This window comes from Erythranthe guttata, chromosome 5 (genome assembly GCF_056151865.1).
Source record: "Erythranthe guttata isolate IM_541 chromosome 5, IM_541, whole genome shotgun sequence".
NCBI lineage: Eukaryota > Viridiplantae > Streptophyta > Magnoliopsida > Lamiales > Phrymaceae > Erythranthe > Erythranthe guttata.
The window spans coordinates 16,305,764-16,376,658 of NC_142537.1; the positions used below are offsets into that span (position 1 = coordinate 16,305,764).

General features: G+C 33.8%; 3 protein-coding genes and 2 long non-coding RNA genes across 16 annotated transcripts; 4 read left to right on the top strand and 1 right to left on the bottom strand.

The window, feature by feature from the left end:
* Window positions 1-4,079: 4,079 nt before the first annotated feature.
* Window positions 4,080-10,689, top strand: LOC148770769 (uncharacterized). 12 transcript variants are annotated; one of them, XM_088817793.1, is made up of 13 exons: window positions 4,080-4,312; window positions 4,505-4,554; window positions 4,664-4,773; window positions 4,830-4,852; window positions 8,165-8,200; window positions 8,332-8,572; window positions 8,647-8,885; window positions 8,998-9,201; window positions 9,275-9,364; window positions 9,485-9,589; window positions 9,662-10,012; window positions 10,091-10,332; window positions 10,447-10,689. In XM_088817793.1, exons 6-13 carry the CDS (start codon window positions 8,335-8,337, stop codon window positions 10,472-10,474), a joined length of 1,497 nt encoding a protein of 498 aa, XP_088673919.1. In that variant the 5' UTR covers window positions 4,080-4,312; window positions 4,505-4,554; window positions 4,664-4,773; window positions 4,830-4,852; window positions 8,165-8,200; window positions 8,332-8,334; the 3' UTR covers window positions 10,475-10,689. The 12 variants fall into 12 exon arrangements, with proteins under 12 accessions (XP_088673919.1, XP_088673917.1, XP_088673918.1 ...); XM_088817791.1 differs by lacking the exon at window positions 4,830-4,852 and having other exon boundaries at window positions 8,144-8,200; XM_088817792.1 differs by lacking the exon at window positions 4,830-4,852 and having other exon boundaries at window positions 4,674-4,773; window positions 8,144-8,200.
* A 2,371-nt stretch (window positions 10,690-13,060) lies between these two features.
* LOC148770770 (uncharacterized) lies at window positions 13,061-13,885 on the top strand. Its single transcript, XR_016031290.1, has 3 exons — window positions 13,061-13,241; window positions 13,378-13,459; window positions 13,825-13,885. It is a non-coding gene; the product is annotated as an uncharacterized LOC148770770 (long non-coding RNA).
* Window positions 13,886-19,355: 5,470 nt separating this feature from the next.
* Window positions 19,356-21,747, top strand: LOC105955079 (ankyrin repeat-containing protein BDA1). Its single transcript, XM_088818048.1, has 2 exons — window positions 19,356-19,974; window positions 21,230-21,747. Exons 1-2 carry the CDS (start codon window positions 19,356-19,358, stop codon window positions 21,745-21,747), a joined length of 1,137 nt encoding a protein of 378 aa, XP_088674174.1.
* Window positions 21,748-39,189: 17,442 nt separating this feature from the next.
* Window positions 39,190-41,927, top strand: LOC105976306 (uncharacterized). The gene is made up of 2 exons (XR_001174437.2): window positions 39,190-39,496; window positions 41,735-41,927. It is a non-coding gene; the product is annotated as an uncharacterized LOC105976306 (long non-coding RNA).
* Window positions 41,928-62,836: 20,909 nt separating this feature from the next.
* Window positions 62,837-64,717, bottom strand: ATMYB103 (myb domain protein 103). Its single transcript, XM_012978800.2, has 3 exons — window positions 64,539-64,717; window positions 64,283-64,412; window positions 62,837-63,598 (listed from the first exon to the last, which is right to left on the bottom strand). The coding sequence occupies exons 1-3, from the start codon at window positions 64,669-64,671 to the stop codon at window positions 62,905-62,907; spliced, it is 957 nt and encodes a 318-aa protein (XP_012834254.2). The 5' UTR covers window positions 64,672-64,717; the 3' UTR covers window positions 62,837-62,904.
* Window positions 64,718-70,895: the final 6,178 nt, after the last annotated feature.

The window sequence follows — 70,895 nt, forward strand, 5'->3', positions numbered from 1 at the left end:
CAAGCAGAAGATGGAATTTTTGTATCTCAAAGAAAATATGCTAATGATCTTCTTAAGAAGTTTGGCATGAGCAACTGCAAATCGGCAGCTACTCCCATGAATATGAATGAAAAATTTCAGCGAGATGATGGGACGGCGATGGTTGATGCTAAAGGGTTCAGGAGCTTGGTTGGAGGGTTAATTTATTTAACCCACACTCGGCCCGATATTGCTTTTTCTGTTGGTGTAATTTCCAGGTTTATGCAGAATCCTTCTAGGATTCATCTTGGGGCAGCGAAACGGATCTTACGCTACATTGCGGGAACTATGGATTATGGAATTTGGTACTCGAAAGTTCCAAATTTTCGGTTATACGGCTTTACCGATAGTGATTGGGCAAGTTCATTGGATGATAGGCGAAGCATTTCGGCGAATGTTTTCACTTTTGGATCTGGAGCAGTAACTTGGAGCTCAAAGAAGCAAGCAACAGCGGCACTATCCTCGTCGGAAGCGGAATACATGGCTGTTACTTCGGCAGCATGTCAAGTGGTTTGGTTAAGGAGAATATTAGCCGAACTTCAACAAGAGCAAGAAGGAGCGACGGAGATATTTTGCGACAACAAATCGACAATTTCCATGACAAAGAATCCAAGCTTCCATAGTAGAATGAAGCATATTGACATACGCTTCCACTTTGTTCGTGATTTGGTTGCAAAAGATGAGATAAATTTGAAGTACTGTAACACAAATGAGCAGGTGGCTGATGTGCTCACCAAGTCTTTGTCCAAAGAGAAGTTTGTCTACTTCAGGAATCTGCTTGGTGTGTGCAACTTTGAATCAAGGGGCAGTGTTGAAGAATAATTCAAAGTTTGAATAAGTCATTTTTAGTTAGTTTGTTAATGCCGTAATTTTCTATTTTAATTAGTCAAATTCAGTCCTATTCTTTAGGTAGTTGAGTAGTGGTTTGTTAGCATTGTTGCTGACTTAGTAGTGGATAAGTTTTTTTCTTTGCTCTATAAATAATGAAGTACGATGTACTGTTTTTATTCATCAAATAATAGAGAACAACTCTTCTGCATATTCTTGTTTTTCACATTAGCTTTATGCTTCTTTTTCCCAACACATTTGTCAATAGTGCTGTTGATGGTGGGTTACCTGTTGGCCGTGAAGCTTATATGGCCGCTCGATACGATGGTCCGGACATTCTATTACTGGGGTACTTGCATTTGCTTTTCGTCATTGATAATATTGAAGTTATCGTTCGTTTCCGCGAGGTATAGTTTTATACGGTTCCACAACCAGCTGTATTTGGGTAGCGACAGGGGCTACGACATTTCGGAGCTCGTCAGGATACTGTATGAAACCAATTATTCTTCATCGTCCCACAACTCTATTGCCTAATTAATTACGTACATACGACGATAACATAATAACGAGGGTCTCCTCCTCTGATCCTCCTTTTTTTTAAGTTGGTGTGTGTGTGCGTAAGAAACTGTTGAAAATAATAATTCGTATTTTACGATAAAGAAGTTGGAACATCGCAAACGAAGAATGAATAGTACTTAGACTTTGAAGAAGTTGAAGCACCATGAGTTTCCTCTAGTTTCATTGTATTGGTCCCTCATGTTTGCACGCACCAATTTCATATCTTATCCTCCATGTTGATAAAAAAAACACATTTGATCCCTCGTGTTTCAAGAATTCGACATTTTTAGTCATTTTCGTCAATTTTTCGTTAGTACTAACGGAATCAAGCGTGTGCCGGTAACTGCATTATCTGATGGAGTAACAGTAAATTGACGATTTTTTTTTTCTTTTCATTTTTGTAAACATGGGGACCAAATATGAAATCAATATAAACTTGAAAGGTGAAAAGTGTATTTTTTCCAATTAATATCCTAATAAATTGTTGTATGGCTGTTAAACCTATAAATAAGATCTTTCTGATCTGATTTATAAGCGAGTAAGAAAGTAAAAACATCAATAAAAACTAAGATTTTCCGCCACTATACTTAACACCACACTTTCGCATACTAAAACCTCAGCAAAGCATACTATAAAAACCCCAACAGAAACATACGCTACCTAGCATTTACCAATAGGGTAACGGTCTAGGGTTCGAGTCCCCCCTCCCCTACTTTCCCTTGTAATGGACTTGAATTTACTCAAAAAAAAAAAAAAAAAAAACAACAACAACAACGCTAATTAATAAGATAAGACAGAAAATATAAATATCTGGGGTGTCTGAAAATTAAAGGGAATAAATAACTTTGAACATGCATGCAGAGAGCTTATAGGAATCGTATTCTTTGGCTACATTTCAAGGCATGTAAGAAAAACTAGGATACCTTTTTCAACCTCTGAAGGAACAAATGAAAGCGTGACCAATTTATTCTCTTACATTACTTCATGCACACTCTTCACACGCACACGCGCGTACACTTCATATTCATACTTGTCATGCACATGCACTTTATACTTCACATTTCACAAAACACACACTTTCCGTACATATGCACATGTGGTGAGCAATAATGTGGTGAGAGGTGAGCAACTAAGATTACTGTTTCAAAATTTCTTATTTTTGCAGTATATTCTTTCGTCGACGAGCACATCAACAGTACTGCGTGTATTTTATACCGACCGCCACTTTATTGTTGACAAATTATTTGATGGACTTTACAGATTACGCGATTGAGGTCAAAGATTCGCTAGCTTGACATCTATGCTTATATATGTAGAGGTAGTCGTAATTATACCGGATAATTCAATATATATGATGTTTTTTTCCCCAATTGTAAGTTTTTGTTTATGCAGAAAGGTGTTTAATTTAGATGTGTTTTACTGTCCACTGCCATTTAAGTACATTTGTTCGTTAGAGTAGTGAAACTGCTTAATTACATTTAAACCTTCTTATGGATGTAGAGTTTGGATTTGATCTTTATGTAATTTGATGCATGCCCTATATATTCTCTCTATCCTCGTATTCTAGTTGTAATATCCTTAAACTAATCATGGATAGAATGCCAATGCAAGCCATTAATCAAGTGTCATGAGATTTCATTGTCTTTTCACACGTATTGTCCCTCCCGCCATCGGTTGATCTCCACGACACGTAGTATGTTATGTCAAACCCGTAATTTCTTTTATATGTGCTTGAATTTGCCGAGTAATTGCCGGCATCATTCGAATATCATAACCCTCGATGATTTCATGATTACAACAGAAGTGACACGTTTCTTGCTAGCAGTGCCGAAAAACATTCCATATATGTGATTATTGTTGTACTTACGAATGTAGAAGTAATTGTTAGACTTGTCTACAGACGCATGTATCCTCTACGGGCATTGCTTTTCATCCTTGAATCGACATTCAGCCGTAACCCTGAATGTCTCATTCTTCAGATACACATATTCGAACCCAATCTCCACCGAAAACTCCACAAGCGACTTCCTGAACTCATCAGCCCCTCCTGCAAATTCTTGGCCTTCATTTTGCACTCAACAATCTCTTGCCGTTACCTGTTTATATGTTTACAATGTTTTGTTCACTACAACAATTTGGGGTTTATACGACCCTTTTCTTACCCGACGGTTTTAGAACCGTCGTATAAACACGTATTTATGACGCTTTTCAAAATATTGTAGGCGCTATAAAACCGTCGTATAAAGGTGTATTGTCGACGCTTTTTTAAGCATTCCCATCTAACGTTTCACCGTCATATAAAACTTAATAAAATATTGTATTTGCACTTCAATTTTGTAGACCAAAGGCTTCTTCTTTTTGTATTGCTGCTTTCCAAATTTTATAAACGTGAAAGTCAATCACGCTTTCAAAGACGTAATATATATATATATATATATATATATATATATATATATATATATATATATATATATATATATATATATATATATATATATATATAAAAATCTTAATTTAATTCACCACTGAACTATTTTTTATTACAAATTAAACTCAATTTAAATCTCCACGTTAGGGTTTTTCTAAATTAATAATAACACAGAACTATTTTTTATTTCAATTTAAACCCATCGAGCCACTATTCCTCCAGAACCACGGCAAGTGCCGACGCCACCACCACCGCCACCGCTACCACCACCACCACCGTCTCAGCGTGACAATACCGTGGTTTTGCCCCGATTGCTGTTGCCACATCCCGCTACCACGGCCGCAAATTTGCAGCAACTGGATATGTGGCCCTCAATTAGATATTGCCACCGCCACCGTCACCGATTCTTACATCGTCACCGCTGCTGAAATCATCATCTCCGTTGTCGAAATCGTCATCTCCCACTGCTATTTAACTTTGGTTAGTCTGTTTCTCCAGATTTTGGAAAAAAATTGAGGTGGTATTGAATTATTAATTGAATGTTGAAATTAGGTTTGACAAATTGATAAGATAAAATAGGGCATATGAAATGGTTATTTTGTTCATAATTTTTTTTAATTTATCAAAATATTATTGTGCTCATATTTGTCCTTAATAATTTTTGCTCTCCAGAACATTATTGTGCTCATAATAACATTTTTTACAGAAGGGGAGGGATTTGTGTGAGTTTACTTCTATTTATCCAACATTATTCTATTATTCGATTCTCGAATTTAATGAGGTAGAAATGAGAATATTTGATTAATAATGTCTTCCTATTTTCAATGTAAGCATCAACTAGCTACAAGAATCGTTGGCTCAGCTGGAACATGCATTGATGCTAAGGTTTTTGACTAGTAATTAGCGGTGCTGTTATCTAAGCTCTGAAATATCCAACAATGGTTAGTGTATGTATGTGTGTATTTCATAATCAATTTTAGAAGTGCATAATTTTCAGATTTGAGTTCCATATTTTCTTGGTTTTGGTAAAACAACAAATTACAATTTCAGATTATTGTTGTGACATTGAAAAGTTTGGGTGGCAGGTCTTTCTTTGGCCTTGCTAAACATAATATAAAATCCAAGGGATAAACAATTTTATCTATGGATAAAAGTTGGATTAAAATCCGAAATCGATTGCAGCCCGAATACTTAATGGTGCCAAATCATTTCTTAAGTTTGCATACGCAAATCTGGGATCGGGGGATAAAATTAAGTGTCCGTGTATCAAGTGTCAAAATTTAATGAATAGGAAAAAAGGAATAGTTTACGAACATTTGATAATGTATGGATTTCTTGATACCTACACTAATTGGGTATATCATGGGGAGACTCCCGTTTGCATTTATGAAGAAGATGATGACTTTCTCGAGGACGAGGGAGACGATATAGATGGTATGATTAATGATGCTTTTGGTCTTGAGGAAAATGACGGTCTTGCATATTCTGAGGAGATTAATAATATTGAGCTTGATAAGGAAACTAAGGCATTTTTTAAACTATTACAAAATGCCAAACAAAAGTTATATCCTGGATGCGAGTTCACGTTATTGTCCTTCATACTTCGGTTATTGCGGGTGAAGTCTACTTACCGTTGGAGTAATAAGTCATTTTCAGTGCTATTAGAGATCTTAAAAGTGGCTTTACCTCATAGTGTTGCATTTCCGGGTTCGTATAGGGAAGCATGGAAGATAATTAAAGGGTTTGGTGTGGATTATAAGAAAATTCATGTATGCCCTAATGATTGTATGTTGTATTGGAAAGAAACAGAAAATGAGACAAGGTGCAGTAAATGTCAAATGCCAAGGTATAAAGTTTGTGATGATGAAGATGAACGCCTAAAGATTCCAAGTAAGGTTGTTAGGTATTTTCCATTAATACCAAGACTTCAAAGGCTGTATATGTGCACCGAGACATCACCACTCATGAGATGGCATGCAGAAGGACGAATAGATGATGGGGTACAAAGACACCCTGCAGATTCTCTCGCTTGGAAGACATTTGACCAACAACATTCTCTCTTTGCAAGTGACTGTCGCAATGTCAGACTTGGACTAGCGACCGACGGATTTAATCCTTTCAAGTCCATGAGTGTTTCTCACAGCACGTGGCCCGTAATACTTGTTCCATACAATTTTCCACCGGGGATGTGCATGAGCAAGTCGAGTATCATGCTATGTTTATTAATTGATGGTCCTACTGCCCCCGGTAATGATATTGATATTTTTCTACGACCTCTTATGGAAGAGTTAAATGAGATGTGGAGTCCAGGAGTGCCGACATATGATGCAACCAGCAAACAAATGTTCAACATGCGAGCTGCACTTATGTGGACAATCTCCGATCTTCCTGGTTATAGTAATTTATCTGGCTGGAATGTGAAAACTGAATATGGTTGCCCGTGTTGTTGTCTCGACACCCACTCGAAATGGTTGAAATATGGCAGAAAATATTGTTTTAGGGGTCATCGTAGATTCTTGGATGAAAATCACAAGTTTAGAGATGATTCAATATCATTTGATGGCAATGTAGAATATGGCTATAAGCCCACTCGAGCCTATGGAAATGATTTGATTAATGAGTTGAATGATGTTGCCACTGTATATGGTAAGAGGATATCTTTACCATTGAAAAAAAGAAAGCTCGATGGCACCTCAAGACAACATATATTTTAAAAATATATTGTTTCTACATTTCATAACAATGTTTTCAACAGGTACTTATGTACACTTAAGAACTATGTCCGCACAAGAAGCCGCCCAGAAGGCTCGATTGCCGAAGGATACTTAGTTGAAGAATGTATGAACTTTTGCTCTCGGTACTTGGGTGATGTGGAGTCAATAGGTGATCGTTCTAGGAGAAATTATGAAGGTTTTGAGAATATTTGCAAAGGAGAAGGTCGTGTTATCGGAGGAACAGAAATAATATACATGGAAACAATTTCGTGGACTCAAGCGCACAGATATGTTCTTGGAAATTGTGACATGCTTGCTCCATTTCGTGAGTAAGTTTTTGGTAATCTATTTTTATGTAAATACATACACACAAATACTCCAATACATATAGAATAATTATTTGTTATTTTGCCCAGAGAGCACCTTAAAGTGTTACAAAGTGAGAAGCGTCGGTTGGATATATATGAAAGACAAAAGATCCATAATGCAACATTCTACCAATGGCTTAAAGAATATGTGAGTTATTTTCATTTTAGTTCCCATTTTTCGTAGTGTTTACCATGTGAAGGGTTTAACTTATGTTTTAATATTTTAGGTTTCAACATTAGAGAAAAGTGGCAGAAATGTAAGTCAACTTACAGATGAAGTGAGATGCTTAGCAAGAGGTCCTGATAGATGGGCAAAAAGATATTCTGGTTACGTGATAAATGGCTTTAGGTTTCACACTAAGGATCGGGAGATGAGAAAAAAAACCCAGAACAGTGGTGTTTTCTTAAGTGCGGTTGCTGAAAGCTATTCAAGTAGTAAAGATAAAAGACCAATTTCTGATGTTGTGAATTACTACGGTATCTTAACAGATATTGTTGAATTGCGTTACCCAAATGAAATGACGTACGTGCTATTTAAGTGCAATTGGGTTGACAATAATGCAGGGGTTAGAGAGGATGAGTTTAAGTTTACCTTAGTAAATTTCAACCATTTGTTATATAAGCATAATCGGATTTCGGATGAACCTTTTGTCTTAGCTTCTCAAGCCCAACAGGTATGGTATGCGCAAGACCCGATTGACATAAATTGGCATGTTGTTGTTAAGACAATACCGCGTCACTTAATTGATATGAGGTCAAATGACCTCATGGAAGATATTATGGAGAATGAGGAGTCTGGTCTTCTCAATGGGCAGTCGTTGAATAATTCTACTACCAATTGTGATGAACGTGAGACATGGGTGAGGACTGATGTGGAAGGAAGTATAGTTCTTACATCTGAAATTCAGGAATTTGAAATAAATAGGATGAACCATCAAGATGACGACTTGGGTGATGAAGATGAATATGAGAATGACAATGATGAAGACTTATACTACAGCGATGATGACGAAACTAACCTTGATGCAGCTCAAGCTAGTGGATTTAGGCTCTAAGAGTTGTTAGATTATTGTAGTAAATAGCTATTACATTTTGTGGTCAATATATTAAGTTGTTCAAGATGTCTCAAAATACGACTTGTATAACTATTTTCTTGATTCTACAGTATATTGTGAATTATTAGATTAGTGGTACAAATCATGACACTTTGATTTTCGTTTTCTGAACAGGTTTATTCGACTCTCATTTGCAAGTTTTGTGCAAGTTTTGCCGGCTAAGAAATTCAGGTATTAAGTTGTTCCTATGTCTTAAGTTCGAGTAATAAAAAATAGCATAATCGAAAGTATATCAATTAAAATATTTGAGATTGATTGTGAAATCACTGTATAATATATGTGTCAATGTTTTATTCTCGCAGATTATGAATCACGGGAAACGCATACGAAACGCTGTTTCTCAAGGGAATATAGAATTCCCACCCTCTCATTCTCAGCAACATTTTCATCAAGGGAACGCAAAATTTACACCCTCTCATTCTGATTCGCATTTCCATCATGTATATTCACATGGTCAACCATCATCATCTAATTCTTATGTTCCATCGAATGGTGGTGGATTTATGGAATCGGAGAACAATGCAGATGATGCTTCATATGATGGTAAATTTATCATGTTTTCAGTTACACTATTAACTTTCTACTAAACTCAATATATTTTTTTACTTTGAATCCAGGGACGAGTCAGAGAACAACAAAAAAAGGGCGAGGTCGTACAAAAATGCTCAAATCATGGGGCAATGAAAAATTTGAAGTTCAAGTTAATGAATTTAATCAAGCTATTGGTGAAAATGCAGCAAAACTTTCAAGTCAGATGGGTCGTGTGGCGAAAAATGGCAGTCGATTTCCTCTTACAGTTGGAGATTGGAGAAAAATTGACAAGTACAACAAGGAAATAACTTGGTTGGAGTATAAGGTAACACAGTACTGTATGTGATGAAATAGTGAACATATTTCATTATTAGATACATTAGATTATGTACTTTGGTTTAATCGGCAAACTCGGTTCTTCTAATTTTTTATAATAGGCAAACTTCTCACTCGAAGACAATTTTAAACCTCAGTTTCTTAAAAAGTTGGGCAATATGTGGAAGAATTGGAAATCTGAGGTTAAAAGAACTTATTATTCTATACATGAGACTGATGCTGAGCGATTAGCTAATTGTCCCGACATTGTTGAAAAAGATCAGTGGCCAACTTTAGTTCATCATTGGAGTTCTAAAAGTGCAGAGGTTTGATGATTTCATATTATCGTTTAAAAAATAATATCCAACATTTAACCTATTTTTATTATTTTCTATGCAGTGCCTTAGTGATAAAAACTCTCTGAACCGAGGAAAGCAAAAAGTGCCACATAGAACTGGAAAAAAAAGTTATGCAGTTGTTAGGAATGAGGTATCGAACTTTTTTTAATTTGTAATAGATAAATATGTTTTGTTGTAAGTATTACTTCTTTGACTTATGCTACTCAGATGCAATACATATAGCTCTCTTTTATTATGTTTCATTTTTCAGATGCAAATAGAAAATGGCAAAGATCCTACTGATTACGACTTTTGGATGGCAACACATGTTGGTTTGGCCAAGACACCACTTGATAGAAAGACATCTAAATTCATCGTATGTATTATGTTATTTCAATTCAATGTTTACGGCTTTCAGTTATACAGTTCTAATTTCATCATTTTGCAGGAAAAGCTTAGACAAATGATTTCCAAAAATCCAGAGGGCTTGAAATCAGAAGAAATGAGAGATCAACTTTTAGCTCAATTTTTGGGTCCAGAAAAGCCAAGGCAGATGAGAAAATATGGCTTTGGTCCAACACCTACTCAAGTGAGTTCATTAAAAAATCAAACGAAACTTGTTGAGGAAAAAGTTTCTATCCTTGTGGATTCCATTCGGAAGGGATTAAAGGAAGAGATAGAATCTAGCTTGCGTAGCATAATCGAAGAAACAGTGCAAGATGTTATACGATCTCTCACAAGAACAAACTCTTTGGCTCCTGAATCTGCTGCAGTTTCAGCTCCTTCCACGTCTAGACGGGTAATTATTTTACTTGGAAATTGTATTTTGCAAATGTATGTAGTAATTAATATTTTGGCATACATCAAATTCCTACAGGATCGTAGAATTCCTACATCGTCTAATTTGCACGATGAAGGAGGCACTCAACCACATAAATCAGTCCCGGAGTCTTCAAGTATACATCATATGCCATCAACTCATACACAATGCGCTCATGCACTCTCTGAGTCATCTAGCATGCCTCATATGCCAGCCCATGTTCAAGAAACTCAGGTTCAAGAAACTCAAACTCAGGAATTAAGTGCGAATGACGTGTGTAAAAGGAAATCGCTAAAAAGGTAAACTTTTGCTATCTGAATTTTCTTCAGAAATATTTATTTTTCATTACTTGATTTTAAGTAGTCCTTGTTGTTGAAATGTGGATTTGTAAATTTGGATTTTTTATTTTTCAGAAATGTTCGAAGTGTTTGGCAACGATAGAAGATTGTTATTGGACAAATGTGAGCTATTGAGGTGGCTGGAGTCTTTTGTTCAAATTCAGATAAACCTTCAATTGTAAATTTTATTAAAATTTGTCTATATTTTGTGGAAATTCAGATAAACCAGCATATGTTTGGAAATTGAAATATATATTTTGTTATCTTAAGATGTAAATATTTATTTAGTATTGGCAAGTTAATTTTTGTTGTCTTCGATTTTTTATATTCAACAATTGATGGCAACAAGACTCAGGGAAAAATTGGATTATAATTGGCAGAAAAAGAAGAGTTCTAAAAAATGTACAAGTATTCCCGACGGTTATTTAAGCGTCGGAAAAAACATTCCCGACGGTTTTTTTACACATGAAACTTTATACGACGCCTTTTTTCTCGACGGTCTCCTGACGGTCTAAAACCGTCGTGAAAACTATTCCCGACGGTTTTTAAGTCTTTCCCGACAGTTTTCTTGCGTCGCTTAAAGCCATATATGTTGTAGTGGTTGTTCACTAACGACTGCAGCCCTATCGTATTCGACCAATGTTACAATCGTCTGCATTGGTTGCGTTTGGATATGATCACACTACACCAAATAGAGGTTTTTCTAACGGTACTATTTTCTTATTACTAACGGATATCTCCGTTAGAAAATTCTAACAGATTATACCCGTTAGAAATTTCATTTATTCGTTACTATTAATAATACGTTATTTATATGTAACTCATATGTTTTTCCTGACAAATTCATATTTACCCTAACGGATATATCCGTTAGAATTATCAAAACATTCCATTAGAATTACCTATTATCGTAATAAGGGTTTTGTGTTGAATATTACCAAAATAAAGTGATATTAAGTTGCCATTGTATTTTATTTTTTCCTTTTTCCTATTTACCCTATTCTCCCTTGAATATTTCTATTTTATTTAATTCACTTCTCTCTCTCTCATATCGATATTATACAGCTACTAACAATGACCGGAGTGATGCTCGATTCCTTTCTCTCGCCTCAACCATTGCCATCGTCGGCCTTCGTTTGTGAACCTTCTATTATCTTAGGTAAGGCCTCTCTCGTGTTTTCCCTATATGTCCAATCGCATATTAGGGCTTTTGCTGTTAACAATAACCAGAGTAATGCTCGATTTCTTTCTCTCGCCTCAACCATCGCCGTTGTTGGCCTTCGTTTGTAAGGTCTCTATCTTGTTTATCATTTCCCCATCTTCAATCGCATTTTAGGGCTTTTGCTGAAAATACCCTAAACTGGATTTGGTTCATAAAATTAAATTGAGAAATTTTAAATTTATTAAGGATTCTGAATCAAATGTAATATTTATGTCCTAAGCACATTAGGATTTCTCTATTTCGACAACCTAACAAACGTAGATGGAGTACTGCAAGTTTGCAAAACCTTTTTGATTATTTGTTTTTCTTTAGTATTTGTTTTTCTTTGGTGTTTGTTTGATCTATCGATTACAATTTTTAAGAAATAATTATTTTTTGTTATGAACAAAATCTCATAAGTAGTATGATCCATTTTTGGTTGCTCTGTTGTTAACTATTATTATTTTTTAATTATTGTTTTTTCATACCATGCCATAGATTATATAAGCCTGATTTAAAGTTTAATGTTTTAATTGTTATAGTTATATTGGTATATTATTTTCTTATTTTCCTGTGATACATTTAGGTCACTTTAAGTTTTCCATGGTTTATCTCATATTATTTGGACAAATTTTGATATTCTAAATTGATATGCTTGAAAATGCATTAGAATGTTTAACTGATGCATGTGTCTTGTTACTGTTTGTAGAGAAATTCAATTATTATAGTTATTATATTTCCTTTACTAAGGAGGCGTCTTCGTGTTTCTTAAAAAGAAAGAGAGTTCTTGATGCCGAAACATAATTCATAACTGTTAATTGCAAAGGTATTATGCTCGTCTACTTTTCACTTTTCAGAAATTAATTTTTTTCTTGTGTTGTTAATCAAGAACTCTCTTATGTCAAATTGTCATCTATTTTTTAGTTCTTATGTTGCTTAAGCTCAATCGATGTTAAAGAAGTAGTACATATACTACAGTTGCCATTTATTTCTAAATGTTCTTTAAATAACGCATTTTTACAAAATATAAACAACCATTTTGCAGGTAGTCCCGAACTTGTCTTTGCTTTGAAGTACATTGGGGTACAACAAATCTTTGAAATTGAAACTTCACTACATGTTCATTGATTTTATCATGTCTATGCTCTTAGTTGACATTTTATTTATGCTCTAACCTTTTTTTTCTTTTTTCTTTTGTGCCTGGTTGACAGATGGGTTCATCCACGTTTTATTTGATAGCTCAACGTGTTAAATCAGTGTAAAACAACAGGTTCTTGAAAACAATACAACTTTTATGTACTAGTTCCAATTAATTGCTTTTGTCCTTTAAATTACTTTGTAAATCATAAATTTTATTTACCTGCTGAATGATTTGTATTCGGTTATTTCTTTTGCTAACTTGTGATGCTTGTTGTATATATTGCAGAAGCACATGAAGTTATTGGGGAGAAGAAACCCGAGGCTCTATAAACACAGGTATATGTATGTTAGTATGCCATTTTATTTTGCTGGAAATTGATATAAATTGGTATTATATATTGAGCAATTGAAAAATACTTGATTATTTTAATATTATCACCGATGTTGTGCTTTCCCGAATAGCAAGAGAGAAGAGACTGTCTCTAGTTAAAGCATGGGAACAAAGTGAGAAGTCAAAAGCTGGAAACAAGTTAGCAATATAGTTTTATGGAGTCATTTCATTAGAACATAAAGGATATATTGAGGCCTTATCGAAAAATAAGAAAAAAAGATAAGGCTGACTTTGGCTAATATTGATTTATCTCATACTTGTTAATAATTTGCAGGTCTTAGAAGAAAATATCTGCTATTAGAGATTAGGAGAACAGTCAGACAACAGCTCTAAGAGTCGAGCTTAAGAAAATAGAGGTAATAAGTCATATTTGTTTGTATATATATATATATATATATATATATATATATATATATATATATATATATATATATATATATATATATATATATATATATATATATATATATATATATATATATATATATATATATATATATATATATATATATATATATATTATTTTTGAATAAATCATTGGTAATAAGTCTATTTCACATTTATGTTAACCAATTCCAAATTTTTATTGAATAGTTTATACTTTGATTTCTTTGTATCATTATGGTATAAACTGGTGAGAACTTTGGTTTCTTTGTTTCATTATACTTTGATTTCATGTTGATTTGGTCTAGAATTATTTTTTTCGTTTTACTTATATCAGGAGATGTGAGTTCAAGCTTGGTGGGGCTGGAGTTCATCTGTTATATTTAAATTACAATTTTTTTTTGGTTCAATGTAAATGAATGTTATTGGGGAAAATTACATTTTTCATCCTCAAACTTTAACCACTTTTTCGAAATTGTCCTTAAACATTTTCGAGTTACAATAGTAGTCCTTAATGATGCCATTTTTCAACAATTTTCGTCCTACCGTTAGTTTCTGCTGTTAGTTTGGATGGAAGTATGATGTGGAAATTATAAATATCATTGTAATTCATACTACATGAATGGTTAACCAACATGGCCACCCGTGTGCTTCTTTTGAGTTCGAGCAAAGCTTCGTCGTCAGACGTTGCCATGCACACTATCACCAGCCACCCAATTATTTTGCGGCAGAACCACCAAAAATACATCCAATTTAACTTTGCAAGAGAATCACCATGCACGCACATGACTCCCAAAATACCCATTTCGAAACCAACCAAGAATTGTGTTGAAGTTATTGCGATAATTTACAAAAAGAGTTACAGATCTGAACTTAAAAAACACTTAGTCTTTGTTCAATAAGTCTATTCTTGGTTCTCTATCTTTGAAGTGAAATTTATCGTTTGACAATCGTTGAGTAGTTGTGTAAAAGAAATAAAAGACACTCACAACACACCACACACCACACACAGCAGACGACACATCACACACCACACACCCACCACACAACACACACCACACACAGACATAACCAACCTTCATAAACAAGATGACAGTGATGTTAGTGAAGAAATACGAAAAAAATTAATTCATTTGAACATAATCACTACCTCCATGCATGCTGTAAGTTTGGAATATTTTTAACAAAGTTCCTGGAGCTTTTAGATGTGTTCACACCCAAGAAATTCTTAACTCAAAAAAAGAAACTGTTCCATCTTTACTTTATAATTAATAATTGTTGCCTATGGGGGACAAATTGCTTCATCTCGTACTTAGTTGGTTCAGATGGTTTTTTTGTTTTCTTTTTTTAATTTTTTTGGTTCTCAAATGCTCTTATTAATTAATAATGTTTCCTAGATGGATATCCTGATCAAAATAGGCTTAATTACTTGATCCAAAAGTCTGGAACCAAGAATTAATTGCTCTTCTGTTGAATATTATCAGAAATGATTGTATGAGTTGAATGAATTTTAATTTGAAGATATTTATTTAGTGCTCTTCTATAATTCTATTGAATATTATCAAAAATGCAACATTGTGGTAAGAATCAAACCCAGCTATCATATAATCTGCATCATCAACTTCGGCCCTTTGATATGAATGACCACAAGAAGCCCAACAAAATTGGAACTAACATGCAACAAATCACCTCAAAACTAGTGAATCAACATATATATGTTATATCTTCGGCATGGTTAACAAATTCCACGTACGTATATTCTCCTGTAATTATCTGTACATATATTTAAATCAAATATTTTTAAGACTGATTTTAATGTACGTGTATTAACACACAAATACGAGAAGAAAGCAACAAGACAAAGCGGAGCGAGTTGAAGAACGAAGCAACTACAAGGATTGCAATGTACGAGCTCAACAAAGTGAACAAAAAAATTTCAGAATTGGAGAGGCGCTTGTGATATGATGTATCTTCCTTGGTGCTGCAGAGTGCAGAAATGGAGAAACAGAGAGGTATGGCAGTGTGGAGAAATGGGTATGTTGCGCCTACTACCTACAAATTTCCAGTTCACTACATTTTTCAAGAAAACAATTGTCCACGTGTATTAGTTGGTCATATAAGTTGGTCCACGTTTCAAGTCCACGTCATACTTCCATCCAAACTAACAGCAAATCTAACGGTAGGACGAAAATTGTAGAAAAATGACATTATTAGGGACCACTATTGTAACTCGAAAATGTTTAGGGACAGTATTGAAAAAGTAGATAAAGTTTAAGGATGAAAAATGTAATTTTCCCAATGTTATTGTAATGGTTTATGGTATATTGATCATATTCATACTCTAGGTTGAATTATTTATGGAATAGTGGAGAATTTATTGTAATGAATGAATATTTTTATGTAAATTTAAATTTTATTATTTGCGACCTTTTTTTTAAATAATATAAATTAATATTATTTATGATTTTTTTTTTAATTTTTTTTTTTCTATTTTTGCTAACGGATATATCTGTTAGGAACTTTGTAAGAAGTGTTACGAAATGAATCGTTACAATGAAATTTCTAACGGACAATAACTGTTAGAAATAATTATTTTTCTAACGGATATATCCGTTAGAATTTTTTGGCTTTCAATTTCTAACACCATTTTTGTAATGGTTTTTCGCCGTTAGGATAATTATTTGTAATGGATATATCCGTTAGAAAAAGGCTTTTTTGGTGTAGTGTCACCAAGATTGACGTCCGCAATTTCCTGCTCCTTTACGGTTATCTCCACACGACCAACACCAATCTCACGCATGATGAACAACATTGATGTCAAATCATCGTCGTTTGCAAGGATGCGGTTGTCATACACGTCAAACTTATAAGTCAAAGTGAAGTTACATCCGTTGATCGCGTCCCACTTCGACTAAACATATTTTATCAACGAATCAAAATTCATGTGATCAGACCATTGCTTTATAGCGACAATCCCTCGAAACCTCAACACAAATGTCACATTAGAATCTACGAAACTGCACAAATAATATGGTGAATTATTTATGATAAAAAATTCATGTTATTAACAAGGGATATAAAAGACATATTACCACGGTTATGAAAATACATTATAAATATGACATGTACGATAGTAATACTTAAAACAAACATGTAACTTTGAAATTCGGCATTGTTGTCAAAGTCACTCTGTAATTTGAAACGATCGATCGGCTAGATGCTAACAACCACATAACAATGGAGGGAAAAAAACATGTGCATTCATATTGACATTATTTCAAACAGTGATCAAACCATGACTAGTATACACTTACACGATTTGCGTAAAAAGCAATTAAACCACTTTGTATCTTCTTGAAAAAAAAATTCCTGCTCATGCAACCAAATCGATAATGTGGAAAAAATACCGATTACGTTGAAACGATTCTCTATAATTAAGGGACGGGAATCGTGAGATTATTTAAGGAGGTGTTGTTACGATATAATAGGAAAATATATTACATCTTTTTTTTTTTTTTTCCAATCCTAAAACATAAGTTACTTTTAAGTTAGGGTTATAATTGTTATAAATTATTATTCTTTATTAATAAATGCTGAAATGGATTTATCTCAAAAAGTTGTTAGAAAGTTGGACTCATTGTAATTAGACTTGTGTGATAGTGAGTTTTGTCAAATAATCCCAAAAAACCATTGTTGTAAGACCGGCCGGTCCGACCGGTTCAACCGCGACCCGTGGCTGATCTGGTCCGGTTCAACACCCAAAACCGTGAAAAATGAAAACCGGAGTCGATATGCTCGGAACCGGAAAAGGCCCGGTCGAACCACTCAAAACCGGTGAAAAACTCGCGCAAAACCGGCAAAAAACCCGGTCAAACCCGGTTTCAAAACAAAAGGCCAAAAACAAAAAAAATATATATACCTGAATTTGATTTATGGAATGAGGTTTGAGTGATGTGCAAGTTCTGTGACAATTATAATAATATTTTGCTGTGGTGGATGAGTTATGGGAAAAAAAAAGAAGAGTAGAAGAAAAAAAAAGTATTTTGCAGGAGCTGCCTCGCTAGATGGAGCCGCCGCTTGAAAGAAAAGAATGGAAGGGATAGATGGTTTATGAGTTGGCCACAATAAACAAATTAGGATTTTTTGCAGCTAGAAATATTATTTATTATACTACAGTTGTGACATATTTTAATTTATTATTTATGTTTAGAAAATCACTATTTTATGCGGAAGTTTTAATTTTGTGAAAAATACATATTTAAAAAACAATCAACTCAAAATTATATATAAAATTTAGTTAAATAAATAAATAAGTAAAAAATCCGGGTTGAACCCGGTTGAACCGGTCCAACCGTGACCCAAATCCCTAGCCGGTTTTGTGTCCGGGGTTATTTCTATGCTACACCCGGTGAAGGTTACACCGGGTGATTTTTTACCGTTGATCTACACACACCAATGTGGGTGTGTGTGTGTTTGTGCGTATATTAATGGTACAGATCTCCCCGGTGTATTTCACTCAGTGTAGCATAGTATAAACCTGTGTCATCCGGTCCGGTTCTGACAACATTGCTAAAAACTAATCTAGTCCTGTAGCTAATAATTAAAATATATAATATATAATTTTTATATTTAATATACAATAATTATTATTTAATAAAATGTGTCGCAAAAAAAAAAAAAAAAGGGCAAAATTATCGGAATTATTTGTTTGGATATCAAAACTGGAAGCGCGGGATATTTTCGATCGCGCCATGCATGCACGCAAACATGTGGCAAGTTGAAGATGATACGTGTTTTACTTCTGCACAAATTGGTCAACCAAGATTCCCGCCACACAAACATGTGACAATTTGAAGTTGATAAATAAGGATTTTACTTCTGCATGCACAAAATTGGAATCCTAGTCGTCCTACCTTTTTTCAACCAATTAACACAGCAAACTATACCAACAAATTAAACAATGTTGACTTTTAGCAACGGTGCTATATATGTTGACAACATATAAAAAAATATATATATATATATTCCACTGAAATTCTCTCATCCACGTTGTAAGATAACCATGCACGTCAAACTTTCTTTGGTCCTTTTTTAACTCTATTTATATATACATGTCAAAGTGTGCATGGAATATTCCTGTACTTGCTGCTGCACATCCACGGTGAACAAGCCATCTTGCCCATATGATGTTGGGTGTAGTATAGTATACTATACCATCATTTAATTTGTACGTAGACTATAATATTATTGGTGACAATCAGAAATTCAAGGCAGCTGGCCGGTTAAAAATTAAAAGTGATTTAAGAAAATTATTAAGAAGCAATATTTTTCATTTTAGGGTAAATTTTAACCACCCATCAATTATAAATCTTCTCACTTTCGTACCCGTTTTGGCTTGTATATATCAGGTTGTGGTGCATTAGAAACTGTACTTTTTTCAAAAAACGAGTACAAACTAGAGCACATTCCACGGAATCTAGAAGATTATGTTGAATTTGACACCATAAGGGTGGAGGTGTAAGAAAATTTATAGTTGAGGGGTATGTGTAATTATCCAAACAAGCTGATAGTTTTTTTTATAATTTGACCATACCTCAGGGGTGGTTGTAATTTTCCCTTTAAAATTTTGTTTCTCTTTTGGGCTAAAGCTTATAACCTATTAAAATGTATTTGGTAAATTTTCAATAAATATTAAAAAAATTTGTTTCTCTTTTTGTTCCTTTTTACCTCTCTGAGTTTGCCAGTAAGTAAACATGTTCAAATAATTCATAGAATCCAATAATTAATTACATACCGAGAGTCCAACGTATTTAAAATTGAACATTCGTTGATCACATACCATTTTATAAGAAACAAGAAAAAGAAAATATGGAAGAAATAATACTGAGTGCTAGTGCTGAAGATGAAGGAATTGCTTCACTGTACTCACTAATAAGGGACGATCCAGATTATCTACAGGTGTTCGATCGAAGCCAGTTCGCCGACACGCCACTGCACCGAGCCGCCGGGGAAGGACGCACGCAGCTGGCGCTGGAAATCCAAAGGCTAATGCCTTCATTTGGGAGAAAGCTGAACCCGGACGGGTTGACCGCCGTTGACTTGGCCATGCGGCGGGGCCACCGCCAGACTGCGAGGGCCTTGGTAAAGCTGAGCCCGGAGCTTGTCGGAGTTCAGGGCAGAGAGGGCATCACGCCCCTCCATTACGCGGCCGAAACGGACGATGCAGAACTATTGGAAGAATTTCTTTTCAGGTGCCCCAAATCGGTCGAGGAATTGACGGTTCGTGAGGAAAGTGCGGTCCATGTGGCGGTGAAGAACGGGAAGTTGGCGGCGGTTAGGGTTCTGGTTACGTGGCTGCAGAAGGCTGGTAGGTTAAACGTGTTGGAATGGAAGGACTGCAACGGCAATACTGTTTTGCATATTGCCGCGTCCACCAATCAACCCGAGGTATGCTCTCTCTCTCTCTCTCTCTCACTCGAATTCGAACTTTAACTCGATTATTATTATGTCGGTTTTTGATAGATAACGTAGTTGAGTTTAGATATTTCGTATGGATAAAAGCCGTCGTGAATAACAACAAAAAACCGTACGTCGATGGAGAATGTTGGAGATATAAATATTAAATGATTTCCCTCACTAATATGGGTAAATAACATAAAATCTCCTATGTTAAGGAAAATATGTGTCAATTCATTGTGTGTTTTTTTCTTGCGTGAAACCCCCTTGTGTTTTATCTTACTTTGCACGAAATCCCATTTTTCGTTAAAAGTTAACGTCGTTAACTATAGAGGGGTTATATATATATATATATATATATATATATATATATATATATATATATATATATATATATATATATATATATATATATATATATATATATATATATATATATATATATATATATATATATATATATATATATATATATATATATATATATATATATATATATATATATATATATATATATATATATATATATATATATATATATATATATATATATATATATTCATATTCTCATTTTTCTTTAATTTTTGTTTTGCAATCTAGACAATTTGAAATTTTAACCATTTTTTTATATATTAATTTTTTAATTATAAATCGCTACTTTTATAGGGTAAATAAATTTCTCAAGGTGGTGTGCGAAAAACTTATTTAAGAGAATAGAAGTTAAGAATTGTGAGTTAAGTTGGTTTTAAGTGCTTATTTTTAAATGTTGGGGATGTTTGCAAATTTTAAAAAATGCAGGTCCAAGGTTACTTTATAAATTATAGTTTAAAACTGCTTATTTTAAGTGAAGCAAAAACAAAAGTTTATTTTGCAAACACCTAAAAATAAACTATATATATGAGCCAAAAAAAAGCTCAGAATCTATTTGTAAAACCTTTTGCAAACAGAGAGAATTAACTGTGAGTGTTTGGAAGTCTATCGTCTAGCATTAGTATTTGTAAATCTCTAATACGTAATTAATCATCTCAAATACAATTTACTATAAACTATAACAGTGTAATTAATTAGTTCAATGAGTTGAGTTTATATTAGGTTCTGAAGCTACTGGTCGAACGAACAAACGTGAGGGAGAAAAACTCAGCAGGCTTGACAGCCCTCGACATAGTAAGGCAACTTCCAGCTCATTTGAACGGAATATCTGCTCGCTCAATCTTAGAGAAGTGGGAAAAAGAAACCACTTTATTTGGGTCCATTTTACCACATAATGATAAAAAAATCTTTTATAGAGAGAGTAATCTTAGTCGGTGAACTCATAGAGAGGGGCATGCCGGGCGACACGCGAAACGCACTCCTCGTGGTGGCAGTTCTGATCGCTACAGCCACTTACCAAGGGGTGCTCAACCCGCCTGGCGGCTTCAACCAAGGAAATAATGGAAATACCATTATTAATACCAACAACGTCACTAATTACAACACTACTACTAGTTCATTTGATGCAACTGGGAAATCGGTGATGTCAAAAGAAGACTTCGAATTTTTCATGGCATGTAATTCTGGTGCATTGGCCTTCTCGCTTGGGCTTATCGTCTTTTTTATTCCTTTAACCTTGGCCAACGATTTTTCACCTGGTATAGTTCTAGTTTTCCTGCCCCTGGTTTACTTGTTGCTCGGTTATCTGAAGGCGCTGAAGGTTATATCGCCGCTGGATGTGAATAAAACGAAAGAACTTCAGTTATTTAATATTTTAACTTTCATGGTGTTTGCACTCTTTAAAATCGTCTTGCTCTGCATTTCAAGGAGGTGACTGCGGTCACCAAGAACAACGTCTACAAGACCAGAAACACCTTAAAGCGGCGGCAAGTAAATCTTCCCTTTTTGTTCCTTTTTACCTCTCTGAGTTTGCCAGCAAGTAAACATGTTCAAATAATTGGGTTTTTTGCAAAAACCACCCCTGTGTAAGATTGAATTGCTGAAAAAGCCCTCATGTTAAATAAATTAGCACAAACCCCCTTGTGAAAATTAGTCAAAGGCAATAAAGACCCTCTGAGCTCGACCTGAGATACACTCGCGGTTTGTGTGATTGGGCATTTGTTTTTGGACCAGAAAAGACCAAAATATTCTTTAAAAATATATTCCGCAAATTACAAATTCACCCCAAAATTACAAGCCTAAAATGAAAGTTTTCATATTTTTTAATCTAGTTCCTAATATTTTCAGAAAGGCCCTCTTCCTCACCATCCAACAATATTAAAAGTCTCACCATTCTAAAATTGAGAAGCAAAATCCCTAAAATCCACCCACGATAATTTGGTTGTCCATGATTTAGTTTGCGAAATGGAGAAATCGTGAAAAAAAAAACATAAAACACACACACACACACAAAATACCAGACATTGTTGCAATTAGCTTCCCGTGTCTTCAACTTCATCCATTTTGCTTCGATTCGCTAGATTCTCACCATTGCAACCACTTATCTCTCATTCTTCGACTCATGGGTTGTATCATGTGGGCGTGAATCCTAGACCGCGAGTGCATGTGTAGTGGAACGGGAAGGGCTGATGGATGGTGGTCTTTGGCTGGTGGTGGTCGTCGGCTGATGGCAGAGCGGTGATGAGGCCGGAGGACAAAATGGCTGGTGGATGGTTGTTTAATTAATACTACTGTCTTGGCTGCTAAATTACTGTCTCCAATAGTAATTTAACTGTCGGAGACAGTAATTTAACTGTAAATTGACTTTTTTTTTTTTGAAATTTTGTTTTTTCTTACAAAAAATTATTTTAATTAATATTACTGTCTTAACTGCTAAATTGCTGTCTCCAACAGTAATTTAACTGTTAAATGACTTTTTTTTTTTGAAATTTTGTTTTTTCTTACAAAAAAATATTTTAATTAATATTACTGTCTTGGCTGCTAAGTTACTGCCTCCAACAGTAATTTAACTGTCCGAGACAGTAATTTTACTGTATTAATTCATTTTATCGTCTTGACATGCAATTTTCCTGTCTTCGACCGTAATATTACTGTGTCCGACCGTAATATTACATGTAGTAATATTACTATTTAGGATAGTAATATTAGTAATATTACTGTCTGAGACAGTAATATAGCAACCAAGATAGTAATATTAATTAAAATATTTTTTCTAAGAAAAAAAAATCAAAAAGAAAAGCAACGCCGGAGACCGGCGGTTGACTGGCCGGAAAAAAAATTGAGAAAAAAAAAGTTTTCAAAAAAAAAAAAAGTCAACGCCGGAATCTGGCCGGAAAAAAAATTCATAAAAAAATTATTTTCTTAAAAAAAATATTTTTTCAAAAAAATATTAAAATGGGGGTTAATGTGATAGTTTTGTTTAAATCCGGGGTCAATGTGTAATATTGAGAAAGTTAGAGTATAATGGATGGAATTGATAAAAATTATATTATGGAGGGTATTTTAGACAAAGACATGGGGATGGGTTCATATGAAAGACTGTTTTTTTTTTTTTTTTTTTTTTTGGACCAATGTACATTTATGTCCCTTGTCATGTCCCTCTTTGTCATTTGCCCTTGTTTGTGAAAAACACGTAACATATGCCTCTTCACCAGAAATAGAAGGAAATCCAAACGCATTACATATGCTTTACATTTCGCCAAATGCCAACTCACAGCTTACCCTCAATGTCAAACAGTGGACTCGAAGACGGTCGAAGATGGAAAAATGAAACCGAAAGATAAGGTGTGAAAAAAAGTTCTATGAATTTTTATATGTTTAGATATATTTTATATTTTTCGATGTTGTTATGTTTAGTTAATTTGTTTTGAATACTTATACTTGTATCAATTTATTCGAAAAGTTATATAATTTGGCCTCATTTTTTCGTTTTCGTCTTAGGCCTCTCGAATCATGGGACCAACCCAGTATGGGATTTACTCATTTGAAGTTTATGGTTTTTGCTTGAATGAATTCTAAAGTGATCTTAGCTTTGGGGGACCAAATTCCAATCGTAATTAACGTTAGGTGGCATGTCTCATACGTGAGAAAGAACGGGGAAAATACAGTTTTAGTCCCTCAAGTCTGCACAGATTTCACATTTGGTCATCAATGTTGACAAAAAAATACATTTGGTCTCTCATGTTTCAAAATTCAATACTTTTAATCATTTTCATTAATTTTCCATTAGTACATGATGGGATCAAGAGTGTGCACATCACCGCCTTAACTGACGGAGCAACGGTAAATTGACGAAAATGACCAAAACAGTTAAATAATTAAAACATGATGGACCAAATATGAAATTAGTACAAACTTGAGGGGTAGAAACTGTAATTATCCCGAAAGTAAATGGACAGAAATGAAGAAGGTTGAGATTTGGACTCTTTGAATTACTCAACAATTGGTTAGTGAGCAACCACTAATTAAATTTAATTGTGGTCCTCATGAGTGACTGGTCTATTATTGCTGTGATCAGCACAAATTGATTTTTCCTATTGGCCTTTAATTTGCTCATCGTTACATGTTTTTCACAATCCTATTCATTCATTATGTCAGCTTGGAAGCTTTTTCGAATCATCTCTCTTGTGGGACATTTTAATGCAAATTCAAATGAGGAAATTGGATCAAAACCCCTCATTTGCTATTTCCCTAACATTTTGTATTATTATAGGGATAGTTCCTTTAATTACGAAAAATGTCATTTTGCCACTTGTATTTTGTTCGTTTTTGCACTTTGACCCACGAGCACACTCATATTTTAATTCACTTAACCACCTACGTCGAATTTTCAGGGGAATCTTCACAGATTCCGGCGCACATACGTAAGTACATTAGGAATGGCAATAGGGCGGGTATGGGGTGGGTTTTGCAATCTCCATCCCCGCCCCGGTATAGAAATCCCCATCCCCATCAAAATCCCTGAACTCTATGAAATAGAATCCCAAAACCCGCCCCATAAAATCCCCACGGGTACCCATCCCGACAAACCCCTGACTGTTTTTTATTTTTTATTTTTTTTAATAAATAAATATTGCAATCTACTTATAATTTAAAGGTTTATTTCAACAAACAAACCAATATTTAATTATATTACTAATAACCGAAACCTAAAAATCTCCATATTTAGCTAATATTTAATATATTACTAATATTTAATTATTTATATATAATATAATAATTAATAAATATATATTATAAATAAATAATGCAGGGCGGGTATGAGGCCCGGGTACAGGCAAACCCGTCCCCGTACGTGTACCCGGTCAAAAAAAAAATTCAATCCGCAAATCCGCTTCATTTTTTTTCTGGGACGGGTAATACCCGGAAATTTCGGGACTGATCAAATTGTTATCCCTAAAGTACATGCATATTCTTCCAAAACCCTAATTTTGCCCAATTTTCCCTCCATTTCTGATAGTCTCTCATTTCTCTCCCTCTCTCATATATATCTTCTTTATTTCCTTCGTGCTCTCCTTAATCTAAAGTTATTGAATGTTAATGTTTTTTTAATTGTTTATTTCCTTCTATATATCAATTTAATTGTTCGACATAAATAATATTATAGTTAATGATTTTTTTTTTATTAAGTACATAATAATTGAATGGTTATAACTTCTAAATATAGACCACGTAAAGTTGAGTGACCATATATATATAGTAAGGATATTTTCACATGTGTATTGAGAATTGATTCTTCCTGAATAAAGCAAAACATGCTGAAGCCATCCTTCCATGTCTAGTAGCTAATCACAACTCTTAAATAAGTGCATGTCTAATTCATGCATGCATGTATATAGTACTATGGAGTATGGACAAATTGCACTTTGCTCCCCCTGTAAATTTCCCAAATTTAAATTTGGCCCTCCCTAAAATTTCGAAAATTTAGATAGACCCCTTTGAAATAATGATTTTGTTGCACTTTGCATCAAAAGTCAATTTTCGGCGCGGAATATGTGCGACGAATTAATATTTTAAAGAATATATCAATTGGACATAAAGATTTGATTTTAGGGATAACATTTCAAATGACTCCAAACGGAATAGATTTGAAATTCAATGCTTATAATAAGAGCTAGGGTCGGAAATAATTTTTTCGGAAATTTTTCAATTTTTTTCGGAATATAAAAATGTGTTCCAATTTCCGATCTAAAAAAATTGGAATTCAAAAATCCATTCCGATTTCAGAATGCCTCGGAATCAACGGAATTTCAGAAATTACATTATTTAATAATGTATTGTTCCAAATTCGGATATAATGGGATTTTTCATATAAAAAAATATCAAGTTTTTTTGAAAGTTTTCCAGCAAAATACAATATAGTCCTAAAGAGAGTTGAACAAAATACAATAAGACCACATGTGAAAACAACAAAATGCAAAATAAAGTTCCTAAAAAAATGCAACAGAGAGTGTATGATACCAACTATTCTTTTTCTAGAATTACATTAATATATATTAAAATATTATATATTTTGGAAAGCGATCAGAATATTCGGAACTAAAACCCGAGCGAAAATTGGAATTTCCTCTAATTTTATATGCAATTCCAATTCCATCCAAAAAATCAAAAGTCGGAATTTTGGAAATCGGAATGAAAAAAAATGTTTCAAATTCGGATAGTTTCGGATTGGAATTGGCGGAATATGGAAACTATGTTCCAATTTCACCCCTAGTAAGAGATAATAATTTGATTCATCGTAGAAAATGACAATTTTGGTGGATTTGTAATTAGATATTTTAAGGATAAATTTCGAGAAACACTCAGAGGTAATATTTAATTACGAAAACCCCCCTTATGTTTGCGTGATTACCAAAATCACCATCTGACTAGTGCGTGCCCGTTTAAATTCACAGAAAATGTGTTTTGTTCATTTTACCGTTCAGTTATTTGAATAAAACATTAAAGGTAAATTACGAGAACTCGACCTGAAGTAAAGTCTAATTACGAAAATCTCCCTCATATTTGTGTGATTACGAAATCCCCCTGAGGTATATTGCCATCTTACACAACCCCCACGGTGTTTCGTTTGACGTAAAAAATAATATATTGACAATTACCTTAATATCCATGGGAAGAAAGAAGGAAAAGAGAAATCCTTGCACCAACCTAATTATATTTCATTGTTCGAGTTCTCTATCCCTCGTTTGTTTAAAAAATATTATTGAAATTTTATTGAAAATAATAAAAATATTTGGAACATAAAATAAAAAATACAAGAATATCTTCAAAATATGTAAAACTGATTTTATTTAATAAAATATATAATGTAAACAAAAAATATTAAAAACAAATAAAATCTTTTAATGTATTTTTTTAATATTTTCTATTTTTAATTATTATAAAATTTGAAAATACATAATAGTTTTAAAATTAAGTATAACTACATTTTTTTAAATATATTACAATTTACCCCTTAAGTAATTAATTTGCTTACAATCTTGTGGATAGTAGTGGCACGTGCTCAAGGGCCAAAATCACTTATAGAAAAATTGTTTTTTTACTACCACATAGATGCCAAATTCGTAGTTAAAAAAACTTTTTGCTACGATTTTACTACGAATTTTCTCCGTAGCGTATACCGTTGTGACAAAAGTTTTTCTACCATAAATAGTCGTAGCAAATACTTTGTGCCACGGTAGATTCTAACATTTACTATATTTTTTTGGCTACAGGCTGTTTTTTAATGTACCAAAAAGATCTATAGCGAAAACCCATTTTTCTACTAGCGAATGACAATATCAAAGGAATATTACGTCGGATAAAAAAGATTTCGTCCAAAGTAACACCGTACCATATGGGACTGTGTAAGACGGCAACAATACCTCAGTGGGACTTTCGTAATTAACCAAAAATGATGGTGAGTTTCGTTATTAGGCCTTAGCTCGGGGGGGTTTTCGTAATTTACCCTAATATTTCAACTCAATCAATGCAAGCCTAATTGATTCGAACACACTTTAAATTTTCTCATCAGCATGATTCCGTCACACCTAAGAACAAACATGAAAACAGTAATCTATATTCAGTACTCACTTTTCTTTAATTGTGCAATTCCATCTGCTTTATTCAATATTTGTTCTAATGAAATTATTATTATTATTATTAGGGTAAATAGCATTAAACCACCTAAACTTTTTAAGTTTTTGCGGATCACCACCTGAACAATTTTTTTTTGCACGAGTTCACCCGTACTTAATAAATTGTGCCACTTTGCCCATTTTTGCCGGTTTTCAGGTCAAAATGACCTGTTCTCAACTCATGTGCGTTGCACATGACAAATCCAAGGGTATTGACGTATTTTCCATTTTAAAAATGGAATAAATGTTAAATAGAATAAATAAACTATTTTCTCTCGATTCAGATTTTTTGTTGGCCCTCTTTCATGTTTTTCAATTTCTTCGAGAAAAATCCCACAACTATTCGAACATTACTTACCAAATCACGATTTTGTTCAATACATACGGGACTATCGCAATTTTGGGGTGATTCAAGCTCGATTTGATGTGAATTGCTCGCGATTTCGACTGGGTAGCGTTGTTTTTTTGGCGATTTAGGCATAATTCTGGCCGAATTTGGTGTGTTCATGTTCGATTTAGGTCGGGGTTTGTGTGATGTAGACTGGGTTTCGCTATTTAGAACTTGAATGTTGAAGCTTGAATCTAGATTTGTTTTGAAATGCTAATTGTTAACCGATTTGTTATCAGTGGGTGTTATATTTGTTATATTTCAAATGTCTATATGTATGGAAATGTGGTTACTCACGCAATTCATAATCTCTGTTGCAGTTGCTGATTGTAATTTGATGTTGTCTGTTTCGGGCTACAATGTCCGCCACCCAAGACAAAACAGTCTCGGCCCTGGCGGTGTCCCTTATAATCGGGATGCATAATCACTTTTCCGGACAAAACCCATCTCAGAAATCCGAAATGTCGAAGCAATCACCAGGAAGCAGATTCAAATATCGTATTTACGGAAATTGGGTTATATGAACACTATTTTCTCTCGATTTCTTTCTCCGAATCAACTAGATCTTCTTCCAACGAGTGGTGGATTAGATGATCTTCTCACAATTGAGGCCACCCATGCCGCGGCGGAGGTGTGCACCGGTGGGCAGTGGGTGGTGAGATTGGTGCGGCAGCAGCGTCTTCCTTGGAATTGCAAAGGCGGAAAAGTACTTATGTAGGTGGTTTGTTCGAAGTTTTCGGACCGTGGGTTCTCAAAATTCAGGGCTCGCTGCTGGGAACAAGATGAAGGAACAAGATGAAGATTTTTTTTTTTTTTTAATTATTCTATTTTACTTTTATTCCATTTCCAAAAAAAAAATATTTATTCCATTTTTTAAATGGAAAAGACGTCAATACCCTTGGATTTGTCATGTGCAACACACATGGGTTGAGAACCGGTCATTTTTACCTGAAAACGTGCAAAAATGGGCAAAGTGGCACAATTTATTAAGTACGGGTGAACTCGTGCAAAAAAAAATTGTTCAGGTGGTGATCCGCAAAAACTTAAAAAGTTTAGGTGGTTTAATGCTATTTACCCTTATTATTATTATTATTATTATTATTATTATTATTATTATTATTATTATATCTTAGTATGTGTATTCCTTAATTTCTTTGTGTAATTGATTAGGGTGTCCTATATATATATATATATATATATATATATATATATATATATATATATATATATATATATATATATATATATATATATATTTGAGAGACATAATTGATTATTTTAACCTCTCTAATTCTATTCTTCCTATAGAAATCAATGCGGCCCCTCCAATTTTTAGGTCATTGTTTAAATAATTAATTAATTATTATTCGACAACTTTATGTACGCGGCGCCTGCTTGAATCTTTACCCATAATGGATGATAAAATATATTTTGGATTAACAGGCAATATTTAATTTCTTGTATTCTTTGGTTCTTCAATAAAAAATAACAATTATATATATATATATATATATATATATATATATATATATATATATATATATATATATATATATATATATATAGATTGCTTATATAACATGAATTTTCAACTGCACTTTTCAACTATATAACAGTTACGTAGATATGGTTGACAAAAAATGAATAGCAGAAGAAATATATAATCTTTAATTAAACAATAACATCTATTATTATAAACCATTAATATTTTGATTATTAATTTATTATATCATCACAATATGTTGTCTTTAATTTATCTAGCTTGCTAGTGAATATATATATAGGTTTTAATCAACATATTCATTTAATTAGTAACCTGTGTAATGAATTTCATCTTGTATTTTTCAACCACACACACATACTGCGGCCTGATTGGAATGCGACTCGACGGAGTATAGCCGATCACGCGCGAACTAGTTTGTTTACGACAAGTTAATTGAATTCATTACGTAACATATCTGCGGTAAAAATCTCCGATCCGAAAGCACAAGTTTGTAATAACTACTATCTATACCTAGAGTTTGATAAAATGTCAATTCATTGTAATATATATATATATATGTGAACAGTACTTATAATTGCACCTCTATATATGCAGGCACAACAAGTGACGATTTTTTCTTGTGTTTATATCTTTCGTCGTTCGATCACCTACACGAGAGAGAGAGAAAAAATAATAATAATAATAATAATAATAAAATGAGTCACGTGCAACACTCTTGTTGCAAAAAGCAGAACGTGAAGAAGGGCTTTTGGTCGCCGGACGAAGATGAAAAGCTAATACGGTACTTCACCACCGACGGCGGCTATGGTTGCAGTTGGAGCGAAATCTCCGAGAAAGCTGGTATTTTTTTTTTTATGTACATAATATACATGTGATTGTTTAATAAATATATTTTAACTTGTTAATAATAATTAATAAATAAATAAAAAAACACGGGTTTTGTAGGCCTTGAGAGATGCGGAAAGAGTTGTCGTTTACGATGGATAAACTACTTGAGACCTGATCTCAGAAGGGGAAGCTTTACACAAGAAGAGAAAGACATGATTATCAGCCTTCATGGCAAATTTGGGAACAGGTTTTAATATATATATTATTTTTTATAATATTGATTAAAAAAATAACAAATAATATTAATTCACGAAATTACGTACTAATTAAAGTATATATATATATATATATATATATATATATATATATATATATATATATATATATATATATATATATATATATATATATATATATATATATATATATATATATATATATATATATGTAATATGAATATATGTTGTAGATGGTCTTATATAGCAAGGCATTTGGCCGGGCGAACGGACAACGATGTTAAAAACTACTGGAATTCTTGCATCAACAAGAAGAGGAAGAAGACGAATACTACGTCGACAAACGGACGACAAAACGACGACGAGCCGCCGCAGCAGCAGCAGGTGTTAGAAAATTTATCGTACATACATACGAATTCCCAAGAACCAACATGCTTGAATCAACGAGAATTAAACCTAAACATAAACACGGAAGCGTACCTTACATCATGTAATCGAATCTTCGAATCTCCACCGGATTTGGGACAGGTCTTCCAAAGAATCCGCAGTTCCTTAATTATCTCTCTAACGATGGATTTTAGAAGAGACGGAATGATTGCGTTTCTTTGGGGACCACGACCCTTTATATAACTGTAGAGTCCAGTTATATTATAATTGTGATTCAGCCCCATCAATAAATCACAATTAAGCCCTAATTGTCTCTACACATTAGGCCCATAATTATAGTCTAATACCCATAAGTCCAACCCAATAATCTTTATTAGATCACAATTAATTTGGACTTTCTTTTAGATAGCCATACACATTTACGTCACATATGTGAGCCCACATAATTATTGAAATAATTCCAACAATCTCCCACTTGGGCCACATATGCTATATACCTTATAAATGTGTATACCTTATGAGCTCAAATATTGCTATCATATAAAAAGGTATTCCTTACAATCTCGTCCATTGACCATACTAATATAGGACTAAAGAGGCTTTCGTCACATTGATCGTGTCTAAACCCAACAGTAATCACGTATACCAATATAGCCAAACGACATAGATCAAATTATGGTGTGTAGCATGGAAATTACATGTAATGTGATCTTAACATGCCTATTTCCAACTGGTCCTACTTTAAACTTTATTGAGACCAAACCTTAACATAATTGTACAAAGCGCAACCAAATACTTTATTTCTGCAGAAAACTTAATACACAACTTTGTGTCCAAACATATCATAGAGCTACCAAAATGTGTTTACATATACACATACATACAAACTCCCACTGAACCAAAGTATCCTTAAATGATATAACACCTACATGAGCAATGCTCATGAATACCTTATGTGTTAATCCTTTAGTAAGCGGATCCGCAATTGTGGAGTTGATCTTAATATGCTCTATGCACTGTTCACTTTGTACCTTTAACAACAAAGAACTTTCACAAGCTCTTGTTGTTGTTCGAAAGTATAGCTGTTAAATATTGTCACCGTATAACTTTAATACAAATACACATGTGCAGCCTAATAACGAGTGTTTATAGCTATATTCAAAATAAGATGCCAAAAATTACCATAACTTAACCATCGTGAAAAGAGCTTAAAGTGTTTGCTTAACACCCATGTCAAAATAGCTCAATCACTTAGGTTTACATTAACCAAAATGGATCTATACTTTATACGCATAAAAAAAAAAAAAAAAAATCAAAATCATGAATAAACCACACGATCTCCCAAAATATCTGATTTTGATAAATGAGCATATGTATATAACTTACATTCCCTATAATTACTGTATAACCCATTTGGCTGCTTTGCTAAATGATCCACTTTATAGGGTTATTCAAATATCTGCCTAACTTTATGCACGCCTTAACCGAATGCGTGTATTCTTTTACTTTAAAATATTTATTGGGCATTGAAATGAGACTAAACAAGTCTCCTTTGTTGTGAGATTATCTCCCACTGATCCTTGGGTATGTACAATCATTAACTTTATTCATCTCAAAGTACATACGAGATAATTAGCTTATGATTGTAACATCATTAACGGCAATTTTAAATTTCATTGATGGACTACTTTAGATTGCAATCAATATCCTTCAAATCTTTAAAATTTTATGGTTGCACTTTATTGTTCCAAAAATATTACTATTTGAGAAACATATTCCTTGTGTCCATTAATCTCTTAATAGAGTCGATATGAGTGAAATATTTAATGACTAAGCGTACCATATATCTTTCAATATTGCCCATTTGAATTACATTTGGTCTCAATTATTTGTAACCAAATTCACACCTTATGGCAATTTGATAAGATCTTAATGTCTTGTCATTCTAAATTTCAACTCATCTTTAATGTTTTATTATTTTAAGGTTGTTGAGTTTGCTCTTTAAGTAACAATTATCAAGACTTGATTGGGGAATTGTTCAACATTGTCTTATCAAATCTTCAAATCTACTTTTCAAACAATGACAAGTATAAAAACATGTACATTGTCAAAAGCAGTATTAGGAATCGAATTGATTCGTCTTTAAAGACAATGTCTATAATCTAAATTTCTCCCCTCAAACTCAACATCCTTAAAAGATTTTAAATTTCCCCTTTTAAAAATAATATATTGCAGCACTTAATGTTTCTCCTAAATGTACCTTAGCAAAGAAGAATGACTTATCATACTTCTTTGAATGTCCTTGAATGTTCTATTCTTGAAATTTGTACCATTTTAAATTGCTTATGTAAGATTTTACTGTATGAGACTTTTACTTAAATTACAGGTCAAATTTTGAATTATGAAATAGACCAAGCTTAATGTTTTCAAATGAACAAGCTAACCGAATTTGTTCAAGAGAAAATCTAAATCCATCTAATGACGGTACCAAATGTCTATTTCATAATTCAAAAGAAACCTAAGAGTCCTCATAGCCTCAATCCCAAATGCTTACATAATCTTTATAGATGTATATCTTTCAACATCAATTAAATGTTGGTTATGGGAATAACCCTTAATATACACACTTAAGTGAATAGTGTAACCCATGATCTATTCACTAAATGTGTCTAGGTACAAAGTCGAAATATATTTTAGAACAAATTAAAGTGAGAAACAAACATAATTACGTTTTTCAACGTACCTCAGATGTAAACTGCAATTATAATGATTTATCTTAAGATGTACTAGTCAAATTAGCACTTAGTCTTTTCTCCCTTAATTAGTTATTCTTCGTGTGAACGGTCAAAGTATTATTCTTTATGTTTTACAACAAACCTTATATTGACCGTTCACAGAGAAAAACAAATTAAACCATATCCACTTTCAAGTCAGCGAAACCACACTAACTGAAGTGCTATAGCTGAAAATGAGATTAGACTATTACTTAATGTGCTTACTTATGTTCCTTTTCTTTATACATAATTGAAAACAAGTAAGGTCAAAATTTCATTTGTTTCAGTTTTATTGTTTTAAATAAAACGTATCCTTAAGGAACCCACTAGTACGTAATCCCTAAACAAACCTTATGCCCAAAAGAAAATATTAAAATTGATGCACATAATGATCTTAAATTTTATATTAGAACGACAATATACTCTAGGTTATTCTATTATTCTATCCAAAATAGAAATTTAAGATCTATGCACCATAATAAATAATAATGATAAACATATTTGTGCAATTAAGCACAAACGTGTTATAGGCAGATGATGTATAAGCAGATAAATAAATTAAATAGAGAACGCAAATAAAATCAATATGCTCACATTATAATCAAAAGATTGACTTTGAAATTTTAAATAATTATGGAATACATCTCAAGATGCCTAGTACAACATTAATATTAAGTCGTAGGGACAGTAATATTAATTGTAAGTGACACTCTTGTTGTAGTAATCAAACATTGATAATAAATCCTGTCAAATAATAAGTTCATCGTAGGGATGTAACTTTTATTCACATGGAGCCAAATAATCATCACATGTTTATTACCACAGTTGCATATGTGGTTCGGCCAAGTATTAACCTACCGTAGGATTAGTGTTAAAATTCGCATGAGTTCACATATACATAAACATCTTGACATTCTCAATTAGCTAATCTACACAGAGAGGTCACGTAGGGTGGCGTCATGCTTCAATTAGTTCTTTTAAATGTCAGACAAACTTAATAACAAGTCATTAGATGTACCCCAAAAATTACTCAAAATTTTAAAAGTCGTTGAACGTTAAGGCTCTAAAAGACCTCACTATATTGTTTTCGAATCAAACTCGGTAATATGGTTATTCATAAAATGAGTATGAATTGAAAACATCAAATCCATCTTTATTTTGAATTTGAGCTAAAGAAAACGTGGGGCTCACAATTCAACCTTATTTAGATTTAGAGGCCAAAATAAATTTTAACCAATAAATCTAACTTTATATGGATTTGGACTATATTGGTAACTCAATTTAGACTTAAAACAAGCGTTTCGACTCAAATGCCGAATGAGTCAAACCTTTTTGGTTAATTAATAACCATTATTCATATGTTGATTCGTTAATGTTTAAATTATAATGGGTCAGAAACTTATTGAATTAATAAATTAATTCATATCATTAATTCGACCCATAAATTAAAACATTTAAGCCTAATGAACTTTAAAATCTGAAAATTCCTTAATTAAGTCTTAGAAAACCGAATTTGAAATTCCAAATGAATTTCACTTTATTGACCAAACAAAAAAAAAAAAAAAAAAAAAAAAAAAAAAAAAAAAAACAAAACTTCAAGTGAATTTAAAAGAATTCACATATTAGTTCGGTCCCTCAAAATAATTGAAATATTTTAAATGGCCCCAAAACCTTAAATTAACCTTTTATTCCTTAAAAAATTGCCCTTGCCCCAAAACCAGAAAATCTTTCAACTTAAAGGACTGAACTGAAATTTTGAAAGAAAAGCCTTTGAGTGAAAAGGGACCTAAGATTCAGAAATACTTAATTTGAGATTTATAATATATTTTCGAAAAATATATGACTGTTTTGGGAGAAACTTTAAAAGTGGGGACTGAAATGCACTTTTCGGAAGCTTTGGGCCCAAAATCAGATTTTCATTTATTATAAATTGACCCCAGCCCAAACTCAGGAATTACCCAAATATGGGGTCAATTAGTAATTTCAGAAAACTTGATTGGAGTAAGTTGCAATTTGCTAGAACTTTATCAACCTAATTTTGCCTCTCTAGCAAATCAACCGCCGTCATACCTCAGCCAACTCCACCGCCACCATCAATAACGCATACCACCGCCGGAAACACGCAACCCACAAATATCAACGCCGTCGGAATCCACCGTCGGCGCCCCGGCTTCCCTTCAGGCGAATCACGCCACCCAATATCAGTAATAATATGAGCACACGCAATCCGCCCATTTCACCTAATGGATGCCGGAAAAGGAGGGGGTGGTGATTGGTGGTCGACGACGACCGATGAAATTGGCGGTACTGAAAAAACCGGTGCAGCAGGCTCGACCTGATGGCCGCCGCCCCAAATTTCAGATTTGGAATTCTCAGATTTGATTCCTTTAACCTTAATTCTTATTCTTAATGAATGAATCCTTAAAACTTTAATCCGAAATTTCAAATTCAGGCACCAATTGTGCAATTCGAAAATTGCCAGTCAGAAACTAAAATTCAATTGTGCAATTCATAGATAATCACACAAAAGACAGGCCGACTAAATTTTATTCCACAACCAGCATTTCATAATTCCTGATATGAATAAAATACCATATATTCATGAAACCCTAATTCAGAAAATCTAATACCTTAATACGAGGCAAAAGGTTTTATAATATCAATATAAACATATTTGATTCCAGATTAAAACGTAATTGCAGAACGTATGTCACGAAGCATGCAACAAAGAAAATTAACTATAAAATTCCCGATGATCCAAGACATGGTGGCTCTGATACCACTTGTTAGAAAATTTATCGTACATACATACGAATTCCCAAGAACCAACATGCTTGAATCAACGAGAATTAAACCTAAACATAAACACGGAAGCGTACCTTACATCATGTAATCGAATCTTCGAATCTCCACCGGATTTGGGACAGGTCTTCCAAAGAATCCGCAGTTCCTTAATTATCTCTCTAACGATGGATTTTAGAAGAGACGGAATGATTGCGTTTCTTTGGGGACCACGACCCTTTATATAACTGTAGAGTCCAGTTATATTATAATTGTGATTCAGCCCCATCAATAAATCACAATTAAGCCCTAATTGTCTCTACACATTAGGCCCATAATTATAGTCTAATACCCATAAGTCCAACCCAATAATCTTTATTAGATCACAATTAATTTGGACTTTCTTTTAGATAGCCATACACATTTACGTCACATATGTGAGCCCACATAATTATTGAAATAATTCCAACAGCAGGTACTAGGTTTCGTAAACTATCAACAAGACAACATGACCACGACAAATGACTTAGCGGTATTCACGTTCGAAAACAACGGGACGGGTGACAATTATAATAATAACATGCATCATATTCATGGCCTAAATGACCAATTAGTCTCTTTGGGGGAACTACCGGTCGGATATACGACAGATTCGAGCTACTTGACTGTACCGTTAATGGCAGATCATATGTTTAGCGTCGAGAATACAACAATGGCGCCCGTACTCGACCCCCAAAATTGTGACGTTAATTTGATGCTCGATGAGATTATTACGGAATGGGGGATTATTGATCAACAACATTAATTTTATATATATATATATATATATATATATATATATATATATATATATATATATATATATATATATATATATATATATAAAACTAATGAATGCAGGAATTTCAATATATATATTATGAATTCATGGGCCTAACTAAGCATATTGTATGTTTCTGTCTTTCTTAAGTGTGTAAACTTGAAATAATATATGAAATTAACAAATCATTTAAATCAGACAAACTATAAATTACCAGGTTGAAATTTATATATTACTATTTAAAAAAAAAACACTTATTGAAAAAAAATTAAACAAAAAAATAGAAAAAAAGGAAGAAGAAGAATATATAGATTCTGGTTTTGTCACTTATGTTTTCGCTTAATTAAGTAATGACCAGACCTAATAACAATTGATGATACCTTATATTTACTTTTACTTTTTTCCTTCATATTTCAATCAGTAATCTCATTATAGTAATTCAATGGATACTTTTGTTTCATAGAATATTTGTAAGACTGGATGGATAATTATTTTTCAAAATTATAAAACGTAAAATAAAGGATATTAGATTTTTGGGTAAATTCCACTTCCCCCTTGTGCTTTGGTTCGTTATCACTTTACCACCTTCTACTCTCGATTGCATCGATTTGTCCCCCTGTACTTGAAAAATTGTCTGAATGTGGCCTTCGATTAGTCGTCAGACATTTGACCTTCACACCGTGTTTGATCTAAGCTCTGAATTTGCAAAAATGCCACCTCTCATAGTTTAAATAATTATAAAAAAACAAAAAATAAATAAAAAAACAAAAAAACAAAAAATAAATAAAAAAACAAAAAAACAAAATAATAAAATATTCAAGACAATGAGAAAACATAATCCACGACACCCTCCACAATTTTTTTTTAATCTTTTTTATAATTATTTAAACTGGGAGGGATGACTTTTTTGTAATTTTCATTGTAACAACCCGCATTTTCATAAGCATTTATATATGATTATATTGAACATATAGTAAATACGAATATACGTGCATTTCATGAATCGAATAGCAATTTATACGTTCTCTATGTGTTTATGTGATTTAGATACATTATAGTATTTTTAGAAGTAGGCATTATTATTAATTGAGTAGTTGATTCTAATTATGTGATTTAATGAATTATGTGCTTTAGTCCATGGATTTTAATGATGTGCTTTAGTTGATAATTAATCCATTAGGATAATATGAGATTTAATAAGTTGTGACATGATAACTAATTTCTATTTGGCCTCATATTGAATTTATGTGAATTATATGGGTTAATGCTAATAATTAATAGTTATGTGACCGTATGTTTTGTGTGTGTGAATTATTCCCTAAGTGTATTAATTACTAAAGACTCCCCTCTTCTCTTCTATATTGCTAAGGAGCCCCCAAGGTATTTCTCTCCCAAATTGCTAATAAAACCCCAATGTCTTTTATATTGCAAATAAGGGCCTCATCTCCCCTATAAATAAACCCCTCCTCTTCACATTTTCTTCACACCAAACATCAGCCAAAAAGGCTCTCTCCTCTTTCATTCTTCATCGATCAAAAGCCCCCAAGAAGAATTCTCTTCTTCCACTTCAAGAAGCTCCCATCAAGCCCCTTCCTCTTCTCTCTTCAATCCCTCTCGAAAAGAGAAGCTCCCTCTTCTTCATTTCTGCTAAAAATCTTCAAGAAACAACCCCTTCACATCCTTCAAACCTCAGCCCCAAATCCATCCAAGAACATCCAAGCCAAACCCCCGAAAATTCACCAAAAAGCTTTGGTTCTCTTACACCTTCATCTTCGATTTCTTGCTCTTGGGTAAGGACCTTGGTCTTTACTGAAATAATAACCTAATTAATATAAATTATATGGGTTTTAATGAATTATATGTTTGTGGTTTAATTTTGGGCTTTAGAAGATAAAGTTCTTGAGGAACACTACTTGAATTTCAGTTTCGTAGCTTCTGATTGTATTGCATGTCTCATCGGGTAATCCCTAAGATAAAATTATAAAATTTGGTGGCAGTCTAGATCTTTCGGTTAGCTTCATGTGGATATAAATTGTGCATAAATCGGATTTGTATTGAGTGAGTTATGAATCGTTTTCTGAATCTGCACAGTTTCGGAGTCACCCACGAGTTATGTGTTAAATAGAGTTTTATACTAATCTTATTTAGTTGATTCCACTTGAATATGATTATAAACTTATGAAACTGACTCTCCACAAAATTTGGTAGTGTTTAAGTAAAGGTATGAATTAATTTGTATTTTTAAAGTTAGCGGATCTGTTCTGAATTTCTGCTTATGTTACTACACTAAATTGATTATATCTCTTACATAGATAAGTTTCTTCATAAACTGTTTTAATCCTATAAACTAGACTTAGATATGAACATGTTTTCCAAATTTCATCAGGTTTGGATCTACGGTTTAGGAGATATGAATTTCTGAAGTTATAGTGCCTAAACTGCCAGATCTGTTTTGATCAAAGATGTAGATATAGATCACTAATGAATTTTCAGGTTCTCAGCCTCGGAGTTTACTGCATGTTTCACGGATGCCCTGTTTTCATAAAACCACGAAATTTCATGGGTAACTAGATCTTTCTGTCTTCTTTAAATTGATATATTTTAATCATCAATCGGATTTCAGATGATTAAGATATGAATTATTTACTAAACCTGCACAGTTTTTGAGTCAGCTGAGGATTTGCTTTTAAAATCGATGTTTTCTTAGTTTGATTTCCTTGATTCCACTTGGAATGTATTTATCACTTATAAAACCAGTTTTCTGCAAAGTCTTACATTGTTTTAACAAAAGGGTGATTTATTGGGTATTTTTAAAGTGGTTGGTTCTGTTTCGGAAAGTGTGACCATACTACTGTACTGTTTTACTTATTTCTCTTAGGCTACTGGTTATTTTGGAAAACTGTTTTAAAGGAGTCTTTTAGACTCATGCAGGAGTATTGTGTCAAGGTTTCAGAATTTTTGAAGTTATGGTCTAAGAGAAATGTATTTTTAAAGTTAAAAGTGTCAAAACTGTCCGATTTTCCTAAAAGGTAAATTACTTGAATTAAAGGGTCCTTTGTGAGCATGGTTTGAACTCTTGAGGCACAAATTAACATAATAATTGAAAATAGATGAAGTGTTCCATGGGTATTGAGCTACATCTAATAAATATTCTTATACTACTCTATGATTAGAACAATAGGTTGTTCTTCGAAGTTACTATGTGCTAGTACTTATAATGAATTTGATTTCCGATGATTCTTTGAATTTCATTATCGGTATTTGAATTATGTGTTTACTCTTATGAGGTATAAGTATGTATATGTATAAGTATATTTATATGTATATCGATAATTTAGACCTATGATGTTATAGGCGTACTCCCTTCGGGTTGAGGAAACTTATAACCCATAGTTATAAATTAGAGTATATACGTATATGTATATAAAGACGTATAAGTGCCTATGTGTATATACGTGTAAAAGTATATGTGTCTTTATTACTAATGTTTGATCTCTATGTGCTTGCTATAGTCTCGGAAATTACTTCCGAATTATGTGATTTAATTCCTTCGAATTACGTGAATGATATAATTAGAATTATTATCGTGTTGCTATTAAGATCTTGGACTTTCGTGCATTCATCGAGTCATTAATTGGTATTGCATGGTCTACTATAGAAAAGTCAAAGTTGTAACGTTGCTACGGTTGAATAGACACGGGATACGGGGGGCCGGTATCCCAACAACAGTTACTATAGAACAACAGGGTGGTTAGCTCCCACCGAATGACCGGGCTCAGCATATAAACGTCTATTGCCGATGCTTACGTTAGGGATCCCAACAAGTGCATACTTGCATACGAAATAATATAGCATAATATAATTATGACGTAAAATAACATAGACGGAAAAGAACATAGACGAATACTTTAGGACTCCCATAGGTCGTGAGAGATGCGATGAGAGAGGCGTGAGTTCGTCAGACTAAGACTATTGTCCTTACTGAGCCAGTGTTTGGGCTCATGCTTTTATGCAAATTATCTTTTCAGGTTCTCCAAGCTATGTAGGAGGCCGGCGGAGAGGAGTTCGAGGAATCACGAGCTTTGGTGCCTAGATCATTTTACTCGTATTTTCTACGCAACGTTTTATCAAAAACTAATCACATAGTAAAATTTTATTTTGTACTCTGATTGGAACCCGGTCTATTAAACGGGGGTATCTAAAATAAAGTTTATTTTCTTCCGCTGTCTTACAAGTGTTTTCTAAACCCCGGTAATGTTTTATGTGGATTATTCCGCCACCTCGAGATTTCTTTCAAAATCCCTTTCATGTTATGGTACACTCTCTATGAAAAATCTTATTTTCCGATTGTGGGTTAGATTTGAAGTAAAGGGAAATGGTTCTAAAATTTTAAAGTGGTTTTTCTCAAAGTTCAAATTTGTTCCAAAAGATTTTAATAAAGTCTGTGTTTTCTTAAATTTCTTTTAAACCGTTGAGGGTGCTACATTCATACTTAGATCAAATGGGGTTAAGGTCAAAGATCTGAAAACTAATGGCGATGGCGACATTAAGATAAATTTTCAAGTCCATGGGGGCAGATCGATGCAATCGAGAGTAGAAGGGGATAAAGTGATATTGAGCCAAAGTACAAGGGGTAAAGTGGAATTTACCCTAATTTTATAATTTAATACTAAAATTTTCAACCAAATTTTCTTATAACTTATAAAAATGACTATAATATAATTAGAAAATAATATTTTACATTAGTATGCAAAACATCATTTAAATTTATTTGGAGGAAGAAACATGTTTGACTAATCAATAATTATATTGCTTATGTATATCTCTTCATATACTCTTGATCTACTAGAAATTTATATTTTTGTTCATTGATCAAATTCTTGATCTACTAGAATCATTAAATTTTTTCTTCATTTTATAAATTTATATTTTTCTTCATTTTATATTAATATATAAAAAGTTATAGTTTACTAAAACTAATTAACAAGGATAGAAAATTCCATCCAATTTAATTTTTTTGGCCAAAGTTAACAAAATTTTGCACCTATAACAAGATAACTCACAGAGATGAATCATTTCTACTGAAATAAGACAATTGATATGACACATTTTAAGGTAAAGAAATTTTACCTTAATATTTCTAAAGGAATACCAAGTGGAAAAGATAAAACGCAAATATATATATATATATATATATATATATATATATATACACTTTTAAATATTGAGAAAGGATGAATACATTTCCTTTAGTTATAGGGCACACGCATGTGTTTGTTTTATCAGCCAAGTGACTCATTTCGAAGCATTTTTACAACCCTATCCACCGCCTCTCATTCTTAAAACAATTTGGACAATCCTGGAGATATTGTGGAGTATTGTAAACCAAATTAGGGAAATATCATAGAATTTGTGGAGAAATAATATAGAATATTGTACGTAGAGAAAACTAGAGCAAATTTTGAACAACATATTAGAGAAAATTGCGGATCATTGATGGTAGAAAATATGTGAGAATTGATTGAAGTTTTGTGGAAGTGTCTGGAATATTGTTCAGGTATTTATAGATTTTAAGAACAAAATCATACCTAAAAAAAGAGTTGCTTGAGAGGCTAAATTGCAATTCAGCACAAAAGAATTGTTAGTTAGAAAAAAGAGCTAATCGGAGGGTACAACAACAATATTTTTTAATAAAATAAATTAAGAATTTACGGAAAAGGTAGACGGAAGGCGTCGGCCCGCGATCCATAACCACATGTCAGCCTGCCCATTGAACTATATGTATGGCTTAATCCATGAATGAAAATGATGGGTGTGCCAACTGGATCCATGGGATGGTGTCGGGGACCTAGTCTCGACTGGTCTGAGCCAGATTTGAAAAAACACTATACAAAACTAGTCAATACTATAGTCAATACACTCTTAGCAAATAAAAATATGAAGTGACAAAATTTTTATTGGTAGCTGGAGCATATATATATATATGTATATATATATATATATATATATATATATATATATATATATATAAAATAGTGGTTGTACATACGTAGGGACTACTAATTAAATTTTGCTAAAAGATAAGTACTTGGTTGTAATTTTATAACTTTTTCTTGGATGAAATGGATATCAAATTTTGAAAAGAAACGCAAATCATTATCAATAAAAATGTAAAAGAATTAGCTAGCTTTGAGTGGACAAGAAGCTAATGAAACTAACAAAAATGGAAAATAGAAAATTTCTCAGTTTGAATTGTTGCTATATTAAGCTATTCATATTAATGTAAACCCATGCTTAATTATTAAGTAGTGGTCCTCTTGACTTAATTATGACCTTTTACTGTCATCAATACTTTGATTAGGGAGTGTTTTGTAAAATTTATGTAAAAGCAGAAGTAGTTTGCTAAACATACTTTAAGTTGCAGCTTATTAGTCCTTAATTAAAAAAAGTAAGTGTATTTTTATTTTTATATTTATATACTGGCGGCCTCATTACCTTCTTTTAGAGCAACTTCAATGGTAAACATCAAAATTGAATTATCAAATGTTCATTTGATATTTGAGATAATATTTTAAATTATATTTAAAATCCACCAACTACAACCATAGTTATCAAATTTTATTTTCAATCGGAAGTTTTTTGGTGATTTTTTTTGTAATTGCCACATGTCAATTTGTGAATGGTTGATCAGGTGGTTAATTTTTTGATAACTCATTCTCCAGGAAGTATTTTTAGATACAAACAGATGAAATATCAAAATACTAACCCATATTGATAACACCATTGGAGAACATAATTTCTAATTTTTAGGAGTCAAATGGTAGTTAATAGATTTGATAACTCATTTAATAACTCCATTAGAGTTGCTCTTATAATTAATCTTATAAACTATATTTTCACAATCTCAATGTTGAATTTCTAATAAAACTCAAGATAGAAATTAAAATAATATAAGCAAAGAAAGTATTAATCATATATTCGTCAAATTACTTATATTCTTATAAGACCGGCAATTGATCCGGGTGCACCCAAGTCCGATGGCTCGGCCTGGTTTTATTTGAACCAATCGAGCCAGATTAATTGTAAGTTTGACCGAGTTTGAGCCTTTTATTAAACATTATTAAACTCGATTAAACTATGGATCAAGTTTGAACTTGCCATGGCTCAGCCCGAATAAAGTCCCACTAAGTTAACAATTAAATATAAGGGGTTATATGTCAAACACCCTTCATTGGGATTTTAATTCTTGATAAATCATTTATTTATAAATGATATTTAAGATAAATCCAATGGGCCTGAAAAACCATATATGCCCCCACTAATTATTAATTAGTATAATTTTTTAAATTATACCTATAATCTACACCCATATCTTCTCCAAAAATTATTCCTCACATCACGCCAATTCAGTTTTTTTTTTTCCTTTTCTTATTTATTTTGTTTAATGGTTTTCTTTTATTTTGATTTAAAATAAAATTTTGTAATTATTATTTTTTTTCGGTTTTTTATTTTAAATTATTTTTTTTATTTATATTTTTCATTTTTTTATTTTAATTTTAAAAAATGGTTTTATTTTTATTTTCGTGTTTTCATGGTTTTTTTTTTTTTAATTTCGATTTTTTTTTTAAATGGTATTTTTTTATATTTTCTTTCTAGTTTTTTAAAATAAAAACCACTCTATGTATACATGAAAACCACTCTTTATAAACAACTATATAAACTTGAAAACCACTATGTATAACAAGTATATAAACTTGAAAACCACTATGTATAATAACTATGTCAACATAAAAACCACTCTGTACATAGAGTTATATAAAAATCTGTACAAAATTATTGAAAACCACTATAATGTTTTTACAGATTTTTATAGTGGTTTATGTAAAATATTGAAAATCGCTATAAAAATCTGTACATAATTATTGAAAACCACTATGTATACACAATTATATAAACATGAAAACCACTATATAATTAAATTAATTCATTGCAAACATATCAAAATCCACTATGTAAATAACGTAACCCTCTAAGAAAATCCAATACAAACTATCAAAACGATAAATTCTAATAAAATCGACTATGAAAAATACCATATTCTCTCTTGTAAACAAGCATACTCGATGTTAGCATCTTCTTCTTATTATTACATTTTTCAAGGATCACCTACCTAGTCATCTCTTCCACAATCACTCCCCCTGTTCAAGAAACAAAAAATAATATTAACAAATTAATCACTAAATAAACCACTTTTAACTTATAAAAAGATAATATGTTTGGGGTGTCATCATTTCATTGAACAATTATTTACAACGTGCAATACATAAAAAAATCAAAATAAAAAAAAAAAAAAAAAAAAAAAACTGATGAACAACATGAATATAAGAATGATTATATTAATTACATGAAAAATTCACAAACAAAAAAGTCTAAAATCCATACACATACATCATTTAAAACGTTCAACAAAAAAATAAAAACAACACATAATTACAAATGCAACACAGGAAAAAGGAGGAATACTATACATTACTTCTCTTAGAACCCCCAAATCTTGCCCCTGTTTCTAATTACACATAAGATATTTTCCGTTTTATTCATGTAATTTATTTTTTCATTTCAAAATGAAATAAATTTGATACTTTAACAGCATTAAATTGACATTTGCTATGCGCGTATCTTTCGTGTGTGATAGATATACTGCATTAGAAAGCTTATGTTAGGAGCATCGAATCGAGTTAATGTGCCCATAAGTCCATACACACTTAGCACACTTGACAATAAAATTCTTTACATGTGATTTTTTCAATTTTGATTTCTCACTTCCCAACAATTAAAAAAAAAAAATCAATCATCATAAATTTAACATAAAATCGGAAATAAAATAGCATAGCGTAAAAGACCGAAAGTTACCACGAAAAATATGCCTAAACTTTCATTCAACGTCATGGAAATCCCTAGCAATAAGTTCTTGAGCAGGTGGCGTTTGTGAGATCTAGAGTTACATGTATTCTCCTTGCTACAGACAAAAATAAATTGGAAAGAGTATAATGATGGTTGTTGTTGGATTGGGGGTGTGGGGGGATTGCTAGAGAAAGATGACGGCAAAATAATGGTTGTTGTTGGATTGGGTGGGGGGGGGAGGGGTGTTGGAGAGAGGCGACGTGATAAATAATAAATAGAAGTCTGTAGAAGTTTAGGGTTAAACATAGATTACTATAAGGGTATAATGGTAAGATTTAATTAATTTTTATTAATTAAAAATATTTTGTATTTATCTTAAAATATAAATATTTTTTTGGACTCATTGTAACTGCACATGTGTAACCAGGGAGTTTTGGCAAATAATCCCTAAATATAATAATGGGGAAATATGCAATACACCACTTATTTAGAAAATATTTTGAACTAAACCCAATTGACTTTAAAGACTTTTCTCATAACCCACATTCCAATCTAAATTAGTGAGACCCCCCTTACCAGCCATGATAAGACTAAAGTGCCCCTATGTGTTAGGTTTTTAATATAATACAATTTTATTTCTCCCTCAATTTCATTCTCTCGCTCTCTCCCTTTTTCGTTCTCTCGCTCTTTCTCTCTGTTTACAGTTTTTTTTTTCTTTTTCTTCTTTTTTTCCTTTTCTTTCTTCACATCTGTAGGCCGCCGCCGAAGTCACCCTTCAAACACCGCCGGCCGAAACCCGTTGCAGGAGGCCCTCCTCCGCCGATGTTGGAGATCGACTCCCCCCTCGTCGAACACCACCACATCGACGCCTGGTACAATTGGCGGCGGCGCCTCCCCCACCTTGTCGCTGCTTCCGTCGGATTTCTAGATGGAGATTTTCCTTCTCTCAACGCGGAATACCAATATATACTATATTAATTGGTAAATTTTATTTTTTTATTTTTCTCGAATTAATTGTCGAACTAGCAATAGAATATGTTATGGATCTGGATTTTCAGTTCTATTATTTGTTTGTTATGAACGCATACATTATTTTCAATTATTCTGGATTTTATTAATATTTGTGTTATTCTGCATATTCTGAATGTTTATGATAGAAGGAGAATAATTGGAGAGAAGAGAGAATAATATCTCTTACGTATATTGAGAATATATATAGTTACATGTAGGAAACCCTAACCTACTACACAAGGTAATCTAATATACAAGGTAACCTAATGTATAAGGTAACTATAATAAATAATAATAATAATAATAATATACGCTAATACACCCCCGCAGTCGAAACGGGAAAGGAGAGAACGTGGAGACTGGAAACAAACTGTTGGAACAGTTGAGTGGGGAGACCTTTCGTGAAGATATCAGCAAATTGGTAGGCGGATGGGACGTGAAGAACTCGAACGTGTCCCAAAGCAACTTTGTCTCGGACAAAGTGTATATCGATCTCCACATGTTTCGTACGAGAGTGTTGAATGGGATTGCTGGATAGGTAGACGGCACTAACGTTGTCACAGTAGACAATGGTGGCTTTCGGAAGTGGGCAGAGCAACTCGGAAAGTAGGTTGCGTAACCAAGTCGTTTCGGCAACGGCATTTGCGACAGCTCGGTATTCGGCCTCCGCACTCGATCGAGAAGTAGTGACCTGTCGTTTGGAGGACCAAGAGATGAGGTTGTTGCCGAGGAAAACACAATAGCCCGATGTCGAACGACGAGTGTCAGGGCAGCCACCCCAATCGGCGTCGGAGTAGGCGATAAGTGAGAGGTCCGGATTGGGGGAGAGCTGAAGGCCGTGATCGAGAGTCCCACGGATGTAGCGAAGGATACGCTTGAGAGCAGCCATATGAGGTTCCCTCGGATCATGCATGAATAGGCATATTTGTTGCACAGCATAGCAGATGTCAGGACGAGTAAACGTGAGGTATTGCAGTGCACCGGCAAGGCTGCGATAAAGAGTGGGGTCAGCAACGGGGGGTCCAGTGGTTGAGGACAACTTGCTCTTTGTGTCAGCTGGCGTAAGACAAGGGTTGCAGGAGGCCATGTGTGCACGCTCTAGTATCTCGTCAGCGTACTTGCGTTGAGAGAGAAACAACCCATTCGACGAGCGAGTGACTGAGATGCCGAGAAAGTAGTGAAGATCGCCAAGATCCTTCATTGCGAACTCTTGAGTAAGGGCAGCGGTGATAGAACGTAGCAATTCAGGTGTGGAGGCCGTGAGTACAATGTCATCGACATACAGCAGAAGGTAGGCGCATGAACTGTTGCGACAGTCGCGTGAACTGTTGCGACAGTCGCGGGAACTGTTGCGGCAGTACACAAAGAGTGAAGTGTCGGACTTGCATTCTCTGAACCCCATGCTAGTAATGTGAGATGCAAAACGCTTGTACCAAGCACGTGGTGCCTGCTTGAGGCCGTAGAGTGCTTTGTTGAGACGGCACACGTGAGTGGGGCGAGATGGATCGACGAATCCGGGAGGTTGCTCGCAGTAGACAGTTTCAGAGAGATTGCCATGTAAGAAGGCATTTTTCACGTCAAGTTGGTGGATAGGCCATGATCGCGAGAGAGCAAGACTGAGAACTGTTCGAACAGTTGCTGGTTTGACCACCGGACTGAATGTTTCATCGAAATCTATGCCAGGGCGTTGATCAAAACCGCGAACAACCCATCGTGCTTTATACCGTTCCAATGAACCATCAGCCTTCAATTTCTGCTTATATAACCACTTGCCACTGATAACATTAGTAGAAGGGGGGCGGGGCACAATATCCCATGTGTTATTTTTAATCAAAGCAGTATATTCCTCAAGCATGGCCATACGCCAGTTTGGATCAAGGAGGGCATGGCGATATGTAGTGGGAGTTTGGGATGCGGTAGACACGGTAAGAGAAAAGGGGATTTTGGGCTTGTGAATACCGGCCTTGCTGCGTGTCAACATAGGATGGTTGGGTGGGGGTGAGGAAGTGGGAGTGGGAGGCTGTGGTTCTGCTGGTTGTGGAGATGCAGTCGGGTGGAGGGGCATGGGTGTAGTTGAGGGAGGACTGTCGGACGAACTGTTGGGACAGTTGGTTGTAACCGTAGGTGGTTGTGTATTGTTGTTGGACGAACTATTGGGACAGTTTTGTGAGACATGTGGTTGGACTTGTGTAGGCTGAGGAAGGAAGAGAAGTGGGTGCAGGGGTTCGGTCATATTAGAGGTGGGGGAGTTGTGGGGTGAGTCGGTGGATTCAGCGAATGGAAAACGGCTTTCATCAAAGATCACATGGCGGGAGATAATGATTCGACCGGTTGACCGATCGAGGCAACGATAGCCTTTGTGCGATGAGGGGTGACCAAGGTAGACACAAGGAGTAGAGCGAGGGGCGAGTTTGTGAGGGGTGGTGGCGGTTAAATTGGGATAACAGAGACAACCGAAGACACGAAGGTGAGAGTATGTGGGTTTTGATTTGTATAGGGATTCATGTGGTGTGCGATTTTGTGTGGATTTGGTAGGAAGGATGTTGATGAGATGTGTAGCCATATGAAGGGCTTCGACCCAATAGGTGGGGGGAAGGGAAGCTTGAAAGAGAAGTGAGCGGATCATGTTTGTGATGGTGCGGATCATGCGTTCGGCATGTCCGTTTTGAGGGGAAGAGTGGGGACATGAGAAACGGTGTAAGATACCGTGTTTGGCAAAATATGTTTGAAAATCTGTATTTTTGAATTCACGTCCATTATCGCATTGTAAAGCTTTAATGGGGTGCTGAAATTGTGTTTGTATAAGTTTGTGAAACTGTTGGAACAGTGAGAAAACATCGGATTTATAGTGTATGGGGAAAGTCCATGTATAGTGGGTGAAATCATCTATTAGCACGAGGTAATATTTGAAACCAGAAATACTAGAAATAGGAGAGGTCCATAGATCAGCATGAATAATTTCAAAAGGTGCAACGGTAATAGAATGACTAGTAAAGAAAGGTAAACGAGAATGTTTGCCTAATTGACAAGCATTACAAAGAGACTCCCGTGGGTCTTTGGTACTAGAAATTAAATTGGAAGAAAAAAGACGAGACATGACAGGGTTTCCCGGGTGACCGAGACGACGATGCCATGTAGTAGAGGAGACAGACGTGGTGTGAGCAAGGAGGGCGGTTGCGGATGGGCTGGGAGAAGGGGCGCCAATAGGGTATAAATCACCGGAGCTATTGCACCTGAGGATGACTGCTCTGGTCCGAAGGTCCTTCACAGAAAAGCCATAAGGGTCAAATTCAACTGAACAAGAGTTATCTCTAGTGAATTTTCGGACAGACACAAGGTTCTTAATGATGTGAGGAGTAACATAGACATTGGTTAGACGAAATGGGGTAGAGGGTAGGATGGTGTGGCCAATTTTATGGATAGGAACAGTGGATCCATTACCAACGATGACATGCTTGGGAAAATTATTACTAGGATTAAAAATAAAATGGAAATTACCTGAGTGAGGTGCCATGTGAGATGAGGCGCCCGTGTCCATAAACCACTGAGGTTCGCTCGATGATTGAAGGGTCAACGTGTTGAGATGAGTGGCAAGATCTGTTGGCTGTAGGGGACCACTGTTCGACGAACTGTTGGAACAGTTCACGTGCTGTTGGGGATCTTGCTGTCCAACGAAATAAGCATGAGCTGTAGGAGCATGATAAGGACCAGGAGAGCTTGGGGGGGGTCCAAGAATCGATGAAGGTGTCTGAGGCGTATAAGGGGCCCGCCAAGGTTGCGATTGGTGGTGAAATTGATTGAAACCGTAGTGTTGCATCGGATGTCGTGACTGACCACGACCGCCACGACGATTCGTGCGACCACCACCTCGCTGATTGCGCCAAGAACCACCACCTCGAGAATTGCTGGGAGTGTTGGGCCAACTGTTGGAACTGTTCGGCCAACTGTTGCCACTGTTCGGCCAACTGTTGGAACTGTTGGGGCGAGATGCGTAGAGAACAGTAGGGGTCTGCTCCGGTTCAGCGATGCGCTGTTCTTCCATCTGGAGTAGTGAACGTGTTTGGAGAAAAGAAGGTAATGGAGTTTGGAAGGAGATTAGGTTGACAATGGTCCCGTAATGTTTTGGTAGACCGTGGAGGGTTTGGAGGACGAGTTGCTTGTCTGACACGGGGTTGCCGACGTCTGCCAAGTTGTCGGCAGTGGTTTTGAGAAGTTGACAATAGTCATGGATCGAAAGAGATCCTTTCTTGAGGGACTTGAACTGTTCTTCGAGTTGGATGGCCCGATAGTCTTCGTTGTCTGTAAAGAGAGAAGCGAGGGCCTTCCACAGATCAGGAGCCTTTGCGGTTTTGGAGAGGACCATGCTTGAGAGGTCCTCGGTGATGGTGCCATAGATCCAAGATTGGAGGAGGTAATCCGCGCGTTGCCATTCGTCGGCGGAGATGTTGGTGGGCTTTGCGTTTCCGAGAAGCAGATCGGTGAGGCAGAAACGGCCTGCGGTGATGATGAAGAAATGACTCCACTTTTGATAGTTCGGATTTTTAATATCCAGGGTAACAGGAATAAGAGCTTTGATGTTGGATATGGCATGAGCAAGATGAAAAGGGTTGGAAATCATGGTCGGTGTTGGTGTTTCGTCGGCCATGGTGGATATAGAACAGATGAGAGAACGAGAAGAAGGAAAAAAATTGAAGAAGAACGAGAAAAAAATTGAAGAAGGGGAGAAACGGCGGCCTTAGGGTTTTTGGCTCTGATACCATGATAGAAGGAGAATAATTGGAGAGAAGAGAGAATAATATCTCTTACGTATATTGAGAATATATATAGTTACATGTAGGAAACCCTAACCTACTACACAAGGTAATCTAATATACAAGGTAACCTAATGTATAAGGTAACTATAATAAATAATAATAATAATAATAATATACGCTAATAGTTTAGATCTGGAAAACCATATGCTAAGTAATATTGAATTGAATTGAATTGAATTAGTTTCAGCAGCAAGTGTTACCTCCAAGTCTCCATCTTTCTTAATCTTTTTCCCTTGAATACCAAGTTTATCTGTTATCCACAGCAAACAAGGTCAGGATGAATTATATTGGTCCAACTGTATTCTATTAGCTAGTATTATCAGAGGAGCTTGATTCCCCACGCATGAAAACATTTATAATGCATGCATGTTAGACTAGTCATGACTCAACCTGGAAAAAAAACAAATTCACTTATCAACTCTACTACTATATCACTTACTTTCACTAATGCCCATATGCTGAAATGTGACCGGTATTCTTCCGTTGTCATCCCACCATTTCCAACTTCCAGCATGTCAGGATCTACCTTAATCATCGCAAAATTGAGTCATAAGATTAGATTAACAATTTAATGTTGTTAACAAGGCAAAACACCGGCCAAATGGCTAATTCTTTTATCAATCCATTTTTTTTTCTTTCGTTTAACTCGTTATTCCAAATTTAAAATTCTGATGATTGAAGATGATCAAATAGAATCTGACAGAATTACGAGATTAGTCGGTTGTAGTGCAATGTATTTTACAGAGTAGTCACATTTGACAGAGTAGTCATGTTTAACAACTTAGTTATATTTGTCCTTTTTTTTTGTAGTGCTGCATATGTTCAACAGTGTAGTCATATTTAACAGAGAAGATCAAACGGAAGATTAAGTGCAGTCGGCGCAACCGAGTTGGATACCGCAACAAAAAAACATGTTCGATGGCCATTGTTGAAGGATCACATTAGTTATTTTGTTTTTTCGTAGTCATTTTTTTTTCTTTTTGCAATGTATTTTGCTGTTAATATTGCAAGTTTTTTCAAGTGCTGATTACTTGTAGTCACATTACGCAGAACCTAGTCACATAATAGTCATATTCTCACTGTCCTGTTCAATCTGTTATACAAACTGTAGTCACATAATAGTCATATTCATGCTTCTACTGTCTGTTAATTATAATGTTTTACAAAGCACATTCACATTCACATAATAGTCATATTCTTACTGTTAATCTTGTTCAGTCTGTTATACAAACTGTAGTCACATAATAGTCATATTCATGCTTCTACTGTCTGTTAATTATAATGTTTTACAAAACACAGTCACATTCACATAATAGTCATATTCTTACTGTTATATTAATAATTATGCTTCTACAATATGTTAATTACAATGTTATACACAGCGTAGTCACATAATAGCCATATTCAACTATAGTCATATTCGGAGTTGTAAATCTGTCGAGAAAAAAAATTATCAATTTTTTGTTTAAAAAAAATTAAAAAAAATATTTTTTATTAAAAAAATATTAAAATATTAAAAAATAAAAAAATTATAAAAAATGGCTATAAAATCCGAAAATAATACAAAATAAAAAAATAATAAAAAAAATGGCTATAAAATCCGAAAATAATACAAAATAAAAAAATAAAAAAAATCCTTTTTTTTTTGATTTGGTAGCAAATTTTAGAAATTTGGAAGTAGATTTTTAGGAATTAGATTATTGTTATGGAAAGAGAGAAAAAAAGGAATAATTGAGACTAATTATGCTAATTGACATAAGGGTAGAATTGGAAATACAAATTCTAGGGGGTTATCACAAAAAAAGATTTAAGGGTTGGACATATCACCATTTATTATCTATATGAGGGGTTTATTGCTAATGACCCCTATAATAATATATACGTAGTTAAATTAACATGTACTGATGTTTTAATCTGAAAATTTCATATGTGGAACAGTCACCATATCGGGAAAAGGAGATTCGGACCACAATTAGTGAAAGAAATTAGATTTAAGATAATTATTTAATGATTTTATCCTTTCATTTGCAGAAGCTATTTCTTACAAGTTACAGCACGTAATTTCCCGACTTCAGGTCTGATTTTGACTATGATCCAGTACGAATCTCAGGAAACATAAGAGACAAAAGTTGTAGGAAATTTCGTTGGCTTATCAGATCATCGTGAAACCGACCCTGCATGCGATTTATGTTGATACAACCACCACCACCAATACTTAATTTCAAATTTTCTCAACTTGTGCTTGAATGAAACAAAGGTTGTATTCTAAAGAAGTAGAAAATGTCTTCTTTACCCTATACGTTTTTCATATACACAAGGAGCAAAGCAACTTACTCTCTCTATGTTTGATGTTGATTTTTTTCATATTTAATTTTTTATTTGTCCTGAGCGGCTTCTGGCGGCACCTAGGAGGCTAGGGGAGATGGCGACGGCATCGGGCAGAGGTGGAAGGGGCGGAGATGGCGCTGCTCGTGGCGAAGGAAGATAAAGAAGGAAAAAGATGGAAGAAGAAAAAGAACATGATTGATGAGAGCGAGAGAATGGTTGACTGGATTAGAAAATGACTAAGGTTATGATTATAAGCAGGGATAATATCGGTATATCATTTAATTTATAACTATATAAAATATTTATTTAATTAAACAACTAGGGGGATTTTAGTAATAACACAAGAGGGATGAATCCACCCTCATATACCAAATGTGTTGGGGGTCTTAATAGTAACCCCGATAATTAAACCCTAAAACATTACACAAAAACCAAAACAAAAGTCATAAAAAAGCCAAAAAAAATATATTTTTTAAATTATATTTAAGTCCGCTATAAATAAAAAAATATTAAATTTACATCATTGGGGTATTTTGGTCAGAAAACAACAGTATTGCAATTGGACAAGTGTTAAAATTAGAAATTAAAAAAAAAAATCTTTGGAATCTTTAACATTCCCTTAATGTTAACTCCGCAAGGGGTACTTTTAAGACGGATGAAATCTTAAGGGGTTAGTTGTAATTATCGAAACAAGAGAGATTTTTTTTTATAATGTAACATTACTTCGAGCTAACCGTATTTTACCCTAACTTTAATTTAATTCTCGTCCTCTTGAGCCACTGATCGATTGCTATCAGAACTAGTGGTCAATTGCTTTAGCCTTTATGGCACATACATGCCATCCTATTGGCCTTTGCCCATCGTTTAAAATGTTTTCCATAATTCGGGAAAATTACACCTTTCATCCTTATTTTTTAACCTAATTCTATTTTGGTCCATGTTGTTCCAAACTGATCAAAATACATCTCAAAAGTTCAATTTTTAACACATATGGTCTTCGCCGTCACCTGCACATTCACATCTAACGGAAATCACTATTTTCGGGTCAAAATTAAAGTTTAAAATTATTTTGGGGCTAGAAAATAATTAAAAATGTGAAGTACTATTTATAATTATTTTTTTAATAATGTTACGAACAAATAAAAAGAAAATGAACTATATTTAATATTCACAAACAAAATACAAGAAATATATATAAAATATAAGTACATTAGAAAAAGTAAGTTGAATAAATATAGATAAATAAAAAAAATAAAATGAAAAAAAAAAGAAAGAATAAAAAAAGAAACTATTTTGCCGTCATCTAGCCATCTTCGTTTTGACCCTCACAAACACCACCTGCCAGGTAATATTTTAATTAATATTATTGTTTTGGCCTACTATCTCAGACAGTAATATCACCATCTAAGACAATAATATTATTGTATTAATTAATTTTATCGTCTTGACCTTCTATTTTGTTGTTTTCGACCGTTATATTACTGTCTCCGACCGTAATATTAATGTCTAATGCAATAATATTACTGTTTGGGACAGTAATATTAATAAAATTGTTGTCCGCGAAAGTAATATTCATAATATTACTGTTCGGGACAGTAATATTACTGTTTGGCCATTCAATATTACTATCTTAGACAATAATTTTGTTGTTAACACAATGATTTAGAGAGAAAAAAATTCAAAAAAAGAAAGTCAACACCGGAGACCGGCGGTCAATGGCGGTTGAGCGGCCGGAAAAAAAATTCAGAAAAAAAAAATTTAAAAAGAAAAAAAAATCAACGCGAGAATCTGACTGGAAAAAAAAATTCATAAAAAAATTATTTCTGAAAAAAAAAGTTTAAAAAAAATATGAAAATGGGTGTTAATGTGGTATATTTGTTCAAATCTGGGGTCAATGTGCAATATTGATGAAGTTAGAGTATAATGGATGGAGTTATGAAAATTAAATTGAAGGGTATTTTAGACTAAAGACATGGAGATGGGTTATTTGCAAGACTGTTTTCTTTCGGGACTTATGTGCATTTAAATTCTTTGTCACATGCCTATTTGTCATTTGTCCTTTTTTAAAAACTAAAACGGTCTTGCACAAATATCCTAGGTACTATTTAAGAAATTGGATTTTTTTTTTCTTCTCCTTTTTGCAAAAATCTACTCCTGTAAAATTTCTAATTGTCACAGATATCCTTGTGTTAAAAAGACTAGCAAGAACCCCTTATGAAAATTAGTAAAAGTCAAAAATGTACATGACAGCTTATCGTGCGCTACACTAGCCATATATGCGAGTGGGGTGTGTTTTCTACCTAAAATGACCTAAATAACCTTTAATTAGAATTTCTAAAATTATAGATGCGCCCCAAAAGTTTCAGCACCAAAATAAAGTTTCCAATTCAGTCCTTCATATTTCCAAAAAATCATCTTCCCAGCCCCACTTCTTCATTGTGACTTTTTCCAGCAGAAACCAGTCGGAGAAACCGAAGGACCGCCGACTCCTTTCTTGAATTGCAACGGAGAAAAGAAACATGCATTGTAAAACCCCTTCCCTTTCATTATTCCGATTCTCCCCAATCTCGTTCCCAATTTCTCTTATTCGATGTTTGAGATTCGTGCACCCAATCGATGAAAATTTTCACGTATTGGCAGCTCAGTGGTGCGGCGGGGAGTGTGGTAGTGCGGCAGCGGAAGTTGGGTTTTTTTGCAATAACCTACCTTGTGTAATTTCTAATTGCCATAAAACCCCTCGTATTAAAAAAAATTGACAAAAACCCCCCTATGAAATATAGTCAAAGCTGAAAAAACCCCTAACAGCCTATCATGTGTTACACACGCAAATTTTGCGACTGGGAGTGTTTTTTTTACTTAAGAAGACCCAATTACCTTTCACTACAAATTTAAAAATTATAAATTCACCCTCAATTATTTATAAGTACCAAAATGAAGTTTTTAATTTTCATTTCAGTCCTTTGCACTTTCAAAAAAACCCTCTCCTACACCACACCCAAAATCACCATTGCCGGACAACTCAAAAAACTCCGAACTAGCAGCCCAACTCAGCCACCACATCCACTTCGCCGCCCAACCCAGCCACCACCTCCGCTTCGCCGCCCGCCTCGTCACTTCCCCCGCCGTCACCTGTGGGCTCTACGAACTTCAACCCATCATACTTTCGAGCAAATTTTCCATTCCCCGAGGAGATTGCAGGTGAATTTACTGATTTTCCTCGTAAGTACATGAATTGAATGAGACGTCACGGTCACCGGAAATGGAGGAAAAGGAAGTAATGGCGGCGGTAGAAGCGGCGACCACCGACGCGACGAGAGTTAAAGAGGCCTTCATCTGTCCGCCTTCCGACCGGGACAATTTCTCAGAGTACCGGTAGATGTATACAAACGGAGCACCAAACTTAATGGGCGAAACCTGAAGAACCTCCGTCGCCGGATCCCAACCTAGATATTTACTCTTGTGTCTTTGTTTCGGCCGACAATTTTTTTAATTAGGTTTGGGTATTTTGTTTTATTTAAACAGGGATAATTTTTTCTTTTCCTTGAAGTCAACAATTAAATTTGATAAATAGGGCAGTGTGCAATATAAAACACAACATAAGGGTTATTTGCGAATTGTTTTATCACAAGGACTTTTGCCAATTAGAAATAACATAGGGGTCTGTGCTATTAGCTCTATTTATGAAAAGGTTGTGGGGGTGGGTTCGGTAGGGGAAAAATACTTTTTATTATTATTACTTTTTCATGCACATATATAATTTATATATTTTTTCACTTTTTTGTTTATAATTGAAATAATGGGATAATTACAGTTTTCATCTTTCATGTTTGCACCAATTTCACATTTGGTCCCCGTGTTCACAAAATACACATTTGATTCTTCATGTTTCAATAATCTAACATTTTTTGTCATTTCCATCAATTTACCATTAGTACGTCAGTTAAGTTGTTGATGGGCACACGATTATTGATTACATTAGTTTTACCGGAAAATTGACATAAACAACTAAAAATGTTGAATTTTTGAAACATGATGGATTAAATGTGTTTTTTTATGAACATAAGAGACCAAATATGTAATTGGTGCAAACTTGAGGGATGAAAACTTTATTTTACCCTTGAAACAATATTAAAATTTATTAGGGATAATTTAGTCATTTCGAAGTCTAACAATTAATTTTCAAATTAGAGCATTGTGCTTTGTAAAACAAAACATTGGGGTGGTTTGTTACTAATGTTTATAATATGAGGACTTTTTCGCGAATTAGACAAAATTCTAATCTTTTGTTGCCACCATGATTTCACGTGACTCGCACCATCTTCCCACCCGTCTCCTTCGTTTCATCTTTCTCTCAGGTAACCCTAAATAAAACCCCATCTCTAATTTCTATACAAGAATTAAGGATTGTATTTCAACAATATTTTTTTTAATCGGGTAGCGCATGAAATTCTTGTTAAATAATATGTACAGGAACCTATGTAGCACGGACATAAAAACAGTGATATATATACGAGGACACGGGGAAACGAACACTTAAGAACGGCATATCCAAAAAACGGGGATACGGGAGCTCAGGGGAAACGTGTAAATATTAAAAGTGTAGGGTTATAATTATAAATATGCTATATATATATATATATATATATATATATATATATATAAATATAAGTTTTTATTTATATATACAAACATATTCAAAATAAATTTCACAATCAACTATCAATTTGCAATTGATCATTAAATCTTGTAAATAATTAAGGAAGCAACAAAAATATTTAAAGATTTGCTATTTTTGTTTTTACCAAAAATGTTTTATTCCATTAAATACTTATGAGAGTACAAGAGGGCCTCGTTAAACACACAATGAAAAGAGTACCCCTAGAGTGTCAAGAATAAAAAGGGAATAATGAAAACCCTACTATCAACTATTACATGAAGGCAGTGGCGAATCCAGGAATTTAGCCAAGGGGGTTCGAAATTGTAAAAGTTTACGGGGGTTCGGGGGCAGAGTCCCCGAGAATTTTTTTTTTTATAAAATAATATACACAAAAAATAATACTAATATGTAAGAATATCAAAACTAACAAGATTTTTTACAATTTTTGGAGAATTTTGAAAAAAATAGAAAAATATTGAGAGAAAATGTAGTGTAAATGGAAATTTAATAAATAAAAGTTAAATATTATGAAAGTTAAATTAGAAAAAAACAATTAATATTTGTAGATAGTAGAACTCGAACTTGTTTTTTATAAAATAATATACACAAAAAATAATACTAATATGTAAGAATATCAAAACTAACAAGATTTTTTGCAATTTTTGGAGAATTTTGAAAAAAAATAGAAAATATTGAGAAAAAATGTAGTGTAAATGGAAATTTAATAAATAAAAGTTAAATTAGAAAAAACAATCAATGTTTGTACATAGTAGAACTCGAACTCGTGACATTGTAAACAAATTATGTCTACTTACCACTTGAACCAGTATTTGATCTTGTCAATATTACGAATCTGAAGTTATATAATGATAAATATATAGGTAATTTTTTTTTTTAAAAATCAAGGGTGTGCAACAGCACACCCTAGACCTAGAGTGGATCCGCCACTGCATGAAGGCCCAAAAAATGGGCTAAACTAGCAAATATAAAAAATTCTAGACTAAACATAGAGCATACTCTGCATATCAGACTTAACATCTTTTCCGCTTACTTCCGAAAATACCACGTGCCTTTATAATCATTCTCCAAGGCGCGCTGCCTACAACTCCTAGAAGATTGGATAAACGGTAGAAATCCCGGCGCTGCACATGTTCGTGAGCGACATGCAGTGGCGGAGCCACCCTTTGGCAAGAATGGGCTCCAGCACACTCTCATTTTTTAAAAATTTATACTATATATTATATCTATATATAATTAGTTCATCCAAATTGTTTAATTTAGCTCATCCAAGTAATTTAGTTTAGATTTACTACCAAAAAATTTATGTTATATTAGTTGAAGTTTATAATTTGTAGTTATTTTATGCTATTTTATGATGATGAATAAAAAAAAAAAAAATCAGGGCGCTGCCCCCAACCCCCGTAAATGCTAAGCCCACCCACCCAAGTAATTTAGTGTAGCTTATATTAGTTTAAGTTTATAATTTTGTAGTTATTTTGTGTTATATTTTTATGTGAATGAATAAAAAAAAAATTGGGGGCGCTGCCCCCGAACCACCGTTAATGTTAGGCCCACCCTGTCTCGAATTCCTGGCTCCGCCACTGGCGACATGTGCAAGACGATCTACGACCATATTTTGCTCCCGAAATATATGAGAGAGGCTAAAGGAGCTACATATCAATTCCATGGTTTCCCGACGAGCATAAGTTAAATCCCAATGCAACATGGTGTCCCTCGTTAACCGCTTTAACCATCAACTGAGAATCAGTGTCTATATTCATGTCGGTAATGCCCAAGGCAAGGCATAATTTTAAGCCGTCGTTGAGAGCGTAGATTTCGGCCATATTATTCGTGCCCGTGCCATAACAAACTGAAAAGGCCGCTACCATATTACCTCCAGAATCCCTCGCCATTTCGAGACGAACCATCTACATTAAGCTTATAATTAGACCCATCGGCAGGTGGGACCCACCGTATCCATCGGCCGAATTTCTGTTTGACTGTTGCAATATGGAGCCCAAGGCTGCTAAGGATCTCCGATTGGGCAGGAGAGGAGAGCTTTTTGGGGCAAAAGCCAATAGCAGGCACTCGTATATAAGCGCTTTGACCCGCTGTATAATACTCGTTGCTTGCATGCTGCCATCGCCAAAAACAGCCCCACATGGTGCTTTCCATATCTCGTGGAGCACGAACATGCAAATTCCCGTACGAATCGCCGAGTATTGAGAGTAATTGATCACACGAGGATACCACACTTGGATAGTTTGTACGACAGAAGAGTTGTTCCACGAAGGAGATCGATCACCGTTTTGGGCACGTGGGAACAGGCGAGTGTGTATATGGGGGTACTGGCTAGAACCGATTTAATCAACGTCACTCTGCCCCCAAACGTAAGGAATTTCGTTTTCCATCCCTCAATAATATGTGAAAAATAAATCAGAAATTCGGAATTTTATCGGAAAGTTAAATAGGATCAGAAATCGAAAATTCCAAAAATTCTAAGTATACTTGCAATTCGAATCCAAAAATATTAAGAAACATAGGAATCAGATTTTCGGAAATCGAAAAAAAAAAGTGTTCCAGAATTGGAAAATTTGAGATCATGGAATCGGCATAAATTCGAAATTCCGTTCCGACTTTCACCGGTGACACAAACACTGACACACTTGTGTTGGATAGGGAAAATTACAGTTTATGTCTCTAAACTTTACCGCTAAAATGATTTATGTCCTCAAACATTTCAATCCACGAAATATGTCCTCAAACTTGCCACTTTTGATCACTTTATGTTCTGCCGTTAACGTGTGCAGCTAACTTCGACGGAAATACCACACGTGGCTCACGTGACGTCTATGTGGCCGTTAAAAATTAAGGTTTATGGGAATGAAACGTGATTTGGGATTTGGGAGAGTGAGTTAGAGGAAATTAGTATATTCTTGTGCCACGTCAACATTTAATATTCAATATATTATTCCACGTCGTATTTAACGGCCACATAGACGTTACGTGAGCCACGCATGCTATTTCCGTCGAAGTTAGCTGCCGACGTTAACAGCAGAACATAAATTGAACAAAAGTGACAAGTTTGAGGACATATTTCGTGAATTGAAATGTTTGAGGATATAAATCATTTTAGTGATAAAGTTTAGGGACATAAACTGTAATTTTCCCGACAAAATTTGAAAAAAATATCATCATCCTTTATTAATTCACCCCAAAGTCTTCTTTACATTTTTCATCAAGAAAAATAAAACAACACTCACACACATTCTTTCAATACTATATGTACCGCTCATCCCACCCTCTCAAAAGCATATACACATACATATATTAAAAGTTAAAAAAAAAAAGAAAAAAGAAAAAAGAAATCAAGAAAATAATAAGACAACCAATATATAATTAAATAAAACAAATAAAGCAGTCACATGCATAGCAAGATTGATAAATCATAGATTAGTTGTAATATAATTGTGTAGTTTTGAAGTCATATAGATGAAGGAAAATGAGAGATCATCAAATCTCCCATATTCGACGAAGTCGAGATTATCTCCTCCGCGCCAATTAGTTCATGATGTCCTTCCGCTTGATCCCAAAAGAAATAATTAGGGCATTGCACTGGATCGACTCCCCACTCGTTAATCTCGTTCCTCTGCATGCAATCAACGGCTGTGATTTGTCCTCCTCCGCCTCCCACGTTAATCCCACAATTATTAGGGACCATCATATTCTCTAAGTTATCCATTATCGGTAATGTCAAATTACAGCTCGTATATTCGACCGTTTCCCTGTTAAATAGTTGCCATGTTTCTTGATTATTCATCATTAGTCCATCGTTTTCTTGAAAGATCGTATGAGGAATGTTGTTAGTGGACTCGAAAGTAGAGCCGATTTCGAACATGAATGAGGGACTAATTGGTAGAGGGAATAGGCCGCCGGTTTCTTGAATACTCGTAGTACTCGACTTTACGGAGGCCAAATTATCTTGATTGTTAATATTCAAGAAATTATCTAGTACTTGATGATGGTTGCGTGTGTGTGTGAATAGTTGGGATTTGGGTATCGTTTTTGTGCAATTCGCCGACGAGGGTTTTCTTATCTTCTTCTTGATCCACGAATTCCAGTAGTTCTTTATCTCGTTGTCCGTTCTTCCGGGCAAATGGCTCGCTATATGAGCCCATCTGCACAAAAATATATTTCTTGAAAATTAGTATTTTATGAAGTGTGTGTGTGTGTGTGTGTGTGTGTGAAAAGTAAACTGAAATGTGTAGAAAAAGGAAGGTGATCGTTAGATGCTACACCTGATTATTTACACCGGGTGGATTTGAACCGTAAATTTAATTAAATAACTACACGCTAAGCACACATACACATGGGTGTGTGTGATTATGTGTAGATCTACAGTTCAAATCCACCCAATGTAAATAACCAGGTGTAAAGTCTAATTTTTTGAGGAGGAATTCTTTTAATTGATGTTAATTATGTGACAAGTAACTTGAAACAAACAAGTGGTATAATAATTCAAACTTAGTATAATTGATTGCATTGATTTTTTTTTTCTATGAAAACATTCTACTTAACAAACTTTGTGACGTTGGCTTCTCACCATCTTCCCAAAAATAGGTGAAAACTACAGCTCGGGGACTCGTATTCTCAGTCGACGAAACCACGTGCAAAAAATACGTATATCTTCTCGGAATTCATCCATTGTTCTTGTTATTCCAACGACTCGTGTGTGTGTATAATTAATTAATAAAACTATTGCATATTAGTCCTTTTGCAAAAACATATGCATTATAATTTAGAATATAATTAATGCAAAATTAAAGAGATTTAAGATGAATGTAATTAATAAGTAGTAAAACCTGTTGCCAACAGCTCCATGAAGACTAATAATCAGCTTCTCCTCTTCTTGTGTAAACCTTCCCCTTCTGATATCCGGTCTCAAGTAATTTATCCATCGCAAACGACAACTCTTCCCACATCTCTGAAGCCCTAAAAAAACCCGAAAAAACTTTTTTTTTTCAATAACCATAAAAAAAAAAAAATTAAAATATACATTTTGACGAAAATTTCTACGATTGGCCCGGAAATTAAATAATTAAAAAGAAAAAAAAAAACCTGCTTTCTCGGGAACTTCGCTCCAGCAGCCGTAGCCGTGTGTTGTGATGTAGCGGACGAGCTTTTCGTCTTCCTCGGGTGACCAGAGACCCCTCTTCACCTTCTGCTGGTTGCAACAAGAATGGTGCCCCATATTATTAATTATTAAATTAAATTTAATAATTATATATATATATATATATGTTTTTCTTTTCTATGATAAGTAACAATTAAACAAGAAAAATATTCTCACTTGTACTATCCTCTATATATATATATATATAAGTATATAACATGGGACTTGTTGGGGATCCGACAGAAGCCGTCAAATGGACCCTGTAATAAGGCCCCACAAATATTCCCATCTAACCACGAAGTGACATTTTATCGAACACCTTGTAGGCATGTTGTAGTAGTAGCTAGTATTTTATGTTATTATTACAAAGGAGTTTTTTGTTTGGAGATTTGTACGTACACATGTATTACGTAACAAACTCTTCACGTAGACTTGGGCGGGGGCTGCCGGTTGGTCTGTCAACTCTCTTCTGCAGCGGCGTTTCTGTACGTACATTTCTATATTTTATTAATTAGCTGATACGACATATAATTTAATATATTACTTATTTATTGTTTAGTTAGTATTTTATTATTATTAATTAATTAAAGTAGTATAGGTAGTTTTATGTTACCGTGTGTTTAGTATTTAGGATAGATATTAAGTATTTTATTAGGATAGGTAATTATCTTTCCTAGTTAGATTAGGATTCTAGGGTTTTATTCTCTTTAAATAGTCGTATTGTGCTAGGGTTTTATTATGAAGAGAGAAATAATAAAGAAGAGTTTTCTTACGTTTAGTAAAGAAATCTTATGATACTCAAGAGATCGCATCAATTGGTATCAGAGCGAAGTTGCGATTAACACCAACGCTTCGTTAGCAAGGCAGCGATTATATCAAAGCTACGCTGGAGCAAAGTTGAGATAACATCAAAACTTTGTGAAAATCACGATGTCTGAAACAAGACGGTTGGAGCGATTGGAGAAATCCGTGGAGAAATTACGGATTAATTTTCAGAAATTGCTCAAACAAAGTCAAAGACGACGTCAACGCCATCACAAAAGCCGAAGGGACCGCCGGCCGTCACCGCCACTGCCGATGCCGCTGCCGAACCTATTCCTAGAGGAAGAGCAAGAGGACGACGATGACTTTTTCGAAGAGCCCCAATTTTTTGTGAGTTCGCCGAAAGAAGAATTATTGGATTCAGTTGAAGTAATTTGGGATGAAGACGAGAAACCAACCAAGGAGGAGAACGAAGAATCACTCGTCTTAACTGAGGTAATAATTTGGGACGAAGATGAGGAATTAACCAAAGATGAGAATGAAGAACTACAATGGATATTGGGAGATTTCCATGATGTTGAAAGGAAAAAAGACGAACAAGAATTGGTGATTGTGAATGAACCAGAATCTGAAAAGGTAATTGAAGAGGCTTATTTATCGGGAAAAATATTGAGAATCTTTCCAAAAGCCTTTAGGAGTTCGTTCGATCAACATAAACAGTGTGGTAAAGATCTTGATCGTTCATCATGTTTTTCGGAGTCAAAGTCGCAGTCAATCGGAAAGCAAGTCGATGAAGTCAAACATAGGTGGAAACGCAAATTGACTCGAACCTTGAGGACAAGGTTCATTTCAAGAGGGGTGGTTTGATACGACATATAATTTAATATATTACTTATTTATTGTTTAGTTAGTATTTTATTATTATTAATTAATTAAAGTAGTATAGGTAGTTTTATGTTACCGTGTGTTTAGTATTTAGGATAGATATTAAGTATTTTATTAGGATAGGTAATTATCTTTCCTAGTTAGATTAGGATTCTAGGGTTTTATTCTCTTTAAATAGTCGTATTGTGCTAGGGTTTTATTATGAAGAGAGAAATAATAAAGAAGAGTTTTCTTACGTTTAGTAAAGAAATCTTATGATACTCAAGAGATCGCATCATTACCTTTTAAAATTATTACCCGGCCACAATATTATTATTATAGGGAGTGCGTTTAAAGTAAACATGGCATTGAAAATAACCTAGTTGTACTTAAGTATGTTCTTGACTAATTATTTTTATTTATTATGTTCTTTTCACTTTTCAGCCTTGTATGGTTAAACCTTATTAAATTAATACAGCTGAGGTTAACAAAATTCTATTAATTTAGCAAAATATCAAATTACGAACTAATAATTTAATATATTTTTACCGAATTGGCCGGAAGAAAGTATTATTTAAGCGATGTTATTAATTTATCGAAGTTCTACTGTACATTTACTTTCAATATGTTACGACTTCGTGTGTGTGTGTATATATATATATATATATATATATATATATATATATATATATATATATATATATATATATATATATATATATATATATATATATATATATATATATATATGACGGTCAAGAATACTACTATCGTTTGGCTAAACTTATTTTAAAACCCTGATAAACTCTTGCGTCTGATAAGCTGCTTTAAGAGTTAATAAGTTGGTAGGTCTTATTTTTAGAACTAAGGTTTAAATGGTTTGGATAATGAGTTTATAAGCTATTTTTATTCATTATAAGATGTTAAACAAAAATGTTGGGTAAATGTACTTTCTGAAAAAAAAAATCTTATTTGTTCTTAAGCAGTTTATTTTCTGAATTTTTAAGATTTTTTTTTTAAATTACAAAACAGAGCTTATAAGCTTTTAAACATCTTTTAAGTTCTTTTTAAAAACTTATAACCTCAGCCAAAAACGATGAATTTCGTTTTATTAGAATGATGTTGGACGACTAATTAAGGATCTCAAGTTAATTAAAAAAAATATTATTCAAATTGTTTGGATGAATTTTGTTTTATGTAATAACCAGCAACAATACTAAGCGAGTTGGAATACAATTTTACAAGTATTCACATTAAATTGCACAAACATAGTTCATTTTAGAACTCGCTAATTGAGAAATCAGTAACCATCCTCCTTTATAAAAATGTATTTTATTTAGGTAGATTTTTTTTTTTTAGGCAGATTGATATTTAACCAACAACAATTGTCACTAATAACTTTTCCAACAGGAATAAATTGAAACAGTAAAACTTATGTCAGCATGACGTGTTCCTTCACATTGCAGCAACTTTATATGTGAATGTTATGTTTGAAAACTACACATGAAATTTATGTTACAGTACTTAACTTTGCCCTATAAAACACTCCTAAGTTGTGTAGGTTACTAATTATAGAAAACATGTTGAAATAAGTACAGCTTATTTATATTTCATTGTCAAGTAAAATTGAAATAAGTTATATTATATATGAATAAGCACAAGTTAAGCACATGAAAATAGAGATTAAACAACAATTTCATCGTTCGTCCGACCAAGTTGGGAAGGATCGAAATCTACTATAATTCCTCGAAACCTTATTAGCATCACGTTACTGGTTTAATCAATGTTACACCGCGTGAAATATATCAATTATTTTTTTTTTTTAATTTATTCATTTAAAAAATCATATTGATGTGTGTGGACGAACTGTTAAAATCTACATGATGTATACTTCATGAGTTCATGTTACTAAAGATAACATTTCAAATGGTAATTATTGAGTAATATGCCAAACTAGTCCTAATGCTGTTTATACAAGGACAAATTGCACTTCGTCCCCTACAAATTTTACAAAATTCGCACTTTCCTCCCCTGAAAATTCAAAAAAAAAAAAAAAGACGCCCCCATGTACTTATAGATTTATGTTGCATTTTGCCTCAAAGTCAATCTTACTATGTGTACTTTTTACTGGAATTGACAAAACTATGTCCATTCAAAGGGTATTGTCGTCATTTCACATTTCTCACCAAATCCAAGCCCTGGTATCATTCTCTTTTGCCCTCAGAGAAAAATCCCTAATTTTGTGTTCTGAAATTGTTTGGTGAAATGAGAGTGGATTGTTTGATGGTTGTTGTCCAAAAGAGAATGATATTACGGCTTGGATTTGGTGAGAAATCTGAAATGAAGGCAATAATACCCTTAAAGTGGATGAAGTTTTGTCAATTCCGGTAAAGAAAATATGCCGGGGTTTGACTTTAGGCAAAGTGCAGCATAAATATATTTTGCAAGGGAAACGTCTCATTTTTTTTAATTTCTAGGGGAGAAAGTGTGAATTTTTGAAATTTTTAGGGGCGAAGTGCAGTTTGTTCTTTATATAATATAAGTTGGGGAAATTACAGTTTTCATTCCTCAAGTTTGCACCGATTTCACATTTGGTCCCTTATGTTCACAAAAAACACATTTGGTCCCTCATGTTCCAATAATTCAACACTTTTGGCCATTTCCGTCAATTTACCGTTAGTCCGTTAGTTAAGGCAGTGATGGGCACACGATTGATTCCATTAGTTTTAACGGAAAATTGACGGAAATGACTAAAAGTGTTGAATTTTCGAAACATAAAGGACCAAATGTGTTTTTTATGAACATGGGGACCAAATGTGAAATCGATACAAACTTGAGGGACGAAATTTGTATTTTTCCCAATATAAGTTACAATGTGGTCCACCACTCGACAACCTTTTTGTCGGTAGCGCGTAAACAATGAAAATGATTGAAACTTCTAAATTCTAATACAATGCAACTTCATTTATTACTACGTTTAATTCTTATATTAAACTAATAAACTAAATGCATGTATTTTAGTTGTATATAAATCAAAATAATCATGTATTATATGACTGATTAATTCAATTATGTATTATGGGCTAGTTTTAATGTGTACGAGTATCTCAAACTATAATTCAAATTAATTAGAATCAAGTAAAAAGTTAATTGAATATTGACTAATCGATACTAAATATTTAGAAACTACACTAATATTGATTAATAGTAATTATTAATTTATTATTATCATTATTATAAGATAACGAATGTTTTTCAGGTTCTTTAAAAATCTAGTAGCCTATTAACATGTTGTATAGGAATTGATTTTACTAGACAAATGATTGAGACTTGAATTTTGATATTTCTTGATCACAATGTATGTATTGAATATATATATATATATTTCTTGATCATCCTATGAGAGAGAGAGAGAGAGAGAGAGAGAGAGAGAGAGAGAGAGAGAGAGAGAGAGAGAGAGAGAGAGAGAGAGAGAGGAATTTAAAAAGATGCAAAGATTGATGCCAATCATCCACCAACACTGATTTGATAACCAAGACTTTTGCTTAGATGAAGCAGAAGCTGGATTCGGAAGTAAAATGCAAATCATTGCGAAAAAAGACAATTAAAGAGGGATGCAAAGGAAAAATGATGATTAGTCTTAGCTTTAAGGGGGGGCAAAATGCCAATTGAGTTAACATTAGGGGCCCTACCTCACATATCAAGAAAGTAACTAGAGAGAGTAGAAGAAAAATAGGGATCTAATTGGCCTCTTTAAAGTATTTGCTTAGTATTCGAAAAAAAGAAAGTATTGCTTGGTTAACCCACAATTCATAAATCTGATCGAATCGACTGGCTGACCAACCCGTGACTAGTTATTGATCCCGGTCGATTCATCAAATAAAAATTGAAAAAACAAAAATGCGTATAAATATGACTTGGGTGGTGTTTGCAAAACATTTTTAAAAGTGATTCTAAGCTTTTTGGGCTCAGAATCACCTTTGAAGTGTTTGCAATAATAACTTTTGCTTCTACTTCTCTTAAAATGAGCTGATTTTAAGTTGTTTAAGAGCACTTCTGGGCCAACTTCTATTACGATAAGTTGCTGGAAATTAATTTTTTCATGAAATCTGTAAACACTCACAACTTTTAAAAATAAACACTTATTATTAACTTAATCCATAATCACCATCTTCTGCTTTTTAAAAACTTTTACAAACACTACATCAAACATGTTGATTGGTATAACAAAAAATGCTTGTATATGAGAGGCCATTGCTGATTTGTATTTATATTGTAAAAATTGGTGTTATATATTTTATGTTTAAATATTAGTCCTTTGATTATCAACGGGATTTGAGTCTTTAAGTTGATGATTAATGATGATAATAATATTTTAATATTGGGTTAAACTAATAATCTCATGTATAAGGAGGGGGTGTGCGCGGGTCGTAAACCTGCGGGTTCTAGCAAAACCCGCTCTCGTCCCGTCAACCAACGGTTCTTGATCTTAAGGAACCAAACTTGTGGGTTTATGATAGACGGGTCTATTGCGGGTTTAAAGTTAAACCCAACCTTCACGGGTCGAAACCCGTCGTAATTTAAAAAAGTTATGTTTTTTAATAATTATAAGTTTTACGCGAAATTATTTAGAAATTAAAATGAATGAACAAGCGTAAAATTTTAAATTGAAACAA

What these genes read in the sequence shown, in the direction of transcription:
- LOC148770769 (XM_088817787.1), top strand. An exon ending in AGATGATGCTTCATATGATG is followed by an intron (nt 8,573 to 8,646) that starts GTAAATTTATCA and finishes CTTTGAATCCAG; the next exon opens with GGACGAGTCAGAGAACAACA. An exon ending in GGAGTTCTAAAAGTGCAGAG is followed by an intron (nt 9,202 to 9,274) that starts GTTTGATGATTT and finishes TTTTCTATGCAG; the next exon opens with TGCCTTAGTGATAAAAACTC.
- LOC105955079 (XM_088818048.1), top strand. Translation starts at nt 19,356, where the DNA reads ATGGAAGAAATAATACTGAGTGCTAGTGCTGAAGATGAAGGAATTGCT. An exon ending in TCTCTCACTCGAATTCGAAC is followed by an intron (nt 19,975 to 21,229) that starts TTTAACTCGATT and finishes AATCTTTTATAG; the next exon opens with AGAGAGTAATCTTAGTCGGT.
- ATMYB103 (XM_012978800.2), bottom strand. Translation starts at nt 64,671, where the DNA reads ATGGGGCACCATTCTTGTTGCAACCAGCAGAAGGTGAAGAGGGGTCTC. An exon ending in CGAAGTTCCCGAGAAAGCAG is followed by an intron (nt 64,413 to 64,538) that starts GTTTTTTTTTTT and finishes GGGTTTTTTTAG; the next exon opens with GGCTTCAGAGATGTGGGAAG. An exon ending in CATGGAGCTGTTGGCAACAG is followed by an intron (nt 63,599 to 64,282) that starts GTTTTACTACTT and finishes ATTTTTGTGCAG; the next exon opens with ATGGGCTCATATAGCGAGCC.